The 66,667-nt window shown below is 43.7% G+C and overlaps 5 protein-coding genes across 5 annotated transcripts in view; 3 read left to right on the top strand and 2 right to left on the bottom strand.

Annotated features, from left to right (window-relative positions):
* The first annotated feature begins 8,136 nt into the window (after positions 1–8,136).
* Positions 8,137–13,291, top strand: LOC135519825 (FH1/FH2 domain-containing protein 3-like). The gene is made up of 4 exons (XM_064945036.1): positions 8,137–8,148; positions 8,666–8,861; positions 9,438–9,605; positions 11,834–13,291. Exons 1-4 carry the CDS (start codon positions 8,137–8,139, stop codon positions 11,914–11,916), a joined length of 459 nt encoding a protein of 152 aa, XP_064801108.1. The 3' UTR covers positions 11,917–13,291.
* Positions 13,292–17,509: 4,218 nt separating this feature from the next.
* On the bottom strand, positions 17,510–32,261 carry LOC135520937 (retinoic acid receptor RXR-beta-A-like). The gene is made up of 12 exons (XM_064946813.1): positions 32,069–32,261; positions 31,695–31,839; positions 29,856–29,989; positions 29,399–29,438; positions 28,729–28,752; positions 28,189–28,349; positions 27,687–27,816; positions 21,044–21,170; positions 20,304–20,345; positions 20,125–20,216; positions 19,935–20,040; positions 17,510–19,734 (listed from the first exon to the last, which is right to left on the bottom strand). The coding sequence occupies exons 1-12, from the start codon at positions 32,207–32,209 to the stop codon at positions 19,587–19,589; spliced, it is 1,290 nt and encodes a 429-aa protein (XP_064802885.1). The 5' UTR covers positions 32,210–32,261; the 3' UTR covers positions 17,510–19,586.
* A 3,850-nt stretch (positions 32,262–36,111) lies between these two features.
* LOC135519824 (mucin-2-like) lies at positions 36,112–48,461 on the top strand. Its single transcript, XM_064945035.1, has 5 exons — positions 36,112–36,425; positions 38,747–39,121; positions 41,977–42,315; positions 42,745–45,717; positions 48,121–48,461. The coding sequence occupies exons 1-5, from the start codon at positions 36,383–36,385 to the stop codon at positions 48,459–48,461; spliced, it is 4,071 nt and encodes a 1,356-aa protein (XP_064801107.1). The 5' UTR covers positions 36,112–36,382.
* Positions 48,462–48,521: 60 nt separating this feature from the next.
* On the top strand, positions 48,522–53,392 carry LOC135520936 (mucin-2-like). The gene is made up of 2 exons (XM_064946812.1): positions 48,522–51,918; positions 52,106–53,392. Exons 1-2 carry the CDS (start codon positions 48,534–48,536, stop codon positions 52,492–52,494), a joined length of 3,774 nt encoding a protein of 1,257 aa, XP_064802884.1. The 5' UTR covers positions 48,522–48,533; the 3' UTR covers positions 52,495–53,392.
* A 9,729-nt stretch (positions 53,393–63,121) lies between these two features.
* The window catches only part of c4b (complement C4B (Chido/Rodgers blood group)), a 21,501-nt gene continuing 17,955 nt past the window's right edge, over positions 63,122–66,667 (bottom strand). Inside the window, exons 34-41 of the mRNA XM_064946811.1 lie at positions 66,516–66,606; positions 64,963–65,037; positions 64,772–64,871; positions 64,358–64,447; positions 64,033–64,128; positions 63,840–63,923; positions 63,562–63,694; positions 63,122–63,443 (exon numbers count right to left, since the gene is read on the bottom strand). Of these exons, the coding sequence (XP_064802883.1) occupies positions 63,302–63,443; positions 63,562–63,694; positions 63,840–63,923; positions 64,033–64,128; positions 64,358–64,447; positions 64,772–64,871; positions 64,963–65,037; positions 66,516–66,606 (811 nt within the window). The 3' untranslated portion in view covers positions 63,122–63,301. The remainder of the gene's footprint in view (positions 63,444–63,561; positions 63,695–63,839; positions 63,924–64,032; positions 64,129–64,357; positions 64,448–64,771; positions 64,872–64,962; positions 65,038–66,515; positions 66,607–66,667) is intronic.

The following is a 66,667-nucleotide window of genomic DNA, read 5'->3' as shown; positions in this document are numbered from 1 at the left end:
ATTGACAGTGTTTAGAGGAACCAGCTACAGTAGTAGTTATCAGACCAGGTAGAAGATACAGATCCAGGAGATACATCTCAGATGGATAGTAACAAGGACATTTCAGACAAGACTTAAGATTTAGGGTTAGAAATAGGGGTTTGAGGTTAGGTTAAGGGTTAGAAATGGTGGTTTGAGGTTAGGTTAAGGGTTAGAAATAGGGGTTTGAGGTTAGGTTTAGTTTTAGAAATAGGGGTTTGAGGTTAGGTTAAGGGTTAGAAATTGGGGTTTGAGGTTAGGTTAAGGGTTAGGGTTAGAAATAGGGGTTTGAGGTTAGGTTAAGGTTTAGGGTTAGAAATAGGGGGTTTGAGGTTAGGTTAAGGGTCGGGTTAGAAATAGGGTTTGAGGTTAGGTTAAGGGTTAGAAATAGGGGTTTGAGGTTAGGTTAAGGGTTAGAAATTGGGGTTTGAGGTTAGGTTAAGGTTTAGGGTTAGAAATAGGGGTTTGAGGTTAGGTTAAGGTTTAGGGTTAGAAATAGGGGTTTGAGGTTAGGTTAAGGGTTCGGGTTAGAAATAGGGGTTTGAGGTTAGGTTAAGGGTTAGAAATAGGGGTTTGAGGTTAGGTTAAGGTTTAGGGTTAGAAATAGGGGGGTTTGGGGTTGAGGTTAGGTTTAGGGTTAGAAATAGGGGTTTGAGGTTAGGTTAAGGGTCGGGTTAGAAATAGGGGTTTGAGGTTAGGTTAAGGGTTAGAAATAGGGGTTTGAGGTTAGGTTAGGGTCGGGTTAGAAATAGGGGTTTGAGGTTAGGTTAAGATTAGGGTTAGAAATAGGGGTTTGAGGTTAGGTTAAGGGTTAGAAATAGGGGTTTGAGGTTAGGTTAAGGGTTAGAAATAGGGGTTTGAGGTTAGGTTAAGGGTTAGAAATAGGGGTTTGAGGTTAGGTTAAGGGTTAGAAGCGGGGGTTTGAGGTTAGGTTAAGGTTTAGGGTTAGAAAGCGGGGTTTGAGGTTAGGTTAAGGGGGGTTAGAAATAGGGGTTTGAGGTTAGGTTAAGGTTTAGGGTTTTGGGGTTTGAGGTTAGGTTTAGGGTTAGAAATAGGGGTTTGAGGTTAGGTTAAGGGTTAGGGTTAGAAATAGGGGTTTGAGGTTAGTTAAGGGTTAGAAATAGGGGTTTGAGGTTAGGTTAAGGGTTAGAAATAGGGGTTTGAGGTTAGGTTAGGTTAGGGTTTGAGGGGTTAAGGGTTAGAAATAGGGGTTTGAGGTTAGGTTAAGGGTTTCGGGTTAGAAATAGGGGTTTGAGGTTAGGTTAGGGTTAGAAATAGGGGTTTGAGGAGTTAAGGGTTAGAAAAGGGGTTTGAGGGTTAAGGGTTAGAAATAGGGGTTTGAGGTTAGGTTAAGGGGTTAGAAATAGGGGTTTGAGGTTAGGTTAAGGGTTAGAAATAGGGGTTTGAGGTTAGGTTAAGGGTTTAGGGTTAGAAATAGGGGTTTGAGGTTAGGTTAAGGGTTAGGGTTAGAAATAGGGGTTTGAGGTTAGGTTAAGGTTTAGGGTTAGAAATAGGGGTTTGAGGTTAGGTTAAGGGTTAGAAATAGGGGTTTGAGGTTAGGTTAAGGGTTAGGGTTAGAAATAGGGGTTTGAGGTTAGGTTAAGGTTAGGGTTAGAAATAGGGGTTTGAGGTTAGGTTTAGGGTTAGAAATAGGGGTTTGAGGTTAGGTTAAGGGTTAGGGTTAGAAATAGGGGTTTGAGGGTTAGGTTAAGGGTTAGAAATAGGGGTTTGAGTTTAGGTTAAGGGTTGGGGTTAGAAATAGGGGTTTGAGGTTAGGTTAAGGGTTAGAAATAGGGGTTTGAGGTTAGGTTAAGGGTTCGGGTTAGAAATAGGGGTTTGAGGTTAGGTTAAGGGTTTGGGTTAGAAATAGGGGTTTGAGGTTAGGTTAAGGGTTAGAAATAGGGGTTTGAGGTTAGGTTAAGGTTTAGGGTTAGAAATAGGGGTTTGAGGTTAGGTTAAGGTTTAGAAATAGGGGTTTGAGGTTAGGTTAAGGGTCGGGTTAGAAATAGGGGTTTGAGGTTAGGTTAAGGTTTAGGTTAGAAATAGTTTGAGGTTAGGGTTTGAAATAGGGGTTTGAGGTTAAAGGTTTAGGGTTAGAAATAGGGGTTTGAGGTTAGGTTAAGGGTTTAGGGTTTGAGGTTAGGTTAAGGGTTAGGGGTTTGAGGTTAGGTTAAGGGTTCGGGTTAGAAATAGGGGTTTGAGGTTAGGTTAGAAAAGGGTTTGAGGTTAGGTTAAGGGTTAGAAATAGGGGTTTGAGGTTAGGTTAAGGGTTAGAAATAGGGGTTTGAGGTTAGGTTAAGGGTTAGGGTTAGAAATAGGGGTTTGAGGTTAGGTTAAGGGTTAGAAATAGGGGTTTGAGGTTAGGTTAAGGGTTAGAAATAGGGGTTTGAGGTTAGGTTAAGGGTTAGAAATAGGGGTTTGAGGTTAGGTTAAGGGTTAGAAATTGGGGTTTGAGGTTAGGTTAAGGGTTAGAAATTGGGGTTTGAGGTTAGGTTAAGGGTTAGCGTTAGAAATAGGGGTTTGAGGTTAGGTTAAGGGTTAGGGTTAGAAATAGGGGTTTGAGGTTAGGTTAAGGTTTAGGGTTAGAAATAGGGGTTTGAGGTTAGGTTTAGGGTTAGAAATAGGGGTTTGAGGTTAGGTTAAGGGTTAGGGTTAGAAATAGGGGTTTGAGGTTAGGTTAAGGGTTCGGGTTAGAAATAGGGGTTTGAGTTTAGGTTAAGGGTTGGGGTTAGAAATAGGGGTTTGAGGTTAGGTTAAGGGTTCGGGTTAGAAATAGGGGTTTGAGGTTAGGTTAAGGGTTCGGGTTAGAAATAGGGGTTTGAGGTTAGGTTAAGGGTTTGGGTTAGAAATAGGGGTTTGAGGTTAGGTTAAGGGTTAGAAATTGGGGTTTGAGGTTAGGTTAAGGTTTAGGGTTAGAAATAGGGGTTTGAGGTTAGGTTAAGGTTTAGAAATAGGGGTTTGAGGTTAGGTTAAGGGTCGGGTTAGAAATAGGGGTTTGAGGTTAGGTTAAGGTTTAGGGTTAGAAATAGGGGTTTGAGGTTAGGTTAAGGGTTAGAAATAGGGGTTTGAGGTTAGGTTAAGGGTTAGAAATAGGGGTTTGAGGTTAGGTTAAGGGTTAGAAATAGGGGTTTGAGGTTAGGTTAAGGGTTAGAAATAGGGGTTTGAGGTTAGGTTAAGGGTCGGGTTAGAAATAGGGGTTTGAGGTTAGGTTAAGGGTTAGAAATAGGGGTTTGAGGTTAGGTTAAGGGTTAGAAATAGGGGTTTGAGGTTAGGTTAAGGGTTAGAAATAGGGGTTTGAGGTTAGGTTAAGGGTTAGAAATAGGGGTTTGAGGTTAGGTTAAGGGTTAGAAATAGGGGTTTGAGGTTAGGTTAAGGGTTAGAAATTGGGGTTTGAGGTTAGGTTAAGGGTTAGGGTTAGAAATAGGGGTTTGAGGTTAGGTTAAGGTTTAGGGTTAGAAATAGGGGTTTGAGGTTAGGTTAAGGGTTAGGGTTAGAAATAGGGGTTTGAGGTTAGGTTAAGGGTTCGGGTTAGAAATAGGGGTTTGAGGTTAGGTTAAGGTTTAGGGTTAGAAATAGGGGTTTGAGGTTAGGTTTAGGGTTAGAAATAGGGGTTTGAGGTTAGGTTAGGGTTAGGTTAGAAATAGGGGTTTGAGGTTAGGTTAAGGGTTAGAAATAGGGGTTTGAGGTTAGGTTAGGGTTCGGGTTAGAAATAGGGGTTTGAGGTTAGGTTAAGGGTTAGAAATAGGGTTTGAGGTTAGGTTAAGGGTTAGGGTTAGAAATAGGGGTTTGAGGTTAGGTTAAGGTTTAGGGTTAGAAATAGGGTTTGAGGTTAGGTTAAGGGTTAGGGTTAGAAATAGGGGTTTGAGGTTAGGTTAAGGTTTAGGGTTAGAAATAGGGGTTTGAGGTTAGGTTAAGGTTAGAAATAGGGTTAGGTTAGGTTAAGTTTTAGGGTTAGAAATAGGGGTTTGAGGTTAGGTTAAGGGTTAGAAATAGGGGTTTGAGGTTAGGTTAAGGTTTAGGGTTAGAAATAGGGGTTTGAGGTTAGGTTAAGGGTTAGAAATAGGGGTTTGAGGTTAGGTTAAGGTTTAGGGTTAGAAATAGGGGTTTGAGGTTAGGTTAAGGGTTCGGGTTAGAAATAGGGGTTTGAGGTTAGGTTAAGGGTTAGGGTTAGAAATAGGGGTTTGAGGTTAGGTTAAGGTTTAGGGTTAGAAATAGGGGTTTGAGGTTAGGTTAAGGTTTAGGGTTAGAAATAGGGGTTTGAGGTTAGGTTAAGGGTTAGAAATAGGGGTTTGAGGTTAGGTTAAGGGTTCGGGTTAGAAATAGGGGTTTGAGGTTAGGTTAAGGTTTAGGGTTAGAAATAGGGGTTTGAGGTTAGGTTTAGGGTTAGAAATAGGGGTTTGAGGTTAGGTTAAGGGTTAGAAATAGGGGTTTGAGGTTAGGTTAAGGGTTAGAAATAGGGGTTTGAGGTTAGGTTAAGGGTAGAAATAGGGTTAGTTAAAGGGGTTTAGGTAGTTAGGGTTAGAAATAGGGGTTTGAGGTTAGGTTAAGGGTTAGAAATAGGGGTTTGAGGTTAGGTTAAGGTTAGAAATTGGGGTTTGAGGTTAGTTAAAGGGTTAGAAATAGGGGTTTGAGGTTAGGTTAAGGGTTAGGGTTAGAAATAGGGGTTTGAGGTTAGGTTTTAGGGTTAGAAATAGGGGTTTGAGGTTAGGTTAAGGTTAGGGTTAGAAATAGGGGTTTGAGGTTAGGTTAAGGTTTAGGGTTAGAAATAGGGGTTTGAGGTTAGGTTAAGGGTTAGAAATATGGGTTTGAGGTTAGGTTAAGGGTTAGGGTTAGAAATAGGGGTTTGAGGTTAGGTTAAGGTTTAGGGTTAGAAATAGGGGTTTGAGGTTAGGTTAAGGTTTAGGGTTAGAAATAGGGGTTTGAGGTTAGGTTAAGGGTCGGGTTAGAAATAGGGGTTTGAGGTTAGGTTAAGGGTTAGGGTTAGAAATAGGGGTTTGAGGTTAGGTTAAGGTTTAGGGTTAGAAATAGGGGTTTGAGGTTAGGTTAAGGTAGAAATAGGGGTTTGAGGTTAGGTTAAGGGTTAGAAATAGGGGTTTGAGGTTAGGTTAAGGGTTGGGGTTAGAAATAGGGGTTTGAGGTTAGGTTAAGGGTTAGAAATAGGGGTTTGAGGTTAGGTTAAGGTTTAGGGTTAGAAATAGGGGTTTGAGGTTAGGTTAAGGGTTAGAAATAGGGTTAGAAATAGGGGTTTGAGGGGTTAGGTTAAGGTTTAGGGTTAGAAATAGGGGTTTGAGGTTAGGTTAAGGGTTAGAAATAGGGGTTTGAGGTTAGGTTAAGGGTTAGGGTTAGAAATAGGGGTTTGAGGTTAGGTTAAGGTTTAGGGTTAGAAATAGGGGTTTGAGGTTAGGTTAAGGGTTAGAAATAGGGGTTTGAGGTTAGGGTTAGAAATAGGGGTTTGAGGTTAGGTTAAGGGTTCGGGTTAGAAATAGGGGTTTGAGGTTAGGTTAAGGGTTAGGGTTAGAAATAGGGGTTTGAGGTTAGGTTAAGGTTTAGGGTTAGAAATAGGGGTTTGAGGTTAGGTTAAGGTTTAGGGTTAGAAATAGGGGTTTGAGGTTAGGTTAAGGGTTAGGGTTAGAAATAGGGGTTTGAGGTTAGGTTAAGGGTTAGAAATAGGGGTTTGAGGTTAGGTTAAGGGTTAGAAATAGGGGTTTGAGGTTAGGTTAAGGTTTAGGGTTAGAAATAGGGGTTTGAGGTTAGGTTAAGGTTTAGGGTTAGAAATAGGGGTTTGAGGTTAGGTTAAGGTTTGAGGGTTAGAAATAGGGGTTTGAGGTTAGGTTAAGGTTTAGGGTTAGAAATAGGGGTTTGAGGTTAGGTTAAGGTTTAGGGTTAGAAATAGGGGTTTGAGGTTAGGTTAAGGGTTCGGGTTAGAAATAGGGGTTTGAGGTTAGGTTAAGGTTTAGGGTTAGAAATAGGGGTTTGAGGTTAGGTTAAGGGTTAGAAATAGGAGGTTAGGTTAAGGAGGGTTTAGGGGTTTGAGGTTAGGTTAAGGTTTAGGGTTAGAAATAGGGGTTTGAGGTTAGGTTAAGGTTTAGGGTTAGAAATAGGGGTTTGAGGTTAGGTTAAGGTTAGGGTTAGAAATAGGGGTTTGAGGTTAGGTTAAGGTTTAGGGTTAGAAATAGGGGTTTGAGGTTAGGTTAAGGGTTAGGGTTAGAAATAGGGGTTTGAGGTTAGGTTAAGGGTTAGAAATAGGGGTTTGAGGTTAGGTTAAGGGTTAGGGTTAGAAATAGGGGTTTGAGGTTAGGTTAAGGGTTTAGGGGTTTGAGGTTAGGTTAAGGGTTAGAAATAGGGGTTTGAGGTTAGGTTAAGGGTTAGGGAAATAGGGGTTTGAGGTTAGGTTAAGGTTAGAAATAGGGGTTTGAGGTTAGGTTAAGGTTTAGGGTTAGAAATAGGGGTTTGAGGTTAGGTTAAGGGTTTGAGGTTAGAAATAGGGGTTTGAGGTTAGGTTAAAGGGTTAGAAATAGGGGTTTGAGGTTAGGTTTGGGGTTTAGGGTTAGAAATAGGGGTTTGAGGTTAGGTTAGGTTTAGGGTTAGAAATAGGGGTTTGAGGTTAGGTTAAGGTTTAGGGATAGGGGTTTGAGGTTAGGTTAGGTTTAGGGTTAGAAATAGGGGTTTGAGGTTAGGTTAAAGGGTTTCGGGTTAGAAATAGGGGTTTGAGGTTAGGTTAAGGGTTCAGGTTAGAAATAGGGGTTTGAGGTTAGGTTAAGGGGTTAGAAATAGGGGTTTGAGGTTAGGTTAAGGGTTAGAAATAGGGGTTTGAGGTTAGGTTAAGGGTTAGGGAAATAGGGGTTTGAGGTTAGGTTAAGGGTTCAGGTTAGAAATAGGGGTTTGAGGTTAGGTTAAGGGTTAGAAATAGGGGTTTGAGGTTAGGTTAGGGTTAGAAATAGGGGTTTGAGGTTAGGTTAAGGGTTAGAAATAGGGGTTTGAGGTTAGGTTAAGGGTTAGGGTTAGAAATAGGGGTTTGAGGTTAGGTTAAGGTTTAGGGTTAGAAATAGGGGTTTGAGGTTAGGTTAAGGGTTCGGGTTAGAAATAGGGGTTTGAGGTTAGGTTAAGGGTTAGGGTTAGAAATAGGGGTTTGAGGTTAGGTTAAGGGTTAGAAATAGGGGTTTGAGGTTAGGTTAAGGTTTAGGGTTAGAAATAGGGGTTTGAGGTTAGGTTAAGGGTTAGAAATAGGGGTTTGAGGTTAGGTTAAGGTTTAGGGTTAGAAATAGGGGTTTGAGGTTAGGTTAAGGGTTCGGGTTAGAAATAGGGGTTTGAGGTTAGGTTAAGGGTTAGAAATAGGGGTTTGAGGTTAGGTTAAGGTTTAGGGTTAGAAATAGGGGTTTGAGGTTAGGTTAAGGGTTAGAAATAGGGGTTTGAGGTTAGGTTAAGGGTTAGAAATAGGGGTTTGAGGTTAGGTTAAGGGTTAGAAATAGGGGTTTGAGGTTAGGTTAAGGGTTAGAAATAGGGGTTTGAGGTTAGGTTAGGTTTAGGGTTAGAAATAGGGGTTTGAGGTTAGGTTAAGGTTTAGGTTAGAAATAGGGGTTTGAGGTTAGGTTAAGGGTTAGAAATAGGGGTTTGAGGTTAGGTTAAGGTTTAGGGATAGGGGTTTGAGGTTAGGTTAAGGGTTAGGGTTAGGGATAGGGGTTTGAGGTTAGGTTAAGGGTTAGGGTTAGGGATAGGGGTTTGAGGTTAGGTTAAGGGTTAGGGATAGGGGTTTGAGGTTAGGTTAAGGGTTAGGGTTTGGATAAAGCTATGGATGTTCTGTTCACTGCAAGTCCACAGACAAGGGAAGCAGGTTAGTCCAAACTCAAACCAGACCTCAGGGGGTCAGAATCCACAGACAAGCACTTCCTGATAGAACCTTATCCTGGGTAGTAGACCTCATGAGAACCAGAGATTCATCTCTTAAAAAACAATGGGGTCCACATGAGAGGCTGAGTCCTAAATGCCACCCTATTCCTTATATAGTATAGTATAGTGTACTTCTTTTGACCAGAGTCCTGGTCTCCATTTGGGATGAAGCCTGACTCTGCTGACCAGGATCAGCTTACACAGCTCTGTTTGTTCTATAATGGAACCAAGATGGCGATCACCGTCAACAGGGAAGAAATCAGCAGGTTTCAATACAGATGGTTAGGTTTTACTTAACTGTATGTGATGTAAAGGTTCATAAGACGGTCGTCACATAGTGCTGATAAGTTAGGTCTAAGTAATGTTAACTTATGACTAATAAGTTATGACAAAGACCTGTGGTGAATGTTTTTTTGACATTGTGTTTTTGTGGGCAGTGGGGGGTGTTGTTGGTTTGTTTGTTTGTTGTTTGTTTGTTACGGATACTAAATAAATATGGCTTCTATTTGTGGGATACAATTTTTAAAAGTGCATGCAGCATGTGACCATTTAAATATAGCTCCCATGCTGTTGGTCAGGAGAATACTGTAAAGAACTGTGATTAACTCAGAATGGATTTATATGTTGTTGTTTTCTAGAGGTTTTCTAATTGAGTGCTCTTAATGGTGCCAGAGCATGATGACTAATTGAACCATTTTCATAGATAGATTTAGCAAGTTTCATCTCTAACCTAGCTCTTCTCTCCTAATCCACCCCACAGGGTGGAAAGTTTGGCGGTAGCGCCCCGGGGCCTGTAAGCCAGGAGGGCGTGCTGACGCAGGGTCTGCAGTACGCAGAGGATGCAGCGGAGCATGAGAACATGAAGGCAGTGCTGAAGAGCAGCTTGCAGGGCTGCAGTGACAGTGGAGCGTCCACCGTGCCAGGCCTACGTACACGCACCAGAGCCAGCAGGCCAGGTCAGTCTGACAGACCACCACCTTCACACAACTCCTGTAAAAAAGGGAAACCTCTGGACTTTCAAAAAAAAAATTACAACCCCAGCTCTACTACACCTGAGGTTGATTCTGTCTGTCCTTCTCTTCTCTCCTTCTCTCCTTCTCTTCTCTCCTTGACCTCTCTCCTTCTCTTCTCTCCTTCTCTTTCTCTCCTTGTCTTCTCTACTTCTCTTCTTGTTTTCTCTCCTTCTCTTCTCTCCTTGTCTTCTCTCGTTCTCGTCTCCCCTTCTCGTCTCCCCTTCTCGTCTCTCCTTCTCGTCTCTCCTTCTCGTCTCTCCTTCTCGTCTCTTCTTCTCTCCTTCTCTTCTCTCCTTGACTTTTCTCCTTCTCTTCTCTCCTTGTCTTCTCTACTTCTCTTCTTGTTTTCTCTCCTTCTCTTCTCTCCTTGTCTTCTCTCCTTCTCTCCTTGTCTTCTCTACTTCTCGTCTTGTTTTCTCTCCTTCTCTTCTCTCCTTGTCTTCACTCGTTCTCGTCTCTCATTCTCTCCTTCTTTTCTCTCCTTGTCTTCTCTCCTTCTCTCCTTGTCTTCTCTCCTAGGCCGTGTGGGTCCTTGGGGCTCATCAGTGATTGAAGACCCACCTAATTGCACAGAGACAGACGCTGCAGATGAGATCATGGAGCGCATCGTCAAGTCAGCCACTCAGGGGCCCAGGACACGGACAGAGCCTCGCGAGAGGAAGAGGTCCAGAGCCAACCGCAAGTCACGTGAGTCAGAGGGCTTTTTTTACAGTAACAAAATATTTGAAGTAAGAGTAGCCTTTGTTTGACATCAGATTTGCAACTTTTCTTTTTACAGTATCCTTACATTAGCTTTGGGTGTGGTGTGGCCAAAGGTTGAACTGCCCCCGACATCTGATAGTGGACTTTCTGTCAGTGTTAATGCACACTATCTTATTTTCCACCATCACCTGAGTGATACAGTTCCACAACACAGTGCTACAGTAAATACATCCAGTTCTATTTAAACCTCTTCATGTCTCTCTCTCTCTCTCTCTCTCTCTCTCTCTCTCTCTCTCTCTCTCTCTCTCTCTCTGTCTCTCTGTCTGTCTCTGTCTCTCTCTGTCTCTCTCTGTCTGTCTCTGTCTCTGTCTCTGTCTCTCTCTCTCTCTCTCTCTCTCTCTCTCTCTCTCTCTCTCTCTCTCTCTCACTCTCTCTCTCTGTCTCTGTCTCTGGCTCTCTCTCTCTCTGTCTGTCTCTGTCCCTCTCTGTCTCTCTCTCTCTCTGTCTCTGTCTCTGGCTCTCTCTCTCTCTGTCTCTCTCAATTCAATTCAATTCAAGGGCTTTATTGGCATGGGAAACGTGTTAACGTTGCCAAAGCAAGTAAGGTAGATGATATATGAAGTGAATATATAAAGTGAAATAAACAATAAAAATGAACAGTGAACATCACACATACAGAAGTTTCAAAACAATAAAGACATTACAAATGTCATATTATATATATACAGTGTTTTAACCATGTACAAATGGTAAAGGACACAAGATAAAATAAATAAGCATAGATATGGGTTGTATCTACAATGGTGTGTGTTCTCTCTCTCTCTCTCTCTCTCTCTCTCTCTCTCTCTCTCTCTCTCTGTCTCTCTGTCTCTCTCTCTCTCTGTCTCTCTGTCTCTCTCTCTCTCTCTCTCTCTCTCTCTCTCTCTCTCTCTGTCTCTGTCTCTCTGTCTCTGCCTGTCTGTCTCTCTCAATTCAATTCAATTCAAGGGCTTTATTGGCATGAGAAACATGTGTTAACATTGCCAAAGCAAGTGAGGTAGATAATATATAATGTGAATATATAAAGTGAAATAAACAATAAAAATTAACAGTGAACATTACACATAGAGAAGTTTCAAAACAATAAAGACATTACAAATGTCATATTATATATAAATAAAGTGTTTTAACAATGTACAAATGGTAAAGGACACGAGATAAAATAAATAAGCATAAATATGGGTTGTATTTACTGTGTGTGTTCTTCACTGGTTGCCCTTTTCTCGTGGCAACAGGTCACAAATCTTGCTGCTGTGATGGCACACTGTGGATTTTCACCCAGTGGATATGGGAGTTTTTCAAAATTGGATTTGTTTTCGAATTCTTTGTGGATCTGTGTAATCTGAGAGAAATATGTGTCTCTAATATGGTCATACATTGGGCAGGAGGTTAGGAAGTGCAGCTCAGTTTCCACCTCATTTTGTGGGCAGTGAGCACATAGCCTGTCTTCTCTTGAGAGCCATGTCTGCCTACGGCGGCCTTTCTCAATAGCAAGGCTATGCTCACTGAGTCTGTACATAGTCAAAGCTTTCCTTAATTTTGGGTCAGTCACAGTGGTCAGGTATTCTGCCGATGTGTACTCTCTGTGTAGGGCCAAATAGCATTCTAGTTTGCTCTATTTTTTTGTTAATTCTTTCCAATGTGTCAAGTAATTATCTTTTTGTTTTCTCATGATTTGTTTGGGTCTAATTGTGCTGCTGTCCTGAGGCTCTGTAGGGTGTGTTTGTGTTTGTGAACAGAGCCCCAGGACCAGCTTGCTTAGGGGACTCTTCTCCAGGTTAATCTCTCTCTCTCTCTCTCTCTCTCTCTCTCTCTCTCTCTCTCTCTCTCTCTCTCTCTCTCTGTCTCTCTCTCTCTGTCTCTCTCTCTCTGTCTCTCGCTCTGTCTGTCTGTCTGTCTGTCTGTCTGTCTGTCTCTCTATTTCTTTCTTTATCTCTTTCTCTCTCTCTCTCTCTCTCTCTTTCTCTGTCTCTCTCTCGCTCTCTGTTTCTCGCTCTCTCTCTCTTTCTCTCTCTTTCTCTGTCTCTCTCTCTCGCTCTCTGTTTCTCTCTCGCTCTCTCTGTCTCTCTCTTTCTCTGTCTCTCTCTCTCGCTCTCTGTTTCTGTTTCTCTCTCTCTCGCTCTCTCTGTATCTCTCTGTCTCTCTTCGTCTCCCTGCCCTCTTCCTCTCTACAGTGAGAAGAACACTGAAAAACGGTCTGACGCCAGAGGAGGCCAATGCCTTGGGGTTGTCCAGTGGTTCAGAGATGGCTGTGTGACAGGAAGAGAAGTAGAGCTGGATCCGGCAGCACAGCACACACAGACACCTGGGAAACCCTCTTACCGCCCGCCCCGCCCTTCACTGACCCCTGACCTCTAACCCCTGCTCATCCAGCCAGCCAGTCAACCGCTGCACCATAGCTTCGCTTGGTCTTTCCCCTGGTTCAGCTTTATGATGACTGTAGCTCACCTTCCTGTCTGTGGTTTTTGCAGGGAGCTGTGACACTGTGTTCCACCTGGTTAAGATGGTAAACAATGTTCAGGAAGAGACCATGAGGAATATGGTCCTCATCCAGAATAATAGATGGTTTTCAGTGGAACAGTGGTATTAGTATAGGGGCAGTTAAAGGGGTTCAGTGATCCAGCTGACTCAGCTCCACACACACACACTCAGGTAAAGTTCAGCATCCAAACCACTACACTATGCTGCTGTGCCGACTTGAGTGTTTCTTAATGGTGTTGTTCCAATCAGTTGTTTCTCCTAACCTTTGAATATGAGGCTGAGGCCTTTGAGGAACAGCTCACATCCCAACTGTAAGTCTTAATCACTTGATGAAGCCCACAGTGACCACATGACTAGTGGTGAATCTCAGTTGTATTTTCTTGATTCCTCGTGTCTTCTATCCTCACCTGTCTACACAAGGCATTGGAGGACTAGAACTGAGGTTCGTCCTCCCTAACCTTTTCCTCAATTGAGATTCACCCTATGACTGAAAGATACAAACTGAGACTTACCTACACAGAAGACATTTAGCCTCAGGACTTCTAAAGGGAGGGGCATGCGAGTGCTTGAATCACTGTGGACTTGTGTCTGAACCAAAAAGGCCTCGGAGTTGAATAGTAAAGAAGTTAGCATTGACGCTAAAGAAGTTAGCATTGATGCTAAATAAGTTAACATTGATGCTAAAGAAGTTAGCATTGATGTTAAAGAAGTTAGCATTGATGTTAAAGACGTTAGCATTGATGTTATCTATCCCCACTTATGATGAGCATGTGTGTTGGGCTTGGTGTCATACAGTATTTTTAGTTCGAACAATTTTTGTTTATATAAAAAAAAAATGTCTGTGTCCACAGGCTGTTTTGTTCTACTATACTACTGTGGTAGTTTTTGTGGTTTTAAAATACTTTAATGCGTGAGAAAAAGGTGCTCAGAGAAGGAATATTTGCACTGGATGTAGAAGTTGGATGTTTAGAGGAAAGGAAGGGGAAATCCTTGACACACACTGATGTACCAATCAGATATCAGATGAATGAAAGAATCCCCCAGACAGAACCAATAATGAAACAGTAGCACAACTGATTATACACTCTAATTTTAGAGGAAAAGTGAACAGATTCCGTTGACTTTTGCAAACTAAAATGTTTCCAATTTTGCATGTTGTTGATTCAGTTGGATTTTATACAGATGGAACAAACTGGAATTCCAAGAGGACACACCATGATGTGTTAAGAGGGAGGGTATCATTTACTACATACAATTGAATTACTGGTTTCCACTTTTAAAAAACACATATCAGAGTCATTAACTTTGGTGAGAACAGTCTGTGAGCTGACAAGTGTACAGAAGGGACGATGCTACTGGGTCCAGACAGACTGACGTCTGTCAATCACACGTAGTGAATGTTACAGCTTTAACCTATAGGCCTGCCTACAACATACATGTTCCAGCTTTAGCCTAAAGGCCTGCCTAGTACCTACAATTACACACGTGTTGCATGCATGACACCAGTGTTACGCAAAGCTCCTGCTGTTGTTCGCTGCAAAGCCTTCTTCTGTGGTGGAGACATACTTATTGTGGAGTGTTACATTTACATTTACATTTAAGTCATTTAGCAGTGTTAGAACTGACAGGGAGATATATTTACACTAGTTACATTTACGTACTCTCTCTTTCCTCTCTGTGTCAAAGAGTTAGGCAACGTTTAAGAATTGTTTAAAAAAGTACGAGATTAATAATTGGTTATTATAGAAAAACGATATGAGCTTCAACTGAATGAGTGCCTTTTATAGACAAGTCTATTTATTCAGTAATGTTCAGGGAGATATTTGTTACAGAAAATGTTACTGTGTGTAATGGAAGGACTTCCTCCTTAGGTCAATTCAACAGCTGTGACTTCCTGTTTTCATTCTTTCCTACATTAATACATTTCAGTACTATGTTCCATGGCTTATTGTCTTGGAAACAGTTCTCTTCCATTTGCGCATTGCAGTTTTATTTTGAATCACAACTAAACTAGGGTTACAGCTAATTGTCTAATGACAATATTTCCATTTTAGCAGTTTTGTCACAAAAAATGTTCTATAAAAAGATATTAGTTGTTTCCATTTGCCTTAATGTAGAATTAGGGCATATAGTATATCTGAACGTTCCTACACTGTTGACTTTTATTGAGGTGTAGTGGTTACAGTCAGCTAGATAGCTAGTTTTTTAAAGTGCATAATTCCAGTTTACATTTGGAATTGTGTAGAGAGTTGTATGATGATTCTACACAGTCACAAACATTCACTGTGATGGAAACAGCCATTGTTGACTAAACATGAAAGAATATATGCTTGCAGCAACACAAGCCACAACAAAACAGTCACACACCTACAAGTATATGTCTTTCTCAAGGAGAACTTACAATTTGGTATGAAACTATCCAGCACCTTATACACCATTTGTAGCATGCGTCTTTCATTGAGGAAAACCAGAACATTAACAGTGAGAAAGTATATTCTTTCAGCCTTCTTCTCAGATGGTCATTTTGAGTATTGTAACTCTGAGTACATGTAAAGTAATAATGGGGGAAGAATGCTGTAAGATGATGTAAATGTCACAACGATGTGTTTTATGTCTTTCACATGTTGGTATTTTGTATAGAATAGTGTATTATAGGTTAAACAAAGCAGTGTTATTCTATGGAAATGGTCATTTAAGTGAAAACCAAACCATGAATGGGTTTAAAAAATGTCTACAGATGTGGCGTGTCACGTTATGTTATGGATAAAGGGAGATTCATTTGATTTGAATGCTCAGAGGCTTAGCATTTGTTATGTTTTATTGTTTTTCCTCTGCACATGACTTGAAACACATTAGGATAGACGGAGTGGTCGATGTAACCACCTCGGACTGGATTCAATCTGTATCGCTGAAGTTTAGCGTTTTTAGCGTGATTGAAAATGTTCCAGCATTAGCATAGACTGCATTCATGGTAAACACTGCATATGTGGGCTCAATCTGAAATGATCTGTAATGCTTCAGTCCCTAGTACTCCTATGGAACCTACAGCAGCCTTTCATCACATTGCACTCAATAAAACATGGGGTGTGTCCCAGATGGCACCCTATCCCTATAGAGTGCACTACTTCTTCTTCTTTCTTTTTTAACCAGGACCCATAGAGTCCAAAAGTAGTGCACTGTGTAGGGAATAGGGTGCCATTTGGGATGCAAGCCCCATGTTTTCTGTGATTGGCTATATTATCTCATTCTCCCCCACTGCTGTACTGTAAGTCAGTGTGGGACTTGGACACAAGCACATCCAGACTCGGTGAGCTTTTCTTGCGTCTTCGCCCCTCTAACAACAACTGTATGTATGAACATCTGGCAATAAAAGATCTCTTAAGAAACATTCAGAGACACGGTGTGAATTCTGTTGTGTGGGGGGGGAAACGTCTGATTCTTTGTTCAATGTGTTCTGGTAATAATCCCAGAGCAACTATTAGTAGTCTGGAGTATACTGAATTCATGTCCATCATTTTCACTCCTGTCAATGATGTTGCACCTGGAACTCTGTTCCCCTGGTTGCACTGTAGCCTAGAGTTGTCTACACTACATGTGACTAACCTAAAAGTACTTGTTACATTTTGAATGCTTAGCAGGACAGGAAAATGGTTCAATTCACGCACTTAACTAGAACATCCCTGGTCATTCCTACTACTTCTGATCTGGCAGACTCACTAAACACAAATGCTTTGTTTGTAAATGATGTCTGAGTGTTGGAGTGTGCCCCTGGCTCTCCGTAAATTAAAAACAAGACATTTGTGCCGTCTGGTTTGCTTAAATACAAGGAATTTGAAATTATTTATGATTATAACTAAATATATTTTAGTAATTACATTTACTTTTGATACTTAAGTACTTTTAAAACCAAACACTTTTGGACTTTTACTGGGTGAATTTCACTTTTACTTGAGTCATTTTCTATTACGGTATCTTTACTTTTACTCAAGTATGACAATGTGGTACTTTTTCCACCACTGCCAACAGAAGGGGTATGGGACAAGGCTAACCAACAGAGAGGGTATGGGACAAGGCTGACCAACAGAGAGGGTATGGGACAAGGCTAACCAACAGAGGGTATGGGACAAGGCTAACCAACAGAGGGTATGGGACAAGGCTAACCAACAGAGGGTATGGGACAAGGCTAACCAACAGAGGGTATGGGACAAGGCTAACCAACAGAGAGGGTATGGGACAAGGCTAACCAACAGAGAGGGTATGGGACAAGGCTAACCAACAGAGAGGGTATATATTTATTTAAGGCTAACCAACAGAGGGTATGGGACAAGGCTAACCAACAGAGAGGGTATGGGACAAGGCTAACCAACAGAGAGGGTATGGGACAAGGCTAACCAACAGAGAGGGTATGGGACAAGGCTGACCAACAGAGGGTATGGGACAAGGCTAACCAACAGAGGGTATGGGACAAGGCTAACCAACAGAGGGTATGGGACAAGGCTAACCAACAGAGAGGGTATGGGACAAGGCTAACCAACAGAGAGGGTATATATTTATTTAAGGCTAACCAACAGAGGGTATGGGACAAGGCTAACCAACAGAGAGGGTATGGGACAAGGCTAACCAACAGAGAGGGTATGGGACAAGGCTAACCAACAGAGGGTATGGGACAAGGCTAACCAACAGAGGGAATGGGACAAGGCTAACCAACAGAGGGTATGGGACAAGGCTAACCAACAGAGGGTATGGGACAAGGCTAACCAACAGAGAGGGTATGGGACAAGGCTAACCAACAGAGAGGGTACGGGACAAGGCTAACCAACAGAGAGGGTACGGGACAAGGCTAACCAACAGAGAGGGTACAGGACAAGGCTAACCAACAGAGAGGGTACGGGACAAGGCTAACCAACAGAGGGTACGGGACAAGGCTAACCAACAGAGAGGGTACGGGACAAGGCTAACCAACAGAGAGGGTACGGGACAAGGCTAACCAACAGAGAGGGTACGGGACAAGGCTAACCAACAGAGAGGGTACGGGACAAGGCTAACCAACAGAGAGGGTATGGGACAAGGCTAACCAACAGAGGGTATATATTTATTTAAGGCTAACCAACAGAGAGGCTATGGGACAAGGCTAACCAACAGAGAGGGTATGGGACAAGGCTAACCAACAGAGGGCTCTGAATCAGGACAGAAACAACCACTGACAGTGTGTATGGGTTCCTCTGGTGGTGACTGACTAGTGCTGCAGCCCAACTTTGTCAAGGCAACAAAACAAAAAAAATTCAACAATGTCAATGAGAAAGTGAGATCATTTGTGGGGGATTGATTGGTATAAAACTAATGTTAAAAAAAAGATTCAAATCGACAAGAAAAGTTCAAGCTCTTTATTTTCCGTCCACAATAGCCAAGCTGTAATTCACTCATCCACACGGATCACTAAACTGCTCCGGTTTATACAGGATCATGACACATACCAATACCCCTGTTCAGGTGTTCACACATGATCATCACACAAAACTCCTATTTGGTCTTGTTTAATGTGTCTATGTCCACAGGTGTTATGGATATTTAAACATGATAACGGTTTGTGTTTTTTATAAACTGTAAGCAGAGGAGAGGATGAACAACTAGCTCAAAAAAAGGAAACAGGAAAATCTACTACTACAGAAAGCACAGAAAAATTCAAAAAGATGAGTCAGCTGAACGTGTGTATCCTTGTTTATACCTGGTAGAAACCCCAGTCCTTTGTCCTGATCTTGTCCACATTCGCAGAAAAATGTCTCCACATGGTAGTAAAATGTGTCTTGTATCTATCCACAAATTGCATTGTGACCAGATTTCCTGGTCCCTCCCTGTATGCAAATGTTTTGAGAGCTATTCTTTCAAAACAATATATATTTATTTATTTTAAGACACATATTGATGCCATAAGACAAAGGTGCTAAATGTCAATATTTTAGAAGGTGTTATAATTGTGATTTAAACGGATTCACTGTCCATATGTCTACACTTGTAAGATATCCAGACACTATGTGCCTAACTACCTTTGGGGGTGGTCAGGAAGATCTGATCACAATGCCTTTTTTTAAATCATCTACACTGGTCTGAAAATGTGGGCACAATCAGAATGTGGACATGATCAAGACAAAGGATACATGTTATAACCAGGTAGAAACAGTGCTTTAGGGAATCCAGTACAACCGAAGACATGATCTGCTCTATACAATTGGTGAACTAGCAAGGGCACATATCAATTATTACATAATTTGTCTGTCTCCTGATCTCATTATTCAAACCTATCCATATATAGTATTTTCCCTGAACAAATTTTGCACAGTACCTTACAATTGTTTAGATAAATGACATATTGGAATATTCCCTTTCTAACAATGATTCACTTTGCAAAACCCCCAGAACGGACAAGTTGTCGAGCAGAAAGAAAGCATATGTATTCATTTTTCTATTGCTACATTTACAACATTTGAGTTAGTTTTTTTTTTTTTTGCATAATTTTTCCTGTTTGCAGTTTGGTGTATGGCTGCAATGAAGTATGGCAAATGTCTGTCGTATAGCACCAAAAGACTGTTTGCTGGCCAGACATTTGATGACTTGTATTGTATAGTGTAGAAATAGTACATAGCAAAAATGTGCAATGCAGCTCAATCTTTTTGCCTGCAAGGTGATTACATTTTACAAAACAGCAAAGAGAAACAATGCTAACAGCATATTACTAGACAAATAAAGCTGGTCAACACAGTCAGTACAAGTCTGCTCCGTGTTCCATTGTGATTCAACTACTCCTTCTGTTAACGGGTTGCTTTCTGGTCATCTGAGAGGGATACAAAACCACTAGGAGCTGAAAGTCAGACATGTTACGCAGTGAGCGCTCGCTTGGTACAGTAATGTACTTGCCCAAGATTTGACAATAAAACATGTTTTTCAAGTTTTTTCAAAAAGATTTTGTTCCAATTACAAATAAAAAAAAGGTAGAATGACAGTCTGGCTGCATCCAATTTACCTTCATTTAAAAACAGGTTACGAGGGGAGATCACTTACCAGAATTTAACTTGATCATTTGGGGTTTGACTAAAAAGCGTTAACATAGTTATAGAAAAACAGAAACCCAGATTGTAGCTTCGATAAGCCAGAGTACGGGAACTAAAGGTTCCCATTCTTACAAAACACTTTACTTTTTACTTTTTAAATCTCAGTTATTCAAGAAGTTATATTAATATATAGCACCAGCCTGTAGATCACACGTCTTGGGGATGTATGTTCTGAAAGAGACAATGTGGTGGTGAACTAAATAGCATAACCCAGACAGCAGTGAGACAGAATGCTGAATTCCCCAAAGAACTAAAAGTGCAGTCCCACTCCAGCAAATTCCCAGACCCAAGCTATCTAACCCCGGCCACAGAACACCTCTCCTCTCCTCTCCTACCACCTCTATGCCAACTGATGAGGTGCTTCAAGCATTTCCATGAGGAACGTGTCGATAGGGGTGTCACCAATCAGCTTGAAGAAGAACAGGTGCTCCAAACACTTCAAGCCAATAGAACGCAGTGCTGGCAGCCTGAGGAGGAGCTTAGCAAACCTGAGGGGGAGGGGTGAAGAGTGAGCGAATGAAATAACGGGACATTAATAAGCTACATGAATGCAGCAGCAACACTCCTAGCTCTTACAGGGTCCGTTAGCAGCACAACCACAGGAGAGCAGATTAGTATGTATTGTTTTACACACAATACAAATGTAATGAGATACTAGTACTAATTCATGTAGCACATTAATACCTACCTTCCCTGCTGCTCGGGGTATTTCTGCTTGCAGTAGGCTTCCAGTGAAGCATAGACCTTCTCTCTCAGGAGCTCCACCTCTCCGGTGTTGGACAGACCTTTAGCGTCTGAGGGAGGGACACAACAGTTATTAACAGTAAAGGTGCAGAGGTAACATTGTGTATGACGGACTAATGGGAACAAAAGAGCACCTGGGTTGAAGAGGACGATGGCTCGGAGGCAGCCCAGCTCTGTCTTGTCCATCTGCATGTCTCTCATCTTACTGACCAGCTCAGTGAGAACCCTACAGGAGGCCGGAAAGAGTTGTCTATATAGATGTACACTTGGTGTGTGTGTGTGTGTGTGTGTGTGTGTGGGTATGGGTTATTACCGGTCAAATATGGCTCCCACCTCAGCACTCTGCACACTCTCCCTGTGGGGGTCAATTACAGCGTGTTATCACATGATGATGATCACAGAATTTAATACAACACTGTTATTATATACCTCTATGGTAATTATGCTATTATTATATTGTATGTTTTCCCTGTAGTGTTTAATGTTATGTCCTCGGTCTGTCAAAGATGGCCGCCATACTGTGTGCCTACCTGTCAAAGATGGCCGCCACCCCTGCCTACCTGTCAAAGATGTTTAATGTTATTACCGGTCAAATATGGCTCTGTGTGCCTACCTGTCAAAGAGCACCCTGCACACTCAAAGATGGCCGCCACCCCTGTGGGGTCAATTACCCCTCCACTGTGTGTTATCACATCCACTGTGTGATCATGGCCGCCACCCCTGCACTGTGTGCCTACCTGTCAAATACGGCCGCCACCCCTCCACTGTGTGCCTACCTGTCAAATATACCTCTATGGTAATTATGCTACTGTATTATATTGCCACCCCTCCACTGTGTTTTCCCTCCACTGTGTGCCTTTAATGTTGTGGGGAAGCCACCCCTCCACTGTGTGCCTACCTGTCAAAGACGGCCGCCACCCCTCCACTGTGTGCCTACCTGTCAAAGACGGCCGCCACCCCTGCACTGTGTGCCTACCTGTCAAAGATGGCCGCCACCCTGCACTGTGTGCCCACCTGTCAAAGACGGCCGCCACCCCTCCACTGTGTGCCTACCTGTCAAAGATGGCCGCCACCCCTGCACTGTGTGCGTTGTCCCGGTGTAGCTCATTGGCCAGCAGGACCCCGTCATTCACAGCGATGGAGCGGTGTGAGAAGGAGGCGATCAGAAGTTCATTCCACCCTGACACACACAGGAGAAAAAGAGGGGGGAGAAGACAGGAGAGGAGCAGAGGAGGGAGAAGAGACCGAAGGGACGGGACAGATACACAGGACGAAAGAGCAGAGAAGATCAGAGAAGGGAGGAGGAGAGACCTCATCAACAACCTCTGGGGCATTTGCTACTGTGTCCAGCAGAGTCTATCATGTATCAAATGATAGACCATGGATTGCTTGTTGCTCACTTACTCTACATTAGTGGAGCTTCAAATTAGTGGATTTGGCTATTTCAACATTTCTGCTACAATAGCCCCCTGACGAAGGACAGTAAAGACATTTCTGCTACAATAGCCCCCTGACGAAGGACAGTAAAGACATTTCTGCTACAATAGCCCCCTGACGAAGGACAGTAAAGACATTTCTGCTACAATAGCCCTCTGACAGTAGAGACATTTCTGCTACAATAGCCTCCTGACAGTAAAGACATTTCTGCTACAATAGCTCCCTGACAGTAAAGATATTTCTGCTACAATAGCCCCCTGCCAGTAAAGACATTTCTGCTACAATAGCTCCCTGACAGTAAAGACATTTCTGCTACAATAGCCCCCTGACAGTAAAGACATTTCTGCTACAATAGCCCCCTGACGAATCCCTGGTAAAGACATTTCTGCTACAATAGCCCCCTGACAGTAAAGACATTTCTGCTACAATAGCTCCCTGACAGTAAATACATTTCTGCTACAATAGCTCCCTGACAGTAAAGACATTTCTGCTACAATAGCCCCCTGACGAAGGACAGTAAAGACATTTCTGCTACAATAGCCCTCTGATGAAGGACCGTAAAGACATTTCTGCTACAATAGCCCCCTGACAGTAAAGACATTTCTGCTACAATAGCTCCCTGACAGTAAAGACATTTCTGCTACAATAGCCCCCTGACGAAGGACAGTAAAGACATTTCTGCTACAATAGCCCCCTGACGAAGGACCGTAAAGACATTTCTGCTACAATAGCCCTCTGACGAAGGACAGTAAAGACATTTCTGCTACAATATCCCTCTGACAAAGGACCGTAAAGACATTTCTACTACAATATCCCTCTGACAAAGGACAGTAAAGACATTTCTACTACAACAGCCCTCTGACAGTAAAGACATTTCTGCTACAATAGGACAGTAAAGACATTTCTGCTACAATAGCCCCCTGACAGTAAAGACATTTCTGCTACAATAGCCCCCTGACAGTAAAGACATTTCTGCTACAATAGCCCCCTGACAGTAAAGACATTTCTGCTACAATAGCCCCCTGACAGTAAAGACATTTCTGCTACAATAGCCTCCTGACAAAGGACAGTAAAGACATTTCTGCTACAATAGCCCCCTGACAGTAAAGACATTTCTGCTACAATAGCCCCCTGACAGTAAAGACATTTCTGCTACAATAGCCCCCTGACAGTAAAGACATTTCTGCTACAATAGCCCCCTGACGAATCCCTGGTAAAGACATGTCTGCTACAATAGCACCCTGACGAATCCCTGGTAAAGACATTTCTGCTACAATAGCACCCTGATGAAGGATGGATAAAGCACAAGACAAAGGACCGCTAAGGACATTTCTGCTACAATAGCCCTCTGACGTCTATGAAATAACATAAGGACAGACACACCGACTCATTTAAGGGTTTTTCTTTAGTTTGACTATTTTCTACATTGTAGAATAAGAGTGAAGACATCAAAACTATGAAATAACATATGGAATCATGTAGTAGACAAAAAAAGTGTTAAATCAAAATATATTTTATATTTGAGAGTAAAGACATTTCCATTGATGATCACTTTGCACACCTGACAGTAAAGATATTTCTGAATGTATTTCAACAGCTGCCCTGACAGTAAAGACATTTCTTTCCTTCTTAATGCGTTTGAGCCAATCAGTTGTGTTGTGCCAAGCTATGGGTGGTAAGCAAAGATAAGCAAAAAGAAATGACAGTCTATAATAACTTTAAGAAATGCAGGTCAGTCAATCCTGACAATTTCAAGAACTTTTAAAGTGCAGTCACAAAAACCAAGCACTTTGATGAAACTGGCTCACCACCGCAGGAAAGGAAGACCCAGAGTTAACTCTAATGAACTTATCTTCTGCAGCCGAGGTAACTGCGCCTCAGACGGCAGCCCAAATAAATGCTTCACAGAGTTCAAGTAACAGACATCTCAACATCAACTGTTCAGAGGAGAAGGGAATCAGGCTAAATTGCTGCAAAGAAACCATTACTATAGTACACCAACAAGAAGAAGAGTCTTACTTGGGCCAAGAAACACGAGCAATGGATATTAGACTGGTGGAAATGTCCTTTGGTCTGAGGAGTACAAATTTTAGATTTTTGGTTCCAACCGCCGTGTCTTTGTGAGATGCAGGGTAAGTGAACATATGATCTCTGCATGTGTGAAGCATGGAGGAGGAGGTGTGATGGTGCTTTGCTGGTGACACTGTCTGATTTATTTAGAATTCAAGGAACTCTTAACCAGCATGGCTACCACAGCATTCTGCAGGGATACTCTATCCCATTTGGTTTGCGCTTAGTTGGACTATCATTTGTTATTCAACAGGACATTGACCCAACACCTCCAGGCAGTGTATCTTACGGCAAAAAAGAGCTTTTGGATATCAAGACAGCGATCACTCACCTCGGATTAGACAAAGATTTTTTTCCTTAATAAACAAGACGCACAACACTCGGCAGGGCAGACATCCCCGTTATTTGCAAGAGGAAGCGACAAAGGTACAGAGGTCAAAGATCCGGATGCCTGGTCAGGACCCGGAAAAGGCGAGTGGGAAAGCTGCCGTTACCGTCAACACTACTCACCAATGTGCAATCATTGGACAATAAACTAGAAGAGGTACAATCACGAATATCCTACCAACGGGACATCAAAAACTGTAATATCCTATTTTTCACGGAATCGTGGCTGAATGACGACATGAATATTCAGGAAAGGGATACCCGCTGCACCAGCAAGATAGAACAGCACACTCCGGCAAGATCGAACAGCACACTCCGGCAAGATTGAACAGCACACTCCGGCAAGATCGAACAGCACACTCCGGCAAGATCGAACAGCACACTCCGGCAAGATCGAACAGCACACTCCGGCAAGATCGAACAGCACACTCCGGCAAGATCGAACAGCACACTCCTGCAAGATCGAACAGCACACTCCGGCAAGATAGAACAGCACACTCCGGGAAGATAGAACAGAGTCCGGCAAGAACAGCACACTCCGGCAAGATAGAACAGCACACTCCGGCAAGATAGAACAGCACACTCCGGCAAGAATAGAACAGCACACTCCGGTAAGACGAGGGGGGGGGGGGGGTCTGTGCATATTTGTAAACAACAGCTGGTGCACAAAATCTAAGAAAGTCTCTAGATTTTGCTCGCCTGAAGTAGAGTATATTGTGATAAATTGCAGGCCACACTACTTGCCTAGAGAGTTTTCAGCTAAACTTTTCGTGGCTGTTTATTTACCACCACAAACAGATGCAGGCACTAAGACCGCACTCAGTCAGCTGTATAAGGAAATAAGCAAACAGGAAACCACTCACCCAGAGGCGGCACTCCTAGTGGCCGGAGACTTTAATGCAGGGAAACATATCAGTTCTACCAAATTTGGTGCTTCCTGCTTTAATTTTTGCTTTTAAGCAGGAATCAGGAAGATAGAGTTGTGGTCGGATTTACCAAATGGAGGGCAAGGTCATCATACACAAGGCTGCGGAGCCAGACGGATTACCAGGACGTGTGCTCCGGGCATGTGCTGACCAACTGGCAGGTGTCTTCACTGACATTTTCAACATGTCCCTGATTAAGTCTGTAATACCAACATGTTTCAAGCAGACCACCATAGTCCCTGTGCCCAAAAACACAAAAACAACCTACCTAAATGACTACAGACCCGTAGCACTCACGTCCGTAGCCATGAAGTGTTTTGAAAGGTTGGTAATGGCTCACGTCAACACCATTATCCCAGAAACCCTAGACCCACTCCAATTTGCAGACTGCCCAAACAGATCCACAGATTATGCAATCTCTATTGCACTCTACACTGCCCTTTCCCACCTGGACAAAAGAAACACCTATGTGAGAATGCTATTCATTGACTACAGTTCAGCGTTCAACACCATAGTACTCTCAAAGCTCATCACTAAGCTAAGGATCCTGGGACTAAACACCTCCCTCTGCAACTGGATCCTGGACTTCCTGGCGAGCCGCCCCCAGGTGGTGGTAGGTAGCAACACATCTGCCACACTGATCCTCAACACTGGAGCTCCCCAGGGGTGCGTGCTCTGTCCCCTCCTGTACTCCCTGTTCACCCACGACTGCATGACCAGGCATGACTCCAACACCATCATTAAGTTTGCTGACGACACAACAGTGGGAGGCCTGATCACCGACAACGACGAGACAGCCTATAGGGAGGAAGTCAGAGACCTGGCCGGGTGGTGCCAGAATAACAAACTATCCCTCAACGTAACCAAGACTAAGGAGGTTATTGTGGACTACAGGAAAAGGAGGACCGGGCTCGCCTCCATTCTCATCGACGGGGCTGTAGTGGAGCAGGTTGAGAGCTTCAAGTTCCTTTGTGTCCACATCAACAACAAACTAGAATGGTCCAAACACACCAAGACAGTCGTGAAGAGGACACAACAAACCCTATTCCCCCTCAGGAAACGAAAAACATTTGGCATGGGTCCTGAGATCCTCAAAAGGTTCTACAGCTGCAACATCGAGAGCATCCTGACTGGTTGCATCTCACTGCCTGGTACGGCAATTGATTGGCCTCTGACCGCAAGGCACTACAGAGGGTAGTGGGTACGGCCCAGTACATCACTGGCACTAAGCTGCCTGCCATCGAGGACCTCTACACCAGGCGGTGTCAGAGGAAGGCCCTAAAATTTGTCAAAGACCCCAGCCACCCCAGTCATAGACTGTTCTCTCTACTATAGCATGGCCAGCGGTACCGGAGTGCAAAGTCTAGGACAAAAGGCTTCTCAACAATTTTTACCCCCAAGCCATAAGAGTCCTGAACAGGTAATCAAATGGCTACCCGGATTATTTGTATTGTGTGCACCCCACAACCCCTCTTTGCATTGTGTGCCCCCCACAACCCCCTGCTGCTACTCTCTGTTTATCATATATGCATAGTCACTTTAACTATATACATTCATGTACATACTACCGCAATTGGGCCGACCAACCAGTGCTCCCGCACATTGGCTAACCGGGCTATCTGCATTGTGTCCCGCCACCCACCAACCTCTCTTCTATGCTACTGCTACTCTCTGTTCATCATATATGCAGTCACTTTAACCATATCTACATGTACATACTACCTCAATCAGCCCGACTAACCGGTGTCTGTATGTAGCCTCGCTACTTTTATAGCCTGTCTTTACTGTTGTTTTATTTCTTTACCTACCCATTGTTCAAACTAATACCTTTTTTGCACTACTGGTTAGAGCCTGTAAGTAAGCATTTCACTGGAAGGTCTACCTACACCTGTTGTATTCAGCGCACGTGACAAATTAACTTTGATTTGAACACACCTCCAGGCTGTGTAAAGGCTATTTGACCAAGAAGGAGAGTGATTGAGTGCTGCATCAGATGACCTGGCCTCCACAATCACCTGACTTCAACTCAATTGAGATGGTTTGGAATAAGTTGGACCGCAGAGGAAAAGCAGCCAACAAATGCTCAGCATATGTGGGAACTCCTTCAAGACTGTTGGAAAAGCATTTCAGGTGAAGCTGGTTGAGAGAATGCCATGAGTGTGCAAAGCTTTCATCAAGGCAAAGGGTGGCTACTTTGAAGAATCTAAAATATAAAACATTTTGATTTGTTAAACACTTTTTTGGATTCCATATGTGTTATTTCGTAGTTGTGTCTTCACTATTATTCTACAATGTAGATAAATAGTTAAAATAAAGAAAAACCCTTGAACGAGGAAGTGTCTGAAAACTTTTGACTGGTACTGTATATATTAACCCCCCCCCACACACACAGATTTGGGTGCTAAACAATGTTTTATTTATTTTTTATGTTACCTATTTTAAATATTCAAAAAATAATTAAGGAGCCATCTCTTTTCGCCTCTTCACTGTTGACGTTGAGACTGGTGTTTTGCAGGTATTATTTAATGAAGCTGCCAGTTGAGGATTGAGGTGTCTGTTTCTCAAACTAGACACTAATGTACTTGTCTTGTATTATAATAGCAGGATATATGGTCTTGTTTTATAATAGCAGGATATATGTGCATGTAATACAATTGATAGTGGTTAGGAATAATCTCACAATAGGGGCAGCTCCTTCTCTATGATCAGTCGTTTTGGGCTCCTCACTGGTAGATACATGTACACTATCATATGCACTACTCTGGTTGCCTCTCGAATGAATATGGGAACAGAAAATCACTTGTAAACTCTATTCTTTGAGACAGTGCATATCACATCCAGCCTCCTGGTGTCTCCCTCCCTCCAGACAATGGTACCTGCACGCAGGAGGATGACCTGGTCGTCCAGGGGCAGCTCAGAGAAATGGGGGATCCTCTTGGCCCACTCCACCAACGCAAACAGCTGCTTGTCTGCAGTCTGGCAGATGTTCGTCACCGCATCATGGGGCTAAAACACAAAAAAGATACAAAAATCCCATAAAATGCAATAACAGACCCTAAAAGCCAATGCTGAAGCTAGAAATAATGCAATAATCACAAGTAGGAAAGAAAACACTTTTAAACGCCATGCTAAAGAGACAGCAGTTTATGTAACGTTTTTAAAGAATATTCATCCCAAGAGCTGAGGAGTAGGCTATGAATCAGAGGCAGATAACTCCTTTAACTGACACCGCAAAATTCCCGGAAACTTTCCCGGGTGGAGGACTCCCAGAGTTCGGAATAAACACAGAAGAACTCCTCCAACCGGGATTTCCAGAAAATATGGGAATTTTGCAACCCTAATACTAATCCAGTCAACAGTATAGCCCTGTATACTCACAGAGCTACCAGCGGAGCCTGTATCAGAGTGGAGCTCCGCCCTCTGCTCCACGGACGTCTCTGCCTCCAAGATCTTCTCCACAGGCATCTCCTCGTTCACAGCACTGCTGCACTCCAGTCCCTCCTCTCGCTCCCTGATCCTCTGACGCTCCTCCTGGACTGCTGCACCCCGCCATGCATCCAACCACACCACAGAGCCAGGAGGGGAGAGGGAGAGACGGGAGACAGGAAGAGGGGCGTGGGTTAATAGGAGAGAGGGGCGGGAGGGAGTCAAAAGGTTAGAAAAGACAAAGTGATAGAAGAAAGGAAAGGAGGAAGTTGTGCCCATCTTAACTCCTGTTAGGCTTCATCCAAACAGGGTGAAAGGTCAAATTGGTATACTTTCATATAACAATGCATTCATTTCTTAGCCAATATGTTGTGAGAATTAGCCTACCCAGTGTGTGCCAAGCATTTGTTATTTAATTGCACTCTCTCATTACCACATCCAATCATATAATTTATCATCATCTCTCCATTCTCCCAATGTCTTTATCCTTACATTTCTGACGTTCATCTTGGACCACTATAGAAAGAGGGAGAGAAAGAATAGGGGAAAAGAAAAGGAAGAGAGGGGTTAGTTATATGAACCTACCCCCATATGCTCTCCCCCTGTTTTGTTAATGACTTTGAAAACAACGTACCATCCCCCCACACAATATGATCAAATAGAAGTTATCGTCAAAGGTTTTACTGGGCTAGGTCTACATTCAACATAATTCAATCATTTCATCAAATGATTCTGGCCTTTGAACTATACCATTTTACAACGGCCTACGTCACAAATCAATTTAAAATGTAATTCATTAAAGAAAATGTAGTCAAGTTTGAGATTCTGCAGGTATAAAAAACACATTTCTCAATCGCTCCCTCCAATTTTTTTAATGTTGCCCTTTCAAAAGCACTCCTACAAACTCTCAAAGTTGAAAAATATGGATGGCCCAAAACTATTAGGCTCTGCTCCAAATGTTCAGTCCCTCCCTTCACTCTTCATGATAATAGCCAGACGTTCAGTCCTTCTCTACCTTCCCTCTTCCCAGTCCTTTCACCTTCCCTCTTCATGATAATAGCCAGACGTTCAGTCCTTCTCTACCTTCCCTCTTCATGATAATAGCAGGACGTTCAGTCCTTCCCTCTTCATGATAATAGCCAGACGTTCAGTCCTTCTCTACCTTCCCTCTTCATGATAATAGCCAGACGTTCAGTCCTTCTCTACCTTCCCTCTTCATGATAATAGCAGGACGTTCAGTCCTTCTCTACCTTCCTCTTCATGATAATAGCCAGACGTTCAGTCCTTCTCTACCTTCCCTTCTTCATGATAATAGTTCAGTCCTTCTCTACCTTCCCTCTTCATGATAATAGCCGTTCAGTCCTTCTCTACCTTCCTCTTCATGATAATAGCCAGGCGTTCAGTCCTTCTCTACCTTCCCTCTTCATGATAATAGCAGGACGTTCAGTCCTTCTCTACCTTTCCTCTTCATGATAATAGCCAGACGTTCAGTCCTTTCTTCATGATAATAGCCTTCAGTCCTTCTCATGCCTTCATGATAATAGCAGGCGTTCAGACTCTTCATGATAATAGCGACGTTCAGTCCTTCCTTACCTTCCCTCTTCATGCCCTGTAGCGACAGTACAGCGATTGCGCTGGCGCTTGTCCACCAGGCATTCTTTGTTATCCCTGCAGGTGTAGCTCAGGTCCTTGCGCACTGTGCGTTTGAAGAAGCCCTTGCAACCTTCACAGCTGTACACACCATAGTGCTTACCTGCGGGAAGGGGGAGACTTGTCACACCAACATTTTAAAAACGATACGACACCAGGCCAGCTAAAAACAAAAACATTTTTTCTTTTTATCACAGACACACATTCATACATGAATAAACTCATAAAAGTAGTACCGCAGTGAACACATTTAAAATGAAAAAATAAAAAGATATTCAATCAGTGACCTAGAATCCTGTTCGCTCCATCCCCCAGACGCTTGTTCCCGTTTTCTAAGAATTCACACTTCTACTTAATACAACACATTAAATGTAGCGTCACACTGATCACTGTATAATAGAATACTGCATAGAATGTCTGATCCCAACTTTTAAAAACGTTCGGCACCACACAGAATTTAAGGAGTACCAGAAAGAAATAGATTTTTTGATATAGTTTAGTCATCCATCAGGCCAACAGTATATGAATCCTACCTTTTGAAGCACATCTCATGAGTAGCAGACCCTTTCCCTTTCTTCCTGTTCCAATCAAAATTGTCCTAAACCTACTGCCAAGGTACCAGGTTGTTAGCTAGCTAGGTAACATGACTGAACAACATTGTTTGTTATCAAAACAATAATTAGTGACCTGGTATTAGTGTAAAATGGCTCGCAATTAATTTATTTGTACTATATAAAATGTGAGCAAAAGGCATCTCTGGTAATATGGGACATATTTTAGAGACAATACTTTTTTTTGCTGTAAAGCAGCAAGGATGCCTGTCGCCATGCGGTCCTCCATTTTCCCTCTCTGACACTCAGCGGCTGTATGACCGTGAACTTGAAGTCTACTCAGACTGGTCTGTGCTCTTGGTTATAACAGGCGATGAAATGATACAATACATCAACATTGCTCGCTGCTCCAATGTAACAAATCTAACAACAGAAGACTCGTCAGGATCTGGGTCTGCTTCCCCGCTCGCCATCACGGCTAAATTATATTTGACGGCGGAATAGATGCGCATTAAGAATGGACGGAGAGAAGCAGGTGAGTGAGGTGCGGGCAGGTAGGGAAAGCTAAGAGAAGCAGGTGAGTGAGGGGCGGGCAGGTAGGGAAAGCTAAGAGAAGCAGGTGAGTGAGGGGCGGGCAGGTAGGGAAAGCTAAGAGAAGCAGGTGAGTGAGGGGCGTGCAGGTAGGGAAAGCTAAGAGAAGCAGGTGAGTGAGGGGCGGGCAGGTAGGGAAAGCTAAGAGAAGCAGTATGCGCAGGTCACAGCTGCCACACGTGACCTGCGCATACAAGAGACTAGTGACCATTTCTAAAATTCAACTGAATTTATAAACAAAACTGACTTTATAAACATTTAATAACAGGCACGTTCTTTAGAGGGCTGAAAAAGTCAGTAGTATCATATGAAACAGTACTACGGTATTGTAAGTATCATGATGTTTTGGTAGCGTGATATTACCGTGGTACCGGTATACACTATGTAGGAATGAGGACAGATTTCGTTTTTTGATGAGCAGTTACGCAGAGCTTCACTAATTAATGAATCTGCAGCATTTCAAGTGCCTTTATTGTTTATATAGTGACATAGAATCAAACAGGCCAGTAAAGAACATTGGTTAGACTGATGGGGAGAGGTCAGGACACACAGCTGAAGACAGCTGACAAAAAGGATTATCCTCTCTGAAATTGCCAGGGATTTAAAATAAGTCCCCGGCCCGACGTTTCACCTCTACTAACCCTGCTCTTAGTGCACAGCACTCACCAGAGGAGCGGTCTCCACAGATGGCACACATGCGTTTCTGGGAGAGCATTATCCCAGGGCTGTGTGCAGACATAGGCCTCAAGCCAAACGGGGGTTTGACATCATCCGAGCTGCTGATTGAGTGCATCCCCATTGTAGAGTTGATCTGTGCAGAAACAAAAAGTGGAAGAAAAAAAAACAAAATATAACAATGCTGTTATCATGACTGATTAAAAAAATAAACATCTAGGCTACGTAGGCTAGCCTAAATGTCAGCAACAAACTTCAGCACTAGTCTGAGCTTGGAAATAATGCAAGAGAATAAACGCATACAGAGTAGGATCATTTAAATGCAAAGATGAAAGCAAAACAAGGACTCTGGGTGTGTTTCTCACCTGGCTACTGCTAATAGGCCCATAACCCATGGAGGGTGCCACACCAGGGGAGCCCAGTGAGGGGCTGATGACTGAGAAAGGCGAGCCAAAGGTGCTGGTGGGACTGTTGGAGGCTGAACTGGTGGGCTGATGCGATGACATGGCTATTGAGCTACCCAGCGGAGAGGAGGATGTTGAGTTGTCTGAAGGACAATAATCTGTTGGGGTTGAAGGTTACATTATCACAATTGATAACTATTTTTCAAGACTAGCTACATCATCATGTGGCCAGCGAAATGTATTCACATAAATGCCACTTGTAGGCCCCTAGCAACTTAGACAGCTAAAGATATTCAGCTGATTGTAAGACATTCAGTATTCTCACTGGTAATTATTTGATCTAACAACTTACTTACCGGTAGCTAGCTAGTTAGGTTGTCCCTGCTAGCTAGTTAGGTTGTTCCTACTAACTAGCTAGGTAACGTTAAACTGTTTAATTAAAACTAGAAAGGCCGAAATAACTGACATGTTAGCTTGCTAGCTACCATGGAATGGGGTATGCCCGGTACTGTAATAATGATAAATACTCCTTAATCGTATCAACTGACCTTAGATTTGACAGGCCTTCCTCCACATTACTAACGTTAGTTACTAGCTAGCTAAAATAAAAACAAATGTCGTAGCTAGCTAGCTATGTTCGGTAGTTGGCTAACGAGTTGCCTCGCTAGGTAGTTCCATTTAAGACGGTCCGTTGACTAGCTAGCTAAACATGTTTAGAAACACTGGTGTCATCCAAGTGGGCAAATGAGAGATCACTTTAATCCAGTGTTGACAATGATAAAACAGCTAACATGTACTTCTGGCTAACGTTAGAAAGCAATGGCAAATTAGACGTTAGATAACTTTACTTAGATAGCTAGCACGTAGCTACTGTATGTAAACTAAACACATGTATACGATGATTGTAAGCAATTAAATATCACAGCAAGCATCAACCGTTTAAAAACTCACACCGTGTTTCGCTAGATAACTTGCCGGCTAGCTAGCTGTTTCAAAATCATTGGTGGTAGCTAGCCAGCGAGCTAACGTTAGCTGTCTAGTTAACTAATGCTAATGTTGGCCTCAAAAATATAAATTCGCGAGTTACAATTGGGGGGAACGCTATATACTCACTAGAAACACCTTCGGCACATCGTTGTAAGTTACATAACTATTTCTAGTTGCATATTATTTGCGAAATCCAAGAGACGGACCAAATGCGAGGTAATAGGCCTACACTCAAACCCCGTTTACTTGATGCTGTTGTTGTTTACACGGAAAGGAAGCCATGTTGGCTCAATGCGAGTGACAGTGTCTTTAGCGCCACAATGTCTCTGGGCAGAACAGTTGCAACATTCACCAGTGGTCGGACGAACGTTTCAATTTCCCTCTATATACTGTACCTAATATATTAAGGAAAATCAACAGATTCACAAATTAAACAACATTACATTTTACAAGTGTAACTATACTACTAGCCTACTATGAATATATGTAAATCAATGTAGACTACATCATTGTGGACCTCAATTTTGGATATTTATCAGCTGATGATGAAAGATTATTCTGCAAAAGCCTCTTTCTAATACATTTCATGGTTGAATAATGGTGGTGGTTTGACAGGAGGACAGCTGGTTAAACTACATTTGACACATGCCTGTAAGACATTTAGACTGCTTTATTTCACAATGATTCTTAATCTCAAATATGTTTAGGGTTAAATAATCCTTTAAAAAAAGTATAAAACATGCAACCAATATGGCTCTGTGTCTGTTTGTTTATTCACTTTTCTCATCATGTGATTATTTTGAGAGAAAATGCAAATTGTATATTTTGGTGTGGCCTATGCAAATCTAGGAAGTTGAGCCTACTGTATATGCAAAGTTGGGTAAGCAGCCTCGGGAGATGATAGAGGTTCAGTTAAGTCTTCTATTTTCTACTTTATTTGCTCGTTTTTTCCTGGTGGTTGTGTGCTTTATTAATTCTGATTTTGATTTTAAATTTGAGACATGTAACATGGGAATCATTCTCACATACAGCACCAGTCAAAAGTTTGAACACACCTACTCATTCCAGGGTTTTTCTTTATTTTTACTATTTTATACATTGTAGAATAATAGTGAAGACATCAAAGTATGAAATAATACATATGGAATCATGTAATAACCAAAAAAGTGTTAAACAAAACAAAATATGTTTTATATTTAAGATTCAAAGTATCCCCCCTTTACCTTGATGACAGCTCGACACACTCTTTTGCATTCTCTCAACCAGCTTCATGAGGTAATCACCTTGAATGCTTTTCAATTAACAGGTGTGCCTTGTTAAAAGTACATTTGTGGAATTTCTTTCCTTCTTAATGTGTTTGAGCCAATCAGTTGTGTTGTGACAAGGTAGGGATGGTATACAGAAGATAGCCCTATTTGGTATAAGACCAAGTCCATATTATGCCAAGAACATGAAGTCAATGTGGAAAATTTAAAGAACTTTGACAGTGCAGTCGCAAAAACCACCAAGCACTATGATGAAACTGTCTCTCATGAGGACCACTACAGGAAAGAAAGACCCAGAGTTCATTAGAGTTACCAGCTTCAGAAAATGCAGCCTAAATAAATTCTTCACAGAGTTCAAGTAACACACATCTCAACATCAACTGTTCAGAGGAGACTGCTTGAATTAGGCTTTAGTGGTTGACTTGCTGCAAAGAAACCACTACAAATGGACACCAATAATAAGAAGAGACTTGCTTGGGCCAAGAAACATGAGCAATGGACATTAGACCGGTGGAAATCTGTCCTTTGGTCTGGTGAGTCCAAATTTTAGATTTTTGGTTCCAACCGCTTTGTCTTTGTGAGATGCAGAGTAGGTGAATGGATGATCTCTGCATGTGTGGTTCCCACCATGAAGCATGGAGGAGGAGGTGTGATGGTGTGGAGGTGCTTTGCTGTTGACACGGTCAGTGATTTATTTAGAATTCAAGGCTCACTTAACCAGCACCGCTACCACAGCATTCTGCAGCGATACGCCATCCCACCTAGTTTGTGTTTTTCAACAGGACAATGACCCAACTCACCTCCAGGCTGTGCAAGGGATATTTGACCAAGAAGGTTGAGATGGTTTGGGATGTGTTGAACCGCAGAGTGAAGGAAAAGCAGCCAACAAGTGCTCAGCATATGTGCAAACTCCTTCCAGACTGTTGGAAAAGCATTCCAGGTGAAGCTGGTTGAGAGAATGCCAAGAGTGTGCAAAGCTTTCATCGAGGCAAACTGTGGCTACTTTGACAAATCTCAAATATAACATATATTTTGATATGTTTAACACTTTTTTGGTTACTACATGATTCCATATGTGTTATTTAATAGTTTTGATGTCTTCACTATTATTCTACAATGTAGAAAATTGTAAAAAAAAATAATAAAGAAAAACCCTTGAACGAGTTGTCCAAACTTTTGACTGGTGCTGTACAGTGTGGGCTACTAGTCTTTTGCATTAAGCAGAGTTAAACTTCCTTGTTCTTTAAAGGGGAACAAAAGGTCTGTTCACTCAAGGGTGTGACAATAGGTCATGCCCTTGAGTGAACAATTCTGTCGCTAACTTCATTAATAATTTTGTTTCACGCTCATTTGTCAGACCAGCAAAAGACAGTAACTACAGTATATTGTCACCTGTTTGGGAAGGTATCTTCATACAGAGTAACCTGACTTGCTCAACCTCATTCCTAACACCTTACTAATGACTTGGACTGTCAACTAGCATTCTATTTTTCAATACAAAATGGACCGTTCTGGGACAATTGCTTTTTATCTGTAGGCGAATAGGCCTAGCAATGACTTTTTCATTATCAGTGTATCTCAACAGTTTCACACTGTGATTATGTACATTGTGTCAGTTATCATGTGGTTTTTGGTGACACACTTCCGTGTTCTTGACTGACATGTTGTTCTTACCACCTGTCACAGCCTCATCATGTAGGCTCTATGTATAAGAGTGACAGATCGAAACCTGATGCACTACCTTGTCAGGGAACATTGTGACAAGGGTGAACCTAAAACATGTGTTGTCTTCATAAACAAGAACGGTCACATTCTTAAACACCTACTACTAGGGAGTCTTACTAAGTCAGTCAACTAAGTTACAACGAGTGTCAGTCGCCTCCATTTCAGATGATGTTGTACTCGACTAGATCACAGGGTGTCACAGTTTGTATATTTTGGTTAGATCTGAACGTTAGTAATGGACAGTTACAACGATTTCAGTTTGACAACCCATTCTGAAGACTAGTGAAAAGCCACAGTCATGATGAGGAGCACTGCACTGTTCCGTCTCCTGTCCGTCTCAGGTATGTAATTCTTCAGTGCTTTCAATAACATCAAAGTTATTTGTTGGAGTCATTGTGATAATTTAGGCATCATTGAATAAGGCATTAAAAGATCAATCCTTCAGAAAGAGGTATAAGTGTTGGGAGGACCTCATACATAAAAGATCAATCCTTCAGAAAGAGGTATAAGTGTTGGGAGGACCTCATACATAAAAGATCAATCCTTCAGAAAGAGGTATAAGTGTTGGGAGGACCTCATACATAAAAGATCAATCCTTCAGAAAGAGGTATAAGTGTTGGGAGGACCTCATACATAAAAGATCAATCCTTCAGAAAGAGGTATAAGTGTTGGGAGGACCTCATACATAAAAGACCAATCCTTCAGAAAGAGGTATAAGTGTTGGGAGGACCTCATACATAAAAGACCAATCCTTCAGAAAGAGGTATAAGTGTTGGGAGGACCTCATACCTAAAAGACCAATCCTTCAGAAAGAGGTATAAGTGTTGGGAGGACCTCATACATAAAAGACCAATCCTTCAGAAAGAGGTATAAGTGTTGGGAGGACCTCATACATAAAAGACCAATCCTTCAGAAAGAGGTATAAGTGTTGGGAGGACCTCATACATAAAAGACCAATCCTTCAGAAAGAGGTATAAGTGTTGGGAGGACCTCATACATAAAAGATCAATCCTTCAGAAAGAGGTATAAGTGTTGGGAGGACCTCATACATAAAAGACCAATCCTTCAGAAAGAGGTATAAGTGTTGGGAGGACCTCATACATAAAAGACCAATCCTTCAGAAAGAGGTATAAGTGTTGGGAGGACCTCATACATAAAAGACCAATCCTTCAGAAAGAGGTATAAGTGTTGGGAGGACCTCATACATAAAAGACCAATCCTTCAGAAAGAGGTATAAGTGTTGGGAGGACCTCATACATAAAAGACCAATCCTTCAGAAAGAGGTATAAGTGTTGGGAGGACCTCATACATAAAAGATCAAACCTTCAGAAAGAGGTATAAGTGTTGGGAGGACCTCATACATAAAAGATCAATCCTTCAGAAAGAGGTATAAGTGTTGGGAGGACCTCATACATAAAAGACCAATCCTTCAGAAAGAGGTATAAGTGTTGGGAGGACCTCATACATAAAAGACCAATCCTTCAGAAAGAGGTATAAGTGTTGGGAGGACCTCATACATAAAAGACCAATCCTTCAGAAAGAGGTATAAGTGTTGGGAGGACCTCATACATAAAAGACCAATCCTTCAGAAAGAGGTATAAGTGTTGGGAGGACCTCATACATAAAGATCAATCCTTCAGAAAGAGGTATAAGTGTTGGGAGGACCTCATACATAAAAGACCAATCCTTCAGAAAGAGGTATAAGTGTTGGGAGGACCTCATACATAAAAGACCAATCCTTCAGAAAGAGGTATAAGTGTTGGGAGGACCTCATACATAAAGACCAATCCTTCAGAAAGAGGTATAAGTGTTGGGAGGACCTCATACATAAAAGACCAATCCTTCAGAAAGAGGTATAAGTGTTGGGAGGACCTCATACATAAAAGACCAATCCTTCAGAAAGAGGTATAAGTGTTGGGAGGACCTCATACATAAAGACCAATCCTTCAGAAAGAGGTATAAGTGTTGGGAGGACCTCATACATAAAGACCAATCCTTCAGAAAGAGGTATAAGTGTTGGGAGGACCTCATACATAAAGACCAATCCTTCAGAAAGAGGTATAAGTGTTGGGAGGACCTCATACATAAAGACCAATCCTTCAGAAAGAGGTATAAGTGTTGGGAGGACCTCATACATAAAGACCAATCCTTCAGAAAGAGGTATAAGTGTTGGGAGGACCTCATACATAAAGACCAATCCTTCAGAAAGAGGTATAAGTGTTGGGAGGACCTCATACATAAAGATCAATCCTTCAGAAAGAGGTATAAGTGTTGGGAGGACCTCATACATAAAGATCAATCCTTCAGAAAGAGGTATAAGTGTTGGGAGGACCTCATACATAAAGACCAATCCTTCAGAAAGAGGTATAAGTGTTGGGAGGACTTCATACATAAAGACCAATCCTTCAGAAAGAGGTATAAGTGTTGGGAGGACCTCATACATAAAGACCATCCTGATCCTCTGTCAACACATGGGGCACTTTCAAACGGCAGGACATTTTTCAGGATCCTTTCATGGTTCTCTGTGTTCATGAAAAGCAACATGATGTGTATTATACCTTGATATTCTGTGATATTAATAGGATGTGTGTGTGAAATCTATGCATGCAGCAAGGAGATATGATTCACTTGCTCTCTAATGGGTTTTGCTTGTATTTTACAGGACTGTGTTACCTGACTCTCAGTATCTCCCCTCCTCAGTATCACTATATTAGCCTTCAAATTAATTATAGCCAAGCCCAGACTTACTGTAGAGACATGTACACTGACTTGGCAACCATCTACAACTCAGGGGATCTGGATAGACTTGTACAATTGGTACCGAATGGTACAGCCAGTGTCTGGATAGGACTGGAGTTTGGAGATGAATTTGAGTGGCACTGGTCATTACTAGATCAGAGAAAGATTGAGTTTTTCAACTGGAGGGCAGCAGAGCCGAAGCAAAACAATACTCAAGACAGCTGTGCTGCAATGGATCCAAACGGACAGTGGTTTGAGGATAACTGCCAAATCAAAAGAGGTTTTGTTTGCTTTGATGGTGAGTAATCCTACATCTATTCTATTTATAGCAATTTCAACCCCATATCAGATTCAAACCAGGGCCGATTCCAGAATGATATGTCTGGATGGGCAGTCAGACATTTTTTGCCTGTTTTAAAGCTTGCTTACTGCCATTTCTACTGTTAAACTGTTCAAATTGACTTGGGTATAATCAGTTGGGTGATTACGTGAGCATAATGATTTCTTTACTTGCTATATTGTATTTACCTCGCCACCATGCCTTTTTTTGCCTTTACCTCCCTTATCTCACCTCATTTGCTCACATCGTATATAGACTTATTGTTCTTCTGTATTATTGACTGTATGTTTGTTTTACTCCATGTGTAACTCTGTCGCCACCATGCCCTTTTTTGCTTGACCTCCCTTATCTCACCTCATTTGCTCACATCGTATATAGACTTATTGTTCTTCTGTATTATTGACTGTATGTTTGTTTTACTCCATGTGTAACTCTGTGTTGTTGTATGTGTCGAACTGCTTTGCTTTATCTTGGCCAGGTCGCAATTGTAAATGAGAACTTGTTCTCAACTTGCCTACCTGGTTAAATAAAAGTTAAATTAAAAGAAATGTAAAAGAATTGTGCGGGCAATGCTCAACCCTACACCCCGCTATATCTCCAATGCTCAACCCTGCACCCCGCTATGTCTCCAATGCTCAACCCTGCACCCCGCTATATCTCCAATGCTCAACCCTACACCCCGCTATATCTCCAATGCTCAACCCTACACCCCGCTATATCTCCAATGCTCAACCCTACACCCTGCTATATCTCCAATGCTCAACCCTGCACCCCGCTATATCTCCAATGCTCAACCCTACACCCCGCTATATCTCCAATGCTCAACCCTGCACCCCGCTATATCTCCAATGCTCAACCCTGCACCCCGCTATATCTCCAATGCTCAACCCTGCACCCCGATATATCTCCAATGCTCAACCCTACACCCCGCTATATCTCCAATGCTCAACCCTGCACCCCGCTATATCTCCAATGCTCAACCCTGCACCCCGCTATATCTCCAATGCTCAACCCTGCAACCCGCTATATCTCCAATGCTCAACCCTGCACCCCGCTATATCTCCAATGCTCAACCCTGCACCCCGCTATATCTCCAATGCTCAACCCTACACCCCGCTATATCTCCAATGCTCAACCCTGCACCCCGCTATATCTCCAATGCTCAACCCTACACCCCGCTATATCTCCAATGCTCAACCCTACACCCCGCTATATCTCCAATGCTCAACCCTACACCCCGCTATATCTCCAATGCTCAACCCTGCACCCCGCTATATCTCCAATGCTCAACCCTACACCCCGCTATATCTCCAATGCTCAACCCTGCACCCCGCTATATCTCCAATGCTCAACCCTGCACCCCGCTATATCTCCAATGCTCAACCCTGCACCCCGCTATATCTCCAATGCTCAACCCTACACCCCGCTATATCTCCAATGCTCAACCCTGCACCCCGCTATATCTCCAATGCTCAACCCTGCAACCCCGCTATATCTCCAATGCTCAACCCCCTACACCCCGCTATATCTCCAATGCTCAACCCTACACCCCGCTATATCTCCAATGCTCAACCCTACACCCCGCTATATCTCCAATGCTCAACCCTACACCCCGCTATATCTCCAATGCTCAACCCTACACCCCGCTATATCTCCAATGCTCAACCCTACACCCCGCTATATCTCCAATGCTCAACCCTGCACCCCGCTATATCTCCAATGCTCAACCCTGCACCCCGCTATATCTCCAATGCTCAACCCTGCACCCCGCTATATCTCCAATGCTCAACCCTGCACCCCGCTATATCTCCAATGCTCAACCCTACACCCCGCTATATCTCCAATGCTCAACCCTGCACCCCGCTATATCTCCAATGCTCAACCCCCCTACACCCCGCTATATCTCCAATGCTCAACCCTACACCCCGCTATATCTCCAATGCTCAACCCTACACCCCGCTATATCTCCAATGCTCAACCCTACACCCCTCTATATCTCCAATGCTCAACCCTGCACCCCGCTATATCTCCAATGCTCAACCCTGCACCCCGCTATATCTCCAATGCTCAACCCTACACCCCGCTATATCTCCAATGCTCAACCCTGCACCCCGCTATATCTCCAATGCTCAACCCTACACCCCGCTATATCTCCAATGCTCAACCCTACACCCCGCTATATCTCCAATGCTCAACCCTGCATCTCCCCCGCTATATCTCCAATGCTCAACCCTGCACCCCGCTATATCTTCAATGCTCAACCCTGCACCCCGCTATATCTCCAATGCTCAACCCTACACCCCGCTATATCTCCAATGCTCAACCCTGCACCCCGCTATATCTCCAATGCTCAACCCTGCACCCCGCTATATCTCCAATGCTCAACCCTACACCCCGCTATATCTCCAATGCTCAACCCTACACCCCGCTATATCTCCAATGCTCAACCCTACACCCCGCTATATCTCCAATGCTCAACCCTACACCCCGCTATATCTCCAATGCTCAACCCTGCACCCCGCTATATCTCCAATGCTCAACCCTACACCCCGCTATATCTCCAATGCTCAACCCTGCACCCCGCTATATCTCCAATGCTCAACCCTGCACCCCGCTATATCTCCAATGCTCAACCCTACACCCCGCTATATCTCCAATGCTCAACCCTACACCCCGCTATATCTCCAATGCTCAACCCTGCACCCCGCTATATCTCCAATGCTCAACCCTGCACCCACTATATCTCCAATGCTCAACCCTGCACCCCGCTATATCTCCAATGCTCCATGCATGTATTTTCTATCCTCTGACAGGGAAAAACGCTAGTAACAGTCATATCTTCATTGATGACAGCAAGACTTGGAGAGAGGCTCAAGACCACTGCCGGGGTACGTACACAGACCTGGCCAGCATATGGTCCAGAGAGGAAAACCATCACGTCCAGAACATGTCACTGTCCCAGAGCATGTGGATTGGTCTCTTCAAAGACCCATGGATGTGGTCAGATGGGAGCAACTCCTCATTCCGCTTCTGGAAGACCAATCAGCCTAACAACTTCAGAGGGGACCAGAACTGTACTTCTGTTATACTCAACGATAACAAGTGGAGTGACCAGTGGTGTAACATCAGTTGGGGGTTTGTCTGCCATGGTGGTGAGTTTGGTACATTTTTGTTAGATGGGATTCAAATTTTGACCGGTAGCAACTTTTAAGAAAACAAATAGAAATAGAGAAAACAATTAAGATACAAAATCAAATCAAATTGTATTGGTCACATTAATTAAGATGTTATTGCAGGAAATGCTTGTGTTTCTAGCTCCAACAGTGCAGTAATATCTAACAATATCTAACAATTCATAACAACACACACAATACACACAATACACACAAACCTAAAAGTAAAAGAAAGGAATTAAAGAATATAGAAATATTAGGATGAGCCATGTCAGAGTGGCATAGACTAGAATACAGTATATACATATGAGATGAGTAAAGCAGTATGTAAACATGATTTAATGTGTTTGTTATGAATTAAATACATTTGACCCTTGTTTCTAATGTATTTGTATATATTCCTTACAGAAATGAAGCGACCAACTACCCAGATGCCACCTACAACCACACATACTACGCCACAAACAACTCCTCCCACAGCTACTGTGCTTGCCACTGCTGAACAGTCAACAACAGATGAAGTAACACCTAAGCTAACAACTACCCATTTTGTGCAGATCCAACATATTATTTTAGATCTTTTACCAACCTCTGACCAAGCAACTACTGTAGGCTTACCTGTTCAAAACACTCCATCTACACCAGTACCAACTACATTCACTACCACAGACCAAGGTTCAATTGAACAGTTAACTACAAAACACCTAACTACCAAACATGGAACTACTGTTAAAAAACCAACTACATTCAATACCACAGTAAATGTTACGAAACAGTTGATTACTGAACACCTAACCTCTGACCCAGCAACTCCTGTACCTGTTCAAAGCAATATCTCTATGCCTGTACCAACTACATTAACGAGAGAGCAAGCAACTACTGGTTACATACCTACAAGTGCTACTTTCAATACCACAGTGCATGTTTCTACTGAACACACAAGCTCTGATCAAGCAATTACTGAACCTGTTCAAAACACTCCCACTACACCTGTACCAGCTATATTCACTACCACAGAGCAAGTGACTACTAGTTACATACCTACAAGTGCTATGACTGCACCTGTCCAAAACACTCCCTCTACACCTGTACCAGCTATATTCACTACCACAGAGCAAGTGACTACAAGTTACATACCTACAAGTGCTACGACTGCACCTGTCCAAAACACTCCCTCTACACCTGTACCAGCTATATTCAATACCACAGAGCAAGTGACTACTAGTTACATACCTACAAGTGCTATGACTGCACCTGTCCAAAACAGTCCCTCTACACTTGTACCAGCTATATTCACTACCACAGAGCAAGTGACTACTAGTTACATACCTACAAGTGCTACGACTGCACCTGTCCAAAATACTCCCTCTACACCTGTACCAGCTATATTCACTACCACAGAGCAAGTGACTACAAGTTACATACCTACAAGTGCTACGACTGCACCTGTCCAAAACACTCCCTCTACACCTGTACCAGCTATATTCACTACCACAGAGCAAGTGACTACTAGTTACATACCTACAAGTGCTACGACTGCACCTGTCCAAAACACTCCCACTACACCTGTACCAGCTATATTCACTACCACAGAGCAAGTGACTACTAGTTACATACCTACAAGTGCTACGACTGCACCTGTCCAAAACACTCCCTCAACACCTGTACCAGCTATATTCACTACCACAGAGCAAGTGACTACTAGTCACATACCTACAAGTGCTATGACTGCACCTGTCCAAAACACTCCCTCTACACCTGTACCAGCTATATTCACTACCACAGAGCAAGTGACTACTAGTCACATACCTAAAAGTGCTACGACTGCACCTGTCCAAAACACTCCCTCTACACCTGTACCAGCTATATTCACTACCACAGAGCAAGTGACTACAAGTTACATACCTACAAGTGCTACAACTGCACCTGTCCAAAACACTCCCACTACACCTGTACCAGCTATATTTAATACCACAGAGCAAGTGACTACTAGTTACATACCTACAAGTTCTACGACTGCACCTGTCCAAAACACTCCCTCAACACCTGTACCAGCTATATTCACTACCACAGAGCAAGTGACTACTAGTTACATACCTACAAGTGCTATGACTGCACCTGTCCAAAACAGTCCCTCTACACTTGTACCAGCTATGTTCACTACCACAGAGCAAGTGACTACTAGTTACATACCTACAAGTGCTACGACTGCACCTGTCCAAAACACTCCCTCTACACCTGTACCAGCTATATTCACTACCACAGAGCAAGTGACTACAAGTTACATACCTACAAGTGCTACGACTGCACCTGTCCAAAACACTCCCTCTACACCTGTACCAGCTATATTCACTACCACAGAGCAAGTGACTACTAGTTACATACCTACAAGTGCTATGACTGCACCTGTCCAAAACACTCCCTCTACACCTGTACCAGCTATATTTACTACCACAGAGCAAGTGACTACTAGTCACATAACTAAAAGTGCTACGACTGCACCTGTCCAAAACACTCCCTCTACACCTGTACCAGCTATATTCACTACCACAGAGCAAGTGACTACTAGTTACATACCTACAAGTGCTACGACTGCACCTGTCCAAAACACTCCCTCTACACCTGTACCAGCTATATTCACTACCACAGAGCAAGTGACTACTAGTTACATACCTACAAGTGCTATGACTGCACCTGTCCAAAACACTCCCTCAACACCTGTACCAGCTATATTCACTACCACAGAGCAAGTGACTACAAGTTACATACCTACAAGTGCCACGACTGCACCTGTCCAAAACACTCCATCTACACCTGTACTAGCTATATTCACTACCACAGAGCAAGTGACTACTAGTTACATACCTACAAGTGCTACGACTGCACCTGTCCAAAACACTCCCTCTACACCTGTACCAGCTATATTCACTACCACAGAGCAAGTGACTACTAGTTACATACCTACAAGTGCTACGACTGCACCTGTCCAAAACACTCCCTCATCGTCTGTACAAACTACATTCAATTCCACAGAACATACTTCACCAGAACAGTTAACTACTGAACACCTAACCTCTGACCCACTGACTACTGTACCTGTTCAAAAACCAACTACATTCAACACCACAGAACATGCTTCAACTGAAATGTTAGCTACTAGATACTCAACTAGAGAGAAAGTGACTACTGGTTACTTATCTACACGTGCTTCTACTGTCCCTGTCAAAAACAGTCCCTCAACACCAGTACCAACTACATTCAATACCACAGATCATGCTTCAACTGAAATGTTAACTACTGAACACATAACCTCTGACCCACTGACTACTGTACCTGTTCAAAAACCAACTACATTCAATACCACAGTGCGTGTTTCTACTGAACACTTAACCTCTGATCAAGCAATTACTGAACCTGTTCAAAACACTCCTACACCTGTACCAGCTATATTCACTACCACAGAGGATGTTTCAATTGAACAGTTAATTGCTGAAAACCAAACTACAGATCAAGTGATTATTAGTTACTTACCTAAAAGTGCTTCTACTGTCCCTGTCCAAAACATTCCTTCATCGTCTGTACCAGATACATTCACTACCACAAAGCAAGTTTCAACTGAACAGTTAACTACTGAACACGTAACTACACAACATGAAACTACTATACCTGTTCAAAGCATTATCTCATCGTCTGCACCAACTACCACAGAACATGCTTCAACTGAAATGTTAACTACTAGATACTCAACTAGAGAGAAAGTGACTACTGGTTACTTATCTACAAGTGCTTCTACTGTCCCTGTCAAAAACAGTCCCTCAACACCAGTACCAAATATATTCAATACCACAGAACATGCTTCAACTGAAATGTTAACTACTGAACACCTAACCTCTGACCCAGTGACTACTGTACCTGTTCAAAGCATTATCTCATCGTCTGCACCAACTACCACAGAACATGCTTCAACTGAAATGTTAACTACTGGATACTCAACTAGAGAGGAAGCAACTACTGGTTACTTATCTACAAGTGCTTCTGCTTCAAACGTCCAAACCAGTCCCTCAACACCAGTACCAAGCACATTCAATACCACTGAACATGCTTCAACTGAACAGTTAACTACTGAACACCTAACCTCTGACCCACTGACTACTGTACCTGTTCAAAAACCAACTACATTCAATACCACAGTAAATGTTACTAAACAGTTGACTACTGAACGCCTAACGTCTGACCAAGCGACTATTGTACCTGTTCAAAGCAATATCTCTATGCCTGTACCAGCTTCATTGATTTCTACAGAACATGCTTCAACTGAACAGTTAGCTAATGAACACCTAACCTCTGACCCAGCAACTCCTGTACCTGTTCACAGCAATATCTCAATGTCTGTACCAACTACAATAACTAGAGAGCAAGCAACTACTGGTTACATACCTACAAGCGCTACTTTCAATACCACAGTGCATGTTTCGACTGGACAGCTGTCTACCAGACTCCTAACCTCTGACCCAGTGACTACTGTACCTGTCCAAAACTCTCCCTCATTGTCTGTACAAACTACATCCAATACCACAGTGCATGTTTCTACTGGACAGCTCTCAACCAGACTCCTAACATCTGACGCAGTGACAACTGTACCTGTTCAAGACAGGACCTCAACGCCTGTACCAATTACATCCAATACCACAGTGCATATTTCAACTGAAGAGGCAATTCCAGAACGCTCAACCACTAACCATGCCACTACTGCTTACTTACCTGAAACAACTGTACCAGTTGGAAACACTCCCTCAACACCAGTACCAACTACGTTCAATACCACAGTGTATGTTTCTACTGAACACCTAACCTCTGACCCAGTGACTACTGTACCTGTTCAAAGCATTATCTCATCATCTGCACCAACTACCACAGAACATGCTTCAACTGAAATGTTAGCTACTGGATACTCAACTAGAGAGGAAGCAACTACTGGTTACTTACCTACAAGTGATTCTGCTTCAAATGTCCAAACCAGTCCCTCAACACCAGTACCAACCACATTCAACAGAACAGAACATGTTTCAACTGAACAGTTAACTACTGAACACCTAACCTCTGACCCACTGACTACTGTAACTGTTCAAAAACCAACTACATTCAACACCACAGAACACGCTTCAACTGAAATGTTAACTACTGAACACGTAACCTCTGACCCAGTGACTACTGTACCTGTTCAAAGCATTATCTCATCATCTGCACCAACTACCACAGAACATGCTTCAACTGAAATGTTAGCTACTAGATACTCAACTAGAGAGAAAGTGACTACTGGTTACTTATCTACAAGTGCTTCTACTGTCCCTGTCAAAAACAGTCCCTCAACACCAGTACCAAGTACATTCAATACCACAGAACATGCTTCAACTGAAATGTTAACTACTGAACACATAACCTCTGACCCAGTGACTACTGTACCTGTTCAAAAACCAACTACATTCAATACCACAGTAAATGTTACTAAACAGTTGACTACTGAATGCCTAACGTCTGACCAAGCGACTATTGTACCTGTTCAAAGCAATATTTCTATGCCTGTACCAACTTCGTTGATTTCCACAGAACATGCTTCAACTGAACAGTTAGCTAATGAACACCTAACCTCTGACCCAGCAACTCCTGTACCTGTTCAAAGCAATATCTCAATGCCTGTACCAACTACATTAACTAGAGAGCAAGCAACTACTGGTTACATACATACAAGCGCTACTTTCAATACCACAGTACGTGTTTCTACTGGACAGCTGTCTACCAGACTCCTAACATCTGATGCACTGACTACTGTACCTGTCCAAAACACGACCTCAACGTCTGTACCAACTCCATCCAACACCACAGTGCTTGTTTCTACTGAACACCTAACCTCTGACCCACTAACTACTGTACCTGTTCAAAACATGACCACAACGCCTGTACCAACTACATCCAATACTACAGAACATGCTTCAACTGAAGAGGCAATTCCTGAGCGCTCAACCGCTAACCAAGCCACTACTGCTTACTTACCTGCAACAACTGTACCTCAACACCAGTACCAACTATGTTCAATACCACAGTGCATGTTTCTACTGAACACCTAACCTGACCCACTAACTATGTTCAATACCACAGTGCATGTTTCTACCTGTTCAAACACTGTACCTGTTCAAAACATGACCACAACGCCTGTACCAACTACATCCAATACTACAGAACATGCTTCAACTGAAGAGGCAACTCCTGAGCGCTCAACCGCTAACCAAGCCACTACTGCTTACTTACCTGAAACAACTGTACCTGTTGGAAACACTCCCTCAACACCAGTACCAACTATGTTCAATACCACAGTGCATGTTTCTACTGAACACCTAACCTCTGACCCAGTGACTACTGTACCTGTTCAAAGCATTATCTCATCGTCTGCACCAACTACCACAGAACATGCTTCAACTGAAACGTTAACGACTGGATACTCAACTAGAGAGGAAGCAACTACTGGTTACTTACCTACAAGTGCTTCTGCTTCAAACGTCCAAACCAGTCCCTCAACACCAGTACCAACCACATTCAATACCACTGAACATGCTTCAACTGAACAGTTAACTACTGAACACCTAACCTCTGACCCACTGACTACTGTAACTGTTCAAAAACCAATTACATTCAATACCACAGAACATGCTTCAACTGAAATGTTAGCTACTAGATACTCAACTAGAGAGAAAGTGACTACTGGTTACTTATCTACAAGTGCTTCTACTGTCCCTGTCAAAAACAGTCCCTCAACACCAGTACCAAATACATTCAATACCACAGAACATGCTTCAACTGAAATGTTAACTACTGAACACATAACCTCTGACCCAGTGACTACTGTACCTGTTCAAAAACCAACTACATTCAATACCACAGTAAATGTTACTAAACAGTTGACTACTGAACGCCTAACGTCTGACCAAGCGACTATTGAACCTGTTCAAAGCAATATTTCTATGCCTGTACCAACTTCATTGATTTCCACAGAACATTCTTCAACTGAACAGTTAGCTAATGAACACCTAACCTCTGACCCAGCAACTCCTGTACCTGTTCAAAGCAATATCTCAATGCCTGTACCAACTACATTAACTAGAGAGCAAGCAACTACTGGTTACATACATACAAGCACTACTTTCAATACCACAGTACGTGTTTCTACTGGACAGCTGTCTACCAGACTCCTAACCTCTGACCCAGCAACTCCTGTACCTGTTCAAAGCAATATCTCAATGCCTGTACCAACTACATTAACTAGAGAGCAAGCAACTACTGGTTACATACATACAAGCGCTACTTTCAATACCACAGTACGTGTTTCTACTGGACAGCTGTCTACCAGACTCCTAACCTCTGACCCACTAACTACTGTACCTGTCCAAGACAGGACCTCAACGCCTGTACCAACTACATCCAATACCACAGTGCATGTTTCTACTGAACACCTAACCTCTGACCCACTAACTACTGTACCTGTTCAAAACATGACCACGACGCCTGTACCAACTACATCCAATACTACAGAACATGCTTCAACTGAAGAGGCAACTCCTGAACGCTCAACCGCTAACCAAGCCACTACTGCTTACTTACCTGAAACAACTGTACCTGTTGGAAACACTCCCTCAACACCAGTACCAACTATGTTCAATACCACAGTGCATGTTTCTACTGAACACCTAACCTCTGACCCAGTGACTACTGTACCTGTTCAAAGCATTATCTCATCATCTGCACCAACTACCACAGAACATGCTTCAACTGAAATGTTAGCTACTAGATACTCAACTAGAGAGAAAGTGACTACTGGTTACTTATCTACAAGTGCTTCTACTGTCCCTGTCAAACACAGTCCCTCAACACCAGTACCAAATACATTCAATACCACAGAACATGCTTCAACTGAAATGTTAACTACTGAACACATAACCTCTGACCCAGTGACTACTGTACCTGTTCAAAAACCAACTACATTCAATACCACAGTAAATGTTACTAAACAGTTGACTACTGAACGCCTAACGTCTGACCAAGCGACTATTGTACCTGTTCAAAGCAATATTTCTATGCCTGTACCAACTTCATTGATTTCCACAGAACATTCTTCAACTGAACAGTTAGCTAATGAACACCTAACCTCTGACCCAGCAACTCCTGTACCTGTTCAAAGCAATATCTCAATGCCTGTACCAACTACATTAACTAGAGAGCAAGCAACTACTGGTTACATACATACAAGCGCTACTTTCAATACCACAGTACGTGTTTCTACTGGACAGCTGTCTACCAGACTCCTAACCTCTGACCCACTAACTACTGTACCTGTCCAAGACAGGACCTCAACGCCTGTACCAACTACATCCAATACCACAGTGCATGTTTCTACTGAACACCTAACCTCTGACCCACTAACTACTGTACCTGTTCAAAACATGACCACAACGCCTGTACCAACTACATCCAATACTACAGAACATGCTTCAACTGAAGAGGCAACTCCTGAGCGCTCAACCGCTAACCAAGCCACTACTGCTTACTTACCTGCAACAACTGTACCTGTTGGAAACACTCCCTCAACACCAGTACCAACTATGTTCAATACCACAGTGCATGTTTCTACTGAACACCTAACCTCTGACCCAGTGACTACTGTACCTGTCCAAAACACGACCTCAACGCCTGTACCAACTCCATCCAATACCACAGTGCATGTTTCTACTGAACACCTAACCTCTGACCCACTGACTACTGTACCTGTTGGAAACACTCCCTCAACACCAGTACCAACTATGTTCAATACCACAGTGCTTGTTTCTACTGAAGAGGCAACTCCTGAACGCTCAACCGCTAACCAAGCCACTACTGCTTACTTACCTGCAACAACTGTACCTGTTGGAAACACTCCCTCAACACCAGTACCAACTATGTTCAATACCACAGTGCATGTTTCTACTGAACACCTAACCTCTGACCCACTGACTACTGTACCTGTTCAAAACAGTCCCTCAACGTCAATACCGAGTACATTCAACAGAACAGACCAAGTTTCAACTGAACAGTTAACTACTGAACACCTAAATACAGAAAGTGCACCTACTGTACCTTTTCAAAGCATTATCTCTACGTCTGTACCAACTACCACAGAACATGCTTCAACTGAACAGTTAACTACTGAACACTCAACTACAGAGAAAGTGACTACTGATTTCTCACCTACAAGTGCTTCTAATGCTCATTTCCAAAACATTTCCTCAACGTCTTTACCAAGTACATTCAATACCACAGTGCATGTTTCAACTGAAGAGGCGACGACTAAACACCGTACTACTGAGAATGTAAAACATCAATCAACAACTGAGACTGCAGACACAGAAATGCAACACAGCATGACACAAGTGACTACTGAACATACTCCTGCCCTACATATAACCACAGTGGCTGAGACTGCTCCATACAGTACAACAGAGCCTGTCAGCCTCTCCACTGTTATGCCAAATGAAAACAGGCAAGGTTTAAGTCCAGGTAACTTTCATCATTATATCACAATTATTGACATGTTGAAAGCCTAATAGTCTCTTTTTTGTTTGGCTGTGGTTTTATGTTGTTTCAAAGATGTTATATTACAGAGCAGAGGTATAAATGCATGCAAATCTACATTTTGTTGAATGGGCTCCATGTTATCTATCTTTAATATCTTTATTTCTCTCAGACAACCTGATATTGATCCATGAGAACATGACGTGGAACGAGGCCCTGAGCTACTGCAGAGAGCACCACGTTGACCTGGTCTCGATCACCACAGAGCTGCTTCAGTACTGGGTGACAGAGAGGGCTGCCAACGCCACCTCATCCCACGTCTGGGTGGGCCTGCGCTTCACCTGTTCATTCCACTTCTGGTTCTGGATCAGGTCTGATGCAGGCTGCTACCAGAACTGGGCCCCCGGGCACGGCTCAGACAGCCAGCAGGACTGTGGGATTGCAGGGGCTGTAGAGACCACCGGGAGGCAGCAATGGGTTAGTCTGGAGGAGAACCAGAGGCTCAACTTCATCTGCTACAAATGTTCTGGGGACAGTGGTGAGGGGTTGATACATCCCTGATTCGGACAATGTATGTTTCTTGTGCAACGTGAAAAATGTACACTACCGTTCAAAAGTTTGGGGTCACTTAGAAATGTCCTTGTTTTTGAAAGAAAGCACATTTTTGTCCATAAAATAACATCAAGTTGATCAGAAACAAAGTGTAGATATTGTTAATGTTGTAAATGACTATTGTAGCTGGAAATGGCAGATTTTCTATGGAATGTCTACATAGGTGTACAGAGGCCCATTATCAGCAACCATTACTCATGTGTTCCAATGGCACGTTGTATTAGCTAAACCAAGTTTATCATTTTAAAAGGCTAATTGATCATTTGAAAACTCTTTTGCAATTATGTTAGCACAGCTGAAAACTGTTGTTCTGATTAAAGAAGCAATATAACAACGATAGACAGCTGTATGGGTATGGTTCTGTATGTGCTAGTGTGTTATTGTTGAGTTCTTGTTTGGCACTCCATTTTATGAATAAGAGTTTGCATTACATGCTTGGTGCTGCACTGTCTGCCACAAATGCTACATTGACACAGCAGTAGATTGTATATTAAACAACTGCTACATTGACACATCAGTAGACTGTATATTTGTCACGCCTGACCTTAGAGAGACTTTTTTTTGTCTCTATTTGGTTTGGACAGGGTGTGATTTGGGTGGGCATTCTATGTTCTGTTTTCTATGTTTTTGTATTTCTATGTTTTGGCCGGGTATGGTTCTCAATCAGGGACAGCTGTCTGTCGTTGTCTCTGATTGGGAATCATACTTAGGCAGCCTTTTTCCCTTTGATCATTGTGGGGAGTTATCTTTGTTAGGGGCACTATAGCCCTTGTAAGCTTCACGGTCGTTTTTGTTATTTCTTGTTTTTTTGGCGACATTTTAACAAATAAAATAAAATGTATGCTCACCACGCTGCACCTTGGTCTCATTCCGACGACGGCCGTGACAGAACTTCCAACCACCAAGGGACCAAGCAGCGTGGCCAGGAGGAACATGGATCCTGGGCCCGGGAGAAGAGAGAGTGGATTACATCTTGGACATGGGAGCAGGTTATAGCAGGGGACAAGACCCTGCCATGGAAACAGGCAGAAGTAGCAAGGGAGGAATGACAATGTAGCAAGCACGAGAGGCACACAGGGGCACACGGGGAGATTGGCAGAGTCGGGTTATAGACCTGAGCCAACTCCCCGTGCTTACCGTGGGGAGAAGCGTGGTACTGGTCAGGCACCATGTTATGCGATTGAGCACACGGTGTCTCCAGTGCGCGTTCACAGCCCGGTGCGCTACATCCCAGCTCCCTGCATCTGAACGGGATAGGGTGAGCATCCAGCTAGGAAGGATGGTGCCCGATCAGCAGGCCAGTGATGATCCATGGCACAAAGCCTCCAGTGATGATCCATGGCACAAAGCCTCCAGTGATGATCCATGGCAAGAAGCCTCCAGCAATGATCCATGGCACAAAGCCTCCAGCGAGGAGTCATGGCACGAAGCCTCCAACAACGGCCTCCAGTCCGGAGCCTCCAGCGACGGCTTCCAGTCCAGAGCCTCCAGCGACGGCCTCCAGTCCGGAGCCTCCAGCAACAGTCTCCTGTCTCGAGCCACCAGTGATGGTGCCCAGTCCGGGGCCCGCAGCGAGGGTCCCCAGTCCGTGGCCCGTAGCCAGGGTCCCCAGTCCGGGGCCAGCAGCGAGGGTCCCCAGTCCAGGGCCGGCGGCGAGGGTCCCCAGTCCAGGGCCGGCGGCGAGGGTCCCCAGTCCGGGGTCGGCAACGAGGGTCCCAAGTCCGGGGCCCGCGGCGAGGGTCCCCAGTCCGGAGTCGGAAACGAGGGTCCCAAAGTGGTGTGAGCTAGAGGTGGAGTGGGGTCTATGTCCCGCACCAGAGCCGCCACCAGGGATAGATGCCCACCCGGAACCTCCCCTATAGGTTCAGGTTTTGTGGCCAGAGTCCGCACCTTTGGGGGGGGGGGGTACTGTCACGCCCTGAACTTAGAGAGCCTTTTTATGTCTCTATTTGTTTTGGTCAGTGTCACGACTTCCGCCGATGTCGGCCCTTCTCCTTGTTCGGGTGGTGTTCGGCGGTCGACGTCACCGGCTTTCTAGTCACTACCGATCCATTTTTCTGTTTTGTTTTGTTTTGTCTGATTACATACACACCTGTTTTACATTCCCTCATTACATTCCCTATTTAACCATTGGACATACATTTCTGTTCTGTCCGTGATTGTTTATGTTGTTAGTGGTTGTGTTTGTGTTAGTTTTGCTATATGTTCCATTTTTGGAATTTTGCTTTATTCTTTGAGTAAACTCATTTGGATTACTCCATACCTGTGTCCTGCACCTGACTCCGCTTTCACTCTGCACCCAATCGCTGACAGAATCACGGACCATTCAAATGGAGTCAGCAGGTACAGCCAGCCCTTCTCTCCCAGTAGAGGAGTGAGTTCAGCAGCACTCGACCATGTTAAAGGAGGCTTTCCTGTCAGCGCTACTACACCACCACCCGCGCCTCAACCTACACCGATGTCCACCCCTCCGTCATCAAGTCCCAGTGGAATTCGGCTCTCGCTCCCAGGAGCGTATGACGGATCAGTTGCCGGGTGCCAGGGGTTCCAACTCCAGCTGGAGCTCTACCTGGCAGCTGTTCAGCCGGTTCCTTCCGGACGGGAGAGAGTGGGCGCTCTCATCTCCTGCCTGACTGGAAAAGCCCTGGAGTGGGCCAACGCCATCTGGGGAAGGGAAGGTCCGACACTGGATGACTACGAGGATTTCTCCCGGGAGAGAGACTGTTTCATCTAAGACAGGGGATGAGGAGTGCTCAAGAGTTCGCACTGGACTTCTGAACTCTGGCAGCTGGTGCGGGATGGAATGAGCGGGCCCTGATCGACCACTACAGTTGTAGTTTACGTGAGGACGTTCGTAGGGAGCTAGCCTGCAGGGACACTGCTCTCAACCAGGACCAGCTGGTGGACTTGTCTATCCGGCTGGATAACCTGTTGGCCTCCCATGGACGTCTGGATCGGGGTCCGCCCGTTCCATTACCCAGCACATTGGATCCCACACCTATGGAGTTAGGAGGGGCTGCTATGAGGGGGACCGGAGGAGGGACCATTCCCTGCACCAGCTGTGGCAGCAGAGGGCACACTGCTGGTCGGTGCTGGGGTGGTTCTCCAGGAAGTCGAGGTAGCAGGTGGAGCACTGGTGGGTCTTCCCAGGTGAGTAGGCACACAACTCACCCAGAGCCCCCTGTTGCACACATGTGGTTACCTATATAATTTCCTGAGTTCTCCCCACATTCCCAGCATAAGGCGCTAGTAGATTCAGGCTCAACAGGGAACTTTATTGACCACTCCTTAGCACATAGATTAGGGATTCCTATTGTTCCTGTTGATGTTCCCTTCCCTGTACATGCCTTAGATAGTCGTCCTTTGGGGTCGGGGCTAATTGGTGAGGTCACAGCGCCCATTGCTATGAGAACGCGAGGAGAGAATTAGTCTCTTCCTGATCGAATCTCCTGCGTTTCTTGTTGTATTGGGTCTTCCTTGGTTGGCCTCTCATGATCCTATTATTTTGTGGCAACAGAGGGCTCTCAAGGAATGGTCCTGTCAGTGTTCAGGGAGGTGTGTTGGTGTTTCCTTAGGTGCCACTACGGTGGAAAGTCCAAACCAGGTTTCCACCATGCACATTCCCCCCGAATATGCCGATTTGACACTCGCCTTCTGTAAAAAGAAGGTGACTCAATTACCACCCCATCGACAGGGGGATTGTGCGATAGATCTCTTGGTAGATGCTGCACTTCCCAGGAGTCATGTGTATCCTCTGTCACAGGAGGAGACGGTGACTATGGAGACATATGTCACCGAATCTCTGGGACAGGGGTACATTCAACTTTCCATCTCACCTGTCTCCTCGAGTTTCTTTTTTGTGAAGAAAAGGGATGGAGGTTTGCGCCCATGTATTGATTATCGAGGTTTGAATAAGATCACGGTAAAATACAGTTACCCGCTACCGCTCATAGCCAGTATGACCGAGTCATTACACTGGGCACGCTCTTCACAAAACTGGACCTCAGGAGCGCTTACAACCTGGTGTGTATCCGGGCGGAAGACAGCATTTAGCACACATTCTGGGCATTATGAGTACCTTGTCATGCTGTACGGGTTAATGAATGCTCCATCAGTCTTCCAATCCTTTGTAGATGAGATTTTCAGGGACCTGCACGGGCAGGGTGTAGTGGTGTATATAGATGACATTCTAATATACTCCGCTACACGCGCCGAGCATGTGTCCCTGGTACGCAGGGTGCTTGGTAGACTGTCTGAACATGGCCTGTACATCAAGGCTAAGAAATGTCTGTTCTTCTAACAGTCCATCTCCTTCCTAGGGTACCGCTTTTCAGCGTCAGGGGTGGAGATGGAGAATGACTCATTTCAGCCGTGTGTAATTGGCCGACTCCAACCACGGTAAAGGAGGTGCAGCGGTTTTTAGGGTTTATCAGGGGTTTTGGTCAGGCAGCGGCTCCCATTACCTCACTGCTGAAGGGGGGACCAGTGCGTCTGCAGTGGACAGCAGGGGTAGACAGGGCTTTTGGTGACCTGAAGGCTCTGTTTACCTCGGCTCCCGCGCTCCCTCCTTAGCGTTCATAGTAGAGGTGGACGCGTCCGAGGCAGGGATAGGGGCTGTGCTGTCTCAGCGCTCGGGTACGCCACTAAAGCTCCGCCGCTGTGTATTCTTTTCGAAGAAGATCAGCCCGGCGGAGTGAAACTATGATGTGGGGGATCGGGAGTTGTTAGCTGTTGTCAAGGCTCTGAAAGCGTGGAGACATTGGCTTGAGGGGGCTAGACACCCTTTTCTCATTTGGACTGACCACTGCAATCTGGAGTACATTCGAGCAGCGAGGAGACTGAACCCTCGCCAGGCAAGGTGGGCCATGTTTTTTACCCATTTTGTTTTCACCCCTTCCTACAAACCAGGTTCCCAGAACGTGAAGGCAGACGCACTGTCCCGGCTGTATGACACAGGAGCGGTCCACGGATCCCACTCCCATAATTCCAGCTTCTCGCCTGGTGGCACCGGTGGTTTGGGTGTCTGAGTGTCCAGCTGGGCTTCTGTACGTTCCGTTTGATGTCCGCGATCGTTTGATCTGTTGGGCTCACACGTCACCCTCCTCTGGTCATCCTGGCATCTGTCGGACAGTGCGCTGCCTTGCTGGGAAGTATTGGTGGCCCACTTTAGCTAAGGACGTGAGGGTGTATGTTTCCTCCTGTTCGGTATGCGCACAGTGCAAGGCACCTAGACATCTGCCCAGAGGGAAATTACAACCACTTCCCGTTCCACAACGACCATGGTCCGCTGAAGTCACTTCTCCTTGTTTGGGTGTCGACGTCACCGGTTTTCTACTCACTACTGATCCATTTTTCTGTTTTGTTTTGTCTGATTACATACACACCTGCTTTACATTCCCTCATTACATTCCCTAGTTAACCATCTGACATATATTTCTGTTCTGTCCGTGATTGTTTATGTCGTTAGTGGTTGTGTTTGTGTTAGAGTTTTGTTGTATGCTCCATTTTTGGAATTTTGCTTTATTCTTTGAGTAAACGCAGCTGGGTTACTCCATACCTGTGTCCTTTTTCCCTTTGGTCATTGTGGGAAGTTATCATTGTTATGGGCACTATAGCCCTTGTAAACTTCACGGTCATTTTTGTTATTTCTTGTTTTGTTGGCGACATAACAAATAAAATAAAATGTATGCTCACAACGCTGCACCTTGGTCTCATTCCGACGACGGCCGTGACAATTTTAAACAACTGCTACATTGACACAGCAGTTAAACCTTTTTATTGTATGTGTGATACATTCTTGTCTGAAAATGTTTTAATCTCAATAAATATGATTGGACCAGCTGTTCTCCCAATCAGTTATCACTAGACTAAAAGATCTCCTTTAATTTCCATTATTCCTTACTGAGGGTATTACATTTTATCAAAATTAGGCTTATTTTAACTGATATAATCAGCAGTGTACTTTTTCCTGAGAACTGTGATTGAACGGCTTTATTTATTTTTAACCTTCATTTAACTAGGCAAGTCCGTTAAGAAAAAATCTCATTTACAATGACGGCCTACCGGGGAACAGTGGATTAATTGCCTTGTTCAAGGGCAGAATGACAGATTTTTACCTTGTCAGCTCAGGGATTCGATCCAGCAACCTTTACGGTTACTGGCCCAAGGCTCTAACCACCAGGCTACCTGCCGCCTTCAAGCTTTAGGGCTCGATTAAATCTATATCACCGAACTTCAGCGCTATTGAAATGTAAAGGAAATGTAAATGCAGCCTTTTCACTGAATGCAGTCTCCACTAACGCCGGAACATTGCCTTTAAATTAAATCAAGCTATAGCTCTGAATTTCCGCTATACGGATCGAATCGAGCCATTTGACAACCTTCGGGAACACTTTTTTGGGATAATTCTTTTTTTGGGATAATCCATCTGCAGATGCTCTACAGATTATCTACAGACTATTAGTCCGACTAACAGACTATTAGTACTACTAACCCTGGCTCCGTTTGGCCGGTAGGGATATCCTTGTCTCATCGCGCACCAGCGACTCCTGTGGCGGGCCGGGCACAGTGCACACTAACCAAGGTCGCCAGGTGCATGGTGTTTCCTCCAACACATTGGTGCGGCTGGCTTCCGGGTTGGATGTGCGCTGTGTTAAGAAACAGTGCGGCTTGGTTGGGTTGTGTTTCGGAGGACGCATGACTTTTGACCTTCGTCTCTCCCGAGCCCGTACGGGAGTTGTAGTGATGAGACAAGATAGTAACTACTAATAATTGGATACTACGAAATTGGGGGAAAAAATGAGGTAAAATTTAAAAATAAAACACAAAAAAAGACAGAATGACTACATGGGGCGGAACTGCAATCTACTGTAAGGATAGTCTGCAGAGTACTGTCATACTATCCAGGTCTATGTCCAAACAGTTCGAGCATCTACTTATAAAAATCCTTCTCTCCAGAAATAAATCCCTCACTGTTGCCGCTTGTTATAGACCCCCTCAGCTCCCAGCTGTGCCTTGGACACCATATGTGAATTGATTGCCCCCCATCTATCATCAGCGTTCGTACTGCTAGGTGTCCTAAATCGGGATATGCCTAACACCCCCGGCCATCCTACAATCTAAGCTAGATGCCCTCAATGTCACACAAATTATCAATGAACCTACCAGGTACAACCCCAAATCCGTAAACATGGGCACCCTCATGGATATCATCCTGACCAACTTGCCCTCTAAATACACCTCTGCTGTTTTCAACCAGGATCTCAGCAATCACTGCCTCATTGCCTGCGTCCGTTATGGGTCCGCGGTCAAACGACAACCCCTCATCACTGTCAAGCGCTCCCTAAAACACTTCTGTGAGCATGCCTTTCTAATCAACCTGAGCTGGGTATCCTGGAAGGATATTGACCTCATTCCGTCAGTAGAGGATGACATCTTAAAAAGCATGCCCCTTTCAAAAAATGTAGAACTAAGAACAGATATAGCCCTTGGTTCACTCCAGACTTGACTGCCCTTGAAGAGCACAAAAACATCCTGTGGCATACTGCACTAGCATCGAATAGTCCCTGCGATATGCAACTTTTCAGGGAAGTTAGGAACCAATGCACACAGTCAGTTAGGAAAGCAAAGGCTAGCTTTTTCAAACAGAAATTTGTATCCTGCAGCACTAATTCCAAAAGGTTTTGGGACACTGTAAACTCCATGGAGAATAAGAGTACCTCCTCTCTAGGAAACACTGTCACCACTGATGAATCCACGATAATCGAGAACTTCAATAAGCATTTCTCTACGGCTGGCCATGCTTTCCACCTGGCTACCCAACCCCGGCCAACAGTTCTGCACCCCCCGCAGAAACTGGCCAAAGTCACCCCCCCCTCCCTCCACTTGTCCTTCACCCAAATCCAGACAGCTGATGTTCTGAAATAACTGCAAAATCTGAATCCCTACAATCAGCTGGGCAAGACAATCTGGACCCTCTCTTTCTAAAACTATTCGCCGCCATTGTTACAACACATATTACTATTCTGTTCAACCTCTCTTTGTATCGTCTGAGATTCCTAAAGATTGGAAAGCGGCCACAGTCATTCCCCTCTTCAAAGGGGGTGACACTAGACCAAAACTGTTACAGACCTATATCCATCCTGCCTTGCCTTCTTAAAGTCTTTGAATGCCAAGTGAACAAACAGATCACCGACCATTTCGAATCCCACGTACCTTCTCCGCTATGCAATCTGGTTTCCGAGCTGGTCATGGGTGCAACTCAGCCACGCTCAAGGTGCTAAATGATATCATAACCGCCATCGATAAAAGACAGTACTGTACAGCCGTCTTCATCAACCTGGCCAAGGCTTTCAACTTTGTCAATCACCGTATTCTTATCGGCAGACTCAACAGCCTTGGTTTCTCTAATGACTGCCTCACCTGGTTCACTAACTACTACTTCTCAGATAGAGTTCAGTGCGTCAAATTGGAGGGCCTGTTGTTCAGACCTCTGGCAGTCTCTATGGGGGTGGCACAGGGTTCAATTCTCAGGCCGACTCATTTCTCTGTATATATCAATGATGTTGCTCTTGCTGTGGGTGATTCTTTGATCCACCTCTACGCAGACGACACCATTCTGTATACATCTGGCCCTTCTTTGGACACTGTGTTAACAAACCTCCAAACGAGCTTCAACGCCATACAACACTCCTTCCGTGGCCTTCAACTGCTCTTAAATGCTAGTAAAACGAAATGCATGCTCTTCAACCGATCACTGCCCTCACCCGCCCACCCGACTAGCATCACTGCTCTGGACGGTTCTGACTTAGAATATGTGGACAACTATAAATACCTAGGTGTCTGGTTAGACTGTAAACTCTCCTTCCAGACTCATATTAAGCATCTACCATCCAAAGTTAAATCTAGAATCGGCTTCCTATTTCGCAACAAAGCCTCCTTCACTCATGCTGCCAAACATACCCTCGTAAAACTGACTATCCTACCAATCCTTGACTTCGGCGATGTCATTTACAAAATAGCCTCCAACACTCTACTCAGCAAATTGGATGTAGTCTATCACAGTGCCATCCGTTTTGTCACCAAAGCCCTATATACTACCCACCACTGTGACCTGTATGCTCTCGTTGGCTGGTCCTCGCTACATATTCGTTGCCAAACCCACTGGCTCCAGGTCATCTATAAGTCTTTGCAGGTAAAGTTCCGCCTTATCTCAGCTCACTGGTCACCATAGCAACACTCCCCAGTGACATGCGCTCCAGCAGGTATATTTCACTGGTCATCCCCAAAGCCAGCACCTACTTTGACGGCCTTTCCTTCCAGTTCTCTGCTGCTATTGACGGAAACAAATTGCAAAATCACTGAAGTTGGAGACTTATATCTACCTCACTAACTTTAAGCGTCAGCTGTCAGAGCAGCTTACCGATCACTGCAGCTGTACACAGCCCATCTGTAAATAGCCCATCCAAACAACTACCTACTTCAACCCCATATTTGTTTTTTGTTTTTCTGCTCTTTTGCATACCAGTATTTATACTTGCACATCCTCATCTGCACATATATCACTCCAGTGTAAATTGCTAAATTGTAATTACTTCGCCACTTTTGGCCGATTTATTGCCTTACCTCCTTACTTAATATGCACATACTGTATACAGATTTTCTATTGTGTTATTGACTGTACGTTTGTTTATGTGTAACTCTGTGTTGTTGTTTTTGTTTCACTGCTTTGCTTTATCTTGGCCAAGTTTGTCACACCCTGACCATAGTTTGCTTTGTATGTTTCTATGTTTTGTTTGGTCAGGGTGTAATCTGAGTGGGCATTCTATGTTACATGTCTTGTTTGTCTATTTCTATGTTTGGCCTGATATGGTTCTCAATCAGAGGCAGGTGTTAGTCATTGTCTCTGATTGGGAACCATATTTGGGTAGCCTGTTTGGTGTTGGGTTTTGTGGGTGATTGTTCCTGTCTCTGTGTCTACACCAGATAGGCTGTTTAGGTTTTCGCACGTTTATTGTTTTGTTAGTTTGTTCATGTGTAGAGTCTTTATAAATTAAACAGGAATAGAAACCATGCTGCATTTTGGTCCGCCTCTCCTTCACCGCAAGAAAACTGTTACAAAGTTGCAGTTGTAAATGAGAACTTGTTCTCAACTGGCCTACCTGGTTAAATAAAGGTGAAACAAAATAAAATAAAAAAATATCGTCAGTGTATGTTCCTTGTATTTATTGCCATGTGCTTAAACACAATTAATAAATAAACCTGTAAACATTATGGATGTTTTATGTTTCTCATTTCCTTCATATTGTTGGTGTTTAAACACAATTAATGTTGTGGTTAAATGCCAAATCTTGATAAGTATTGAAAAACAAATTATTGGATGTTTTAAAAACATGTAATTTTCTAGATTTCCTTGAGTATTGTTGGTAAAGTTACTGGGTGCAGCCATTCAAATGTACTCAGAGTCTTTAAATTACATGACTCGATAAAAACATGTAATTTTTAAAATGTTGAGTATTTTAACATTGAGTTACTTGCAGATAATGTATCAGATGTCTTTAAATTGGATGTTATAAAAACATGTAATTTTCTAGATGATGTGTTGAGTATGCATGTTAACATGTCAGTAACCCAGTTACTGGGTGCAGCCATTCAACATGTACTCAGATACAAAGTCTTTAAATTACATGACTCGATAAAAACATGTAATTTTCTAGATGATGTGTTGAGTATGCATGTTAACATGTCAGTAACCCAGTTACTGGGTGCAGCCATTCAACATGTACTCAGATACAAAGTCTTTAAATTTTTTGCATGTAGGCCTGTTCTTTGATCCTTGGCACTTTTTCTCATTGGGCACTTGTTCAATCCAGGTATTTGATTCCAAAAGGTATTGCATCCTAAAAGTCAAACAGAGAAATGGTGAGACATTTACCAGGGAAGTATAATTCTCACAGAGTAAGACCTTAGTGGTAAAAACATCTTCAGTTGTCTTATGACATCATAGCCAGAACTTACTGGCCATTGGAGTCGGTGGTGGAGCCATCTTTGCCCATGATGAGGTATGTCTTCCCTGTCTCTAGCTGTCCTTTACACTGGAGCCTCTTGGCGAACACTCGCACTTTGCTCTCCTCCAGCTTCACATCTCCGGCTGGCAGAAAGAGGGCACAGAGTTACCATCGTTACCATGACCGTAGAAAGAAGTGCATGTACTATCTATGGTTACGTCTTCATGGACATTCTAGTCACAGACAGAGATCTCAAGTCAGGATTGGAATAATGCTTTTATCACTTACTGGCTCGGAGTACCTGAGTCACATTAGTTGTGTAGAGTTCAAAGTTACTCTTCACAGACATACTGATGACTTGGACAATGAAACCTAAAACAACCAGATTTAAAATGAATTACTAGCTTCACCTTCTTTGTCCCATACTGTAACTGTTAAATTATTGACCTGTGTCATACTCATAGCTAAATTGTCTACTGACCGTAATCCACAGTGGGGGAATAGCAAGCATGTTCAAAACGATCTTTCTTCTCTAGCTTCAGTGGTCCAAAAGTGTCCTTCTCTTTGTGGCAGGGCCCTAAAAAACCAATGGAACTTTCTTTAGTGTCATACAGATCCTAACCAATGAAACCAGAACCAATGGGATAGTCCCAAAATGGTAAAATCCCACCTTTAAGGCCCTATAGGCAGGCTCAATCAAATTCTCCACACTATTAGAACCCAGGTCTGGTGCCATAACAGTGAGAGAATACTTCAATAGGGTAACTGAGAGAATGTTGGCGATACTGATAGAAATTACAACTTACTCTCTGAACACTGGCACACATCCCCTGAACACAATGTTGAAACCATCTTGCTTCTTTTTGGTGCAGCATAGAAAGTAGTACACTTTCTGTCTGTGATAGTGTGTGTGTGTGTGAGAGAGAGATAGAGGAGAAAGAAAGGGACAGAGGGAGAGAGAGGGAGAGGAGGGAGAGAGGGAGAGAGAGAGAGAGAGGGGAGGGAGGGAGGGAGAGAGAGAGGGGGAGTGAGGGAGAGAGAGGGGAGGGAGGTGTATGTTAGCAAAGACAGACAGACCGGGAGGAAGAGAGAGACAGTGGCAGATGGGGAGAGATTTTTTAGTGATGGCTAATATATTCAGAAGACTATTTGACAGATAAAAAAAAATCTATCAAGGTAAAAAAAAAAAAGAATAAATGTGAAAAGAAAGCCTTGTATACCTGGTTCATAGTAGTCATAGAATGTGGCCGGAGCAGGCTGCAGTAAACCTATAGTTACTGTCTGCACAGCCCTAAACGTTACACACTCCCTTTCCTCAATCTGGACAGAGACACAAAAAACACCTTTGGGATTTTCGATTTCACACTGTTCCACCGAGTTGCTTGTGTATTCGTGTCTGTGTGAGTCTCACCTCATTAAAGTACAACAGCACTTTGCCATGTGAGACCTCGTAGTGAGAGATGTATTGTTCATCAGGGTTCTTTAGCTGTGGAGAGACAACAGTTAGAGAAAGAGGAAGGGAGGAAGGAATGATCGAGGGATGAAAAGAGGGAAAGGAGAGAGGAAGGAATGATGGAGGGATGAAAAGGGGGAAGGGAGAGAGGAAGGAATGATCGAGGGATGAAAAGGGGGAAGGGAGAGAGGAAGGAATGATCGAGGGATGAAAAGGGGGAAGGGAGAGAGGAAGGAATGATCGAGGGATGAAGGAAAAGGGGAAGGGGGGGAGAGAGGAAGATCAGGGATGAATAATGGAGGGAAGGGGGAAGGGAGAGGGGAAGATCAGGGGGAAGGGGGAAGAGAGGAAGATCAGGGGATGAAAATGGGGGGAGGGGGGGAGAGAGGAAGGAATAATGGAGGGATGAAAAAGGGGGAAGGGGGAGAGAGGAAGATCAGGGGATGAAAAGGGGGGAAGGGAGGGGGAGAGGAAGATCAGGGGATGAAAAGGGGGAAGGGAGAGAGGAAGATCAGGGGATGAAAAGAGGGGGGAGGGGATGAAAAGGGGGGGAGAGGGAGAGAGATGGAAGGAATGATGGAGGGATGAAAAGGGGGAAGGGAGAGAGGGAGATCAGGGGAGATCAGGGGATGAGGGGGAAAGGGGGAAGGGATGAGGGGGAAGGGGAAGGAATAATGGAGGGATGAAAAGGGGGAAGGGAGAGGAAGATCAGGGGAAGGGGGAAGGGAGGGATGAAAAGGGGGAAAAGGGAGAGAGGAAGGAATGGAGGGATGAAAAGGGGGAAGGGAGAGAGGAAGATCAGGGGATGAAAAGGGGGAAGGGAGAGAGGAAGGAATAATGGAGGGATGAAAAGGGGGAAGGGAGAGGGGAAGATCAGGGGATGGGATGAAAAGGGGGAAGGGAGAGAGGAAGATCAGGGGATGAAAAGGGGGAAGGGAGGGAGAGGGGGAAGATCAGGGGATGAAATCAGGGGGAAAAGGGGGAAGGGAGAGGAAGGAATAATGGAGGGATGAAAAGGGGGAAGGGAGAGAGGAAGATCAGGGGATGAAAAGGGGGAAGGGAGAGAGGAAGATCATGGGGGATGAAAAGGGGGAAGGGAGAGAGGAAGATCAGGGGATGAAAAGGGGGAAGGGAGAGAGGAAGATCAGGGGATGAAAAGGGGGAAGGGAGAGAGGAAGATCAGGGGATGAAAAGGGGGAAGGGAGAGAGGAAGATCAAGGGATGAAAAGGGGGAAGGGAGAGAGGAAGATCAGGGGATGAAAAGGGGGAAGGGAGAGAGGAAGATCAGGGGGAAGGGGAGGGATGAAAAGGGGGAAGGGGGGGAAGGGATGGAGAGGAAGATCAGGGGATGAAAAGGGGGAAGGGAGAGGGATGATGAAAAGGGGAAGGGAGAGAGGAAGATCAGGGGATGAAAAGGGAGGGGAAGGGGAGAACATTGGTTACTAAAGAAAAGTAAAGGGAGGGGGTTGGTAACGTGTTTATATAGACTCTATATGATGATGAAGACTCACCTTGTCCAGGTCGTCTGTCTGTGCCTCAAAGCCACTGAGCAGTGTGATGTCGGCTATGGACATTCCTGTGAGATTTCTGGTCAGACTATGACTAAAGAATATAAGTTAGTTAGCTTACTGAAAACCACTGCCCTATCGCCTAGGCCGTCACA

The sequence above is a fragment of the Oncorhynchus masou genome, chromosome 29 (genome assembly GCF_036934945.1).
Source record: "Oncorhynchus masou masou isolate Uvic2021 chromosome 29, UVic_Omas_1.1, whole genome shotgun sequence".
NCBI lineage: Eukaryota > Metazoa > Chordata > Actinopteri > Salmoniformes > Salmonidae > Oncorhynchus > Oncorhynchus masou.
Note: the sequence above shows the minus strand (reverse complement) of the source record. Positions and strands in the feature narration are given on the sequence as shown.

Excerpts from the sequence above, each read along its gene's own strand:
- LOC135520936 (XM_064946812.1), top strand. The coding sequence starts at position 48,534 with ATGACCACAACGCCTGTACCAACTACATCCAATACTACAGAACATGCT. Across the intron at positions 51,919-52,105 it reads CAGGCAAGGTTTAAGTCCAG|ACAACCTGATATTGATCCAT; the intron begins GTAACTTTCATC and ends TATTTCTCTCAG.
- LOC135519824 (XM_064945035.1), top strand. The coding sequence starts at position 36,383 with ATGATGAGGAGCACTGCACTGTTCCGTCTCCTGTCCGTCTCAG. Across the intron at positions 39,122-41,976 it reads AGGTTTTGTTTGCTTTGATG|GGAAAAACGCTAGTAACAGT; the intron begins GTGAGTAATCCT and ends ATCCTCTGACAG. Across the intron at positions 42,316-42,744 it reads GGGGTTTGTCTGCCATGGTG|AAATGAAGCGACCAACTACC; the intron begins GTGAGTTTGGTA and ends TATTCCTTACAG.
- LOC135519825 (XM_064945036.1), top strand. Across the intron at positions 8,862-9,437 it reads CACCAGAGCCAGCAGGCCAG|GCCGTGTGGGTCCTTGGGGC; the intron begins GTCAGTCTGACA and ends CTTCTCTCCTAG. Across the intron at positions 9,606-11,833 it reads CAGAGCCAACCGCAAGTCAC|TGAGAAGAACACTGAAAAAC; the intron begins GTGAGTCAGAGG and ends TCCTCTCTACAG.
- LOC135520937 (XM_064946813.1), bottom strand. The coding sequence starts at position 32,209 with ATGTCATCGCATCAGCCCACCAGTTCAGCCTCCAACAGTCCCACCAGC. Across the intron at positions 29,439-29,855 it reads GCCAGCGCAATCGCTGTACT|AGAAGGACTGAACGTCTGGC; the intron begins GTCGCTACAGGG and ends GAGGGAAGGTAG. Across the intron at positions 28,350-28,728 it reads CCAAGATGAACGTCAGAAAT|CAGTCCAGGAGGAGCGTCAG; the intron begins GTAAGGATAAAG and ends GGCGGGGTGCAG.